General features: G+C 36.8%; 1 protein-coding gene across 1 annotated transcript; it reads left to right on the top strand.

The window, feature by feature from the left end:
- Positions 1-21,048: 21,048 nt before the first annotated feature.
- Positions 21,049-71,029, top strand: LOC112775087 (uncharacterized). The gene is made up of 9 exons (XM_072228430.1): positions 21,049-21,231; positions 21,425-21,851; positions 22,813-23,714; positions 24,633-24,898; positions 26,415-26,481; positions 32,678-32,728; positions 33,739-33,832; positions 70,332-70,630; positions 70,718-71,029. Exons 1-9 carry the CDS (start codon positions 21,049-21,051, stop codon positions 71,027-71,029), a joined length of 2,601 nt encoding a protein of 866 aa, XP_072084531.1.
- Positions 71,030-72,089: the final 1,060 nt, after the last annotated feature.

The raw sequence follows: 72,089 nt of genomic DNA, 5'->3' as shown, positions 1-72,089 counted from the left end.
TCTCTAGAAAACTACATCTAAAACCTAAAATTATGTGAACATGAGTTAATGATCCATGAATGAATAGATTCCTCCGCTTTATAGCCTCTAATCTGTGTTTTCTGGGCCAAAAACTAGGTCGAAAACAGCCTAGAAATCGCTGGAGAAGAAATCTGCCACGCTGGTTTTTCGTCACTACGATGTGTCCGCGTGGAGCACGCGTTCGCGTCACCTAGCTTTACGGCCACTATGGCAAATTATATATCAAATTGAAGCCTCGGACATTAGCTTTCCAACGCAACTGAAACCGCATCAATTGGACCTATGTAGCTCAAGTTATGATCGATTTAGTGCGAGAGGGTCAGGCTGACAGCTTTGCAGTTCCTTCAATTTCTTGTATTCCTTCCACTTTTGCATGCTTCCTTTCCATCCTCTGAGTTATTCCTGCCCTGTAATCTCTGAAATCACTTAACGCACATATCAAGGCATCGAATGGTAATAAGAGAAGATTAATATTAGAAAATATAAGGCCAAAGAAGCATGTTTTCAATCATAGCACAAAATCAGGAAGGAAAACATAAAACCATGCAAATAGTATGAATAAGTGGGTAAAGAATTGATAAAAACCACTCAATTGAGCACAAGATAAACCATGAAATAGTGGTTTATCACCTCTACTACAGGTTGAACAAGACCACGGCCAGTGGTCGTGATATTCAATCTGACGAAGGGTGAAGCGCATAGCAATCCATTCTCTTGGCGATCCTACTCAAAACGCCACAGACAAAGTCGAATCTTCCGGATCAGAGAATGCTGCTTCTTGGATTCTAGCTTATACCACAGAATCCTTAATCTTCCCGGAGATCGGCTGAACTAGTGTCTCGAGAAGTTCCCAACGAAATCGTGGATTAATATTCTGAGAGATGTATAAACATAGCTGTTGGCTCGTGCTTTTCTTCCAGGTACTCATACGAATCCAAGTAGACGCGGGTGTTTGTCAGGCACGTTCGTCTTAATGTGATGAACAGAGCCAATTTGTCAGATCGTCCTGTTCACCATGATGAAGATCGGAATACACATCTTAGAGATAGATCAGACACAGATCGAAGAAGAAGAAATAGTACTTTAATTAACTCATAGGACTCAGCAGGGCTCCTCCCCTCAACCTAAGAGGTTTAGAAACTCATACTAAAAATAAAAAAATAGAGGAAAAATGTGAATAATGCTCTCCTGAATTGGAGAGCATGCGTTATGATCTGAATTACATGAATAGAATCCCTTTAAATACTAAACAAATGACTAGTAAGGGTAAAACAGTCTATTTAGTGCTAAACTTCAATTTTGAGGCCCACTTGGTGAGTATTTGGGCTGAGCTTTGATAAGATCCACGTGCCATGAGGTCTCTGGGGCATGGAATGCCAGCTAGGGGGTCCTCTCTGGGCCTTTGGACATTGGGCTTTGCTCTTTGGGCGCTGGACGCCTGGAAGGGGGTAGGAAGCTGGCGTTGGACACCAGTTTTGGGCCTTATAATCCGAAGCAAACTATGGACTATTATATATTGCTTGAAAGCTCTTTCTATAGCCGTTGAGAGAGCTTCATTTGAACTTCTGTAGCTCCAGAAAAGCTCTTCCGAATGTAAGTAGGTCAGATTTGGACAGCATTTGCAGTGCTTGCTCTGTCTCTGAATCAGACTTCTGCTCCAGCTCCTCAATTTCAGCCAGAAAATACCTGAAATTGCCCAAAAATAAAAAACCTCATAGTGGAATCCAAAAATGTTAATTTAACACTAAAACCTATAGAAACTTTATAAAAACTAAATAAAATTACTAAAAACTATGTGAAAATGATGTCAAAAAGCATATAAAATATCCGCTCATCAGTCATCACCGATCGACAATCTTGGGTGACAAATTTCTAAATCCTGAAAATTTTTGCATTTTATTTTTCTTAATGTGTATATATTTTAGAGCTTTAATTGCATTTTTTCTTAGTTTATTGCATTTCTTTGCATATAGATAATAAGTTTAGTTAAAATAATGAAATTTTCCAAGAAAAACATTCTTAATAGGGCATTGATATCCTAATTGATTTGAGTTGATATTTGTTTCATTGAAACTTGCTTGAAACATATTATGGAACATGTTTTTGAGCTAAGAACACATAAGCATATGTGTTTTAAGCCTAATTGTTAGGTTACACTATATTAACCACTATTTCATTCTTGTGTGTATTATTCTCTCTTTATGATTGCAATCTTTGATTTGTTTGATTATGTATGTCCATTGTTTGATGTATATATGCATTTATATGATTGAGGCCATCGTTTCATTTAGCTCACTTACCCAAATAGCTTACTGATGAGCAGATATTTTATACGCTTTTTGACATCATTTTCATATTGTTTTAGTTATGTTTTGTTTAAGTTTCATTATATTTTTATAGGTTTAAGTGAAAAATTCTCATTTTTGGATTCTACTTTGAGTTTTTGTGTTTTTTGATGATTTTAGGTAATTTCTAACTGAAATTGAGGAATTTTGGCAAAGTCCGATTCAGAGGCAAGAAAAGCATAGCAGATGTTGTCAGATTCTAACCTCCATGCACTCAAACGAGAATTTCTGGAGCTATTGAGGTCTAAATGATGCACTCTTAACAACGTTGGAAAGCTAACTTCTAGAGCTTTCTAGAAATATATAATGGTCTATACTTTTCTTCGAAGGAGCCTGCCCATATTGGGCGTTGAACGCCAAGGAGTTACCCCCTTTCTGGCGTTCAACGCCCTAAAGGAACCTAAGCCAGCGTTGAACACCACATTCCACGCCATTCCTGGCGTTCGATGCCACCAAGAGATACAAGGCAGCGCCAATCACCCCTCAATGGGCGTTCAACGCCCATTCCTCAAGTTAGACGCCAAGCTCAGCCCAAGTACTCAACCAAACTGGGCCCAAGAGTGGATTTTCGTACCTTTAGTCTAGTCTATCATGCTTTTTACTTCTTAGTTATTAGGTTATTATATATAGAAGAAAGATCACCACTGTTAGAGATCTTTGCCCTTTTGCACATTTCACTATTACTTTCTGTAAGCTATGGGCTACTAAACCTCCTAAGTTAGGGTTAGGAGCTCGGATGATTCTCATGGATTAATAATATTACTGTTTCTATTCCAGTACACATTTGATTCTATTCTCTTGTGCATTTTCGGTCTTCATCTCATTAATTAAGGATGAACCATGACATTCATCCTTGTCTACATAGGTTCTGTGTGAGTCCTTTACCTGGATAACATTGAACCACAGCTAGAGAATGCACTGCGGATTCCAAGAGAGTGCCTGGGTGACTTTGGATAAGTGACATAAAATCCCATTGATCGTGGGTTGTTGAGGTCTCTGTGGTGTTAAGGCTAGAGTCTGAGAAGCCATGAGTGACATTTTGACTAGGATCGCGAAGGGAGTGGATTGCTTAGATCTTCACCTTCGGCCATAGTGAGAAGCCATGAGTTAACTTGATGAAGATGCTACATGAGTTGCTCGGATATGGTGGACTGCTATGGTTTCGAAGAGGCTAACTTGATGAGGATGCTACATGAGTTAGTCAATTATGGCTGTCATTGAATGAATCATTCGTTATTGAAGTAGACAATAAGAAAAGTTAATCTAGAAAGAATATGCATCTCTGAAGCCTTAACTGAATCTCTCTCACTATTCTTACACCAACCTCGTATTTCGTTCTTTTACTATTTCGTTTATGCTTTCAAACAAACAACCATATTTTCTAATCGCCTGACTAATATCTACAAGATAGCCATTGCTTGCTCAATCCGACAATCTCCGTGGGATTCGACCCCCACTCACCTGAGATATTACTTGGACGACCCAGTGCACTTGCCGGTTCATTTGTGCGAAACTTGCGGAGTTCAATTTTGCGCACCAGTTACCCTTTCATCCATCTTTGTTAACCCATTTCGAGCCTATTTTAAATTCCCCTCTATTCTTAATTGTAGCATATCACTATCCCTAAGTGAAAAATAATAAATGTCCCTTATTTGGATCTTTGATTAGCTTAGTGGTGCGAGGAATTTAACTTCGCACAATTGAACCAGCAAGTGCACCGGGTCGTCCAAGTAATACCTAAGGTGATTCAGGGTCGATCCCACAAGGATTGTCGGCTTGGATCAAACAGTGGTTATCTTGTAAATCTTAGTTAGGCAGATAAAAAAGTTGTTTAGTTGTTTAAGCGCATAAAAGTAAAATAAAGATAAGGTTACTCAGTGGTTGTGAATTCGATGATAAGAAGATGGTTGAGGCCACGGAAATGCTTTGTTCTTCTGGATCAATCCTTTCTTACTGTTTACTCTAACTGTGAATGATTTCTTCTATAGCAAGCTGTATGTGATCAACGCCAGTTGAGAGGCCGCCAATCTTCATCTAGGCTGAACACCGAGTTTAGTGCGCATCCAGTCTGAATGAGGGTGAAGCTCCTGCAGTTCATCCCCTTGGTGATCCTACTCAAAACAACACAGACAAGGTCGAATCTTCTGGATCAGAGAATGCTGTGCCTTGATTCTATCCTTTACCATAAAGACACTAATCTCCCCATACCTTTGCTAAACTGATGTCTCGAGAAGTCCCCAACGAAGTCATGGATTAGCCGTCTAAGAGTCGTATCCTCAAGCTAGTAGTTCAGTAATATCCGATGAAAGATGCTCACTGAACTCATGTAGAATAGAGATAACTTCTGATGGTTCAACTCATTCATAAGGTTGAAGAACGAAGATACATCTTATGAGAGAATCAAAAACGAATTGAAATACAACAATAGTACGTTTATTCATCCATAAAACTTAGCAGAACTCCTAACCTTAACCTAGGAGGTTTAGTGGCTCATACTGTACAATAAAACAAAAAAATATGCAAATAATTTTCAAATGTGGTCGAAGATCCTAAAACAAGGGTGATCTTCTCCTATATATACTAATTTAATAACTAAGCATTATAGAAATATGATAGGCTAGGCTTGTAGTGCGAAAATCCACTTCTGGGGCCCACTTGGTGAGTGTTTGGGTTGAGCTAAGGGTGTGTCCACATGCTGGTAGGCTCCTTCGGCATTGAACGCCTGCTTGGGACACCTCTTTGGGTGTTGGACGCCAGTTGCTCCCTTTTGGGCATCCAATGCCAGAATGGGAGTAGGTGGCTAGCGTTGAACGCCAATTTTGGGCCTTCATCTCCAAAGACAAGTATAAACTATTATATATTTATGGAAATCCCTAGATGTTAGCTTTCCATAGCCGTTGAGAACACTCCATGCAGATATCGGTAGCTCCAGAAATGCTTGCTTGAGTGCACGTAGGTCAGATCCTGACAGCATCTGCTACGCTTTCCTTGCCTCTGAATCAGACTCTATCAAAACTCTTAGATTTCAGCCAAAAAATACCTGAAATCACCATAAAATACAAAAACTCATAGTAGAATCGAAAAATGTGAATGTTACACTAAAACCTATGAAAATATAATAAAACTTAAATAAAACATAACAAAAACTATATGAAAATGATGTCAAAAGCGTATAAAATATCCGCTCATCACAACACCAAACTTAAACTATTGCTTGTTCCCAAGCAACTAAAAACAAAGTAGGATAAAAATAAGAGTAAGATATAATAAATATCAGAGTTTTCAATGAAATTCAGTTTTAATTAGATTAGCGGGACTTAGTAGCGTTTTACTTCTGAATAGTTTTGGCATCTCACTATCCATTGAAGCTCAGAAGTGTTGGCATCCTTAGGAACTTAGAATCCAGATGATATTATTGACTCTCCTAGTTTAATTTTTTTTTATTCTTGAACACAACTTTTAGAGTCTTGGCCGTGACCCTAGGCACTTTATTTTCTAGTATTACCACCGGATACATAAATGCCACAGACGCTTAACTGGGTGAACCCTTTCGGATTGTGATTCAGCTTTGCTAGAATCCCCAGATAGAAGTGTCCAGAGTTCTTAAGAACACTCTTTTTGCTTTGGATCACGACTTTAACTGCTCAGTCTCAAGTTTATTTTTACTTGACACATTCACACCACAAGCATATAGTTAGGGACATTGTTCCTTTGGAGTGCTTAGACCAAGATTTTGTTTCTTTTAGGTCCTCCTAACCATTGATACTCAAAGCCTTGGACCTATGCTCTTGCCTTTTGGTTTAAAGAGCTATTGGATTTTTCTATTGCTTCTTTCTTTTTCTATATTTTTATATTTTTTTCACATGCAATTGTTTTTCTTTTTATTGCATCTTGCTTTTTGCTGCTTTTTCTTGCTTCAAGAATCAATTTCTTTTTATTTTTCAGATTACCAATAATACTTCTCCTTTTTAATCATTCTTTCAAGAGCCAACATTCTTAATTCCAATTTCAAATATGCACTGTTGATTCATACATTCAGAGAACAAAAGCAATGCCACCACATCAAGATAATTGAAATATTCTTAAGATAAACTCAAAGATTCATGCATCTTAATTTTTCTTTTTCAAATGAGATTTTCTTTTAAGTAAGGTGAGAGATATATGAAACATTTTATAACTTTAAGACATAGATAGAAATGATCATGCAATAAGAACACGAGAACAGACAGTAAAACATAATGGAAAATAGAAAAAGGACATAAAAGCAAAGGGTGATGGAACGGGACCTCCTTAATGATGACGGCTACCACTTCTTTTAGAGAATCCAATTGAGTGCTTGATGTCTTGAATGTCATGCCCTTGTCTGTGTTGTTCTTCCCTCATAGCTCTTTAATCTTCTCTAATTTCATTGAGGATAATGGAATGCTCTTGATGCTCCATCTTCAGCTGATTCATTTTAGAGCTTAATTCTCCCATAGAAGTATGCCATTGATCCCAATAGCTTTGAGGAGGGAAATACATCCCTTAAGTATCTCAGGGATCTCATGTGTTGGCTCTCTAGTATGCTCCATCCTTCTTTTAGTGATGGACTTGTCCTCCTCAATTGGAATGTCACCTTCTATGACAATTTCAGCTGAATTGATAGGTGACAGATAAGATAAGGGAAAGCTAACCTTGCTTGGGTGGAGGGCTTGTCCACCACTTTGTACAACTCTTGAGGTATCACCTCATGTACTTCCACCTCATCTCCGAGCATGATGCAATGGATCATGATGGCTTGACCTATGGTCACTTCGGACCGGTTGCTAGTAGGAATGATAGAGCATTGGATAAATTCCAACCATCCTCTAGCTATGCTCCATTCAGGGCGTTGAACGCCTCAGGAGGGACCTCCTTCCTGGAGTTCAACGCCAGGTCTTCTGCTTCTTTTGGGCGTTGAACGCCCAGCCTCTACTACATGTAACTTCGTACAACTGAACCAGCAAGTGCATTGGGTCATCCAAGTAATACCTGAGGTGAGTCAGGCTCGATCCCACGAGGATTGTCGGCTTGGATCAAATAGTGGTTATCTTGTAAATCTTAGTTAGGCGGATAGAAAAGTTGTTTAGTTGTTTAAGCGCATAAAAGTAAAATAAAGATAAGGTCACTCAGTGGTTGTGAATTCGATGATAAGAAGATGGTTAAGGCCACGGAGATGCTTTGTTCTTCTGGATCAATCCTTTCTTACTGTCTACTCCAACTGTGAATGATTTCTTCTATAGCGAGTTGTATGTGATCAACGTCGGTTGAGAGGCCGCCAATCATCCTCTAGGCTGAACACCAGGTTTAGTGCGCATTCAGTCTGAATGAGAGTGAAGCTCCTGCAGTTCATCCCCTTGGTGATCCTACTCAAAACACCACAGACAAGGTCGAATCTTCCAGATTAGAAAATGTTGCACCTTGATTCTAGCCTTTACCACAACGACCCTAATCTCCCCATACCTCGGCTGAACTGATGTCTCGAGAAGTCCCTAACGAAGTCATAGATTAGCCGTCTAAAAGATGTATCCTCAAGCTAGTGGTTCAGTAATATCCGACAAAAGACGCTCACTGAACCCATGTAAAATAGAGATAACATGTGATGGTTCAACTTGTAACACCCCGTTTCTCTAAGCCTTACCTCGCGCCGTAAAGCAAAGGATAACAAAGTGTCACGACAATTCTAAGGTCATATAATATTATATGTATATATATAGAAAGAAATAGTAATACTAGAAGCCCGATGAAGGAATAAAAGCTCAATTTGCGTAAAGAAGAATTATGAAACGCGAAGCGTTCACACACAAAAACTAAACGCATAGGTACGAACAGAACAAGACATAATATATATAAAACCTTGTAGATAGCTCCAGGATACACAAGGTAATAATTAAAGTAAACAAGATATATATAAGTATAATATACAAAAGAGGACTAGTCACAGCCTGCGGAGTTTAGGCCGGCTAGTCAAACTGAATACAACATAGATTTGAAGTTTAAAACAGCTTATACAACTTATCTCTCAAATCAAGCCTCTAAGGCCATAAAGTCTAAAACAGAAAAGTGAAAGAGAGTACTACAACAAAATAATCAAAAACACCAAAAGAGAGCATGAGATCCTCTGCTCCGTTACCATCTCGCAACTCACCGAGGTGGGTCACGACCTGCATCTGAAAAATATCAACAACATATGGTATGAGAACCAGAGGTTCTCAGTATGGTAACATTGCCCAATATGTAAGATGTAAGGTTCCGGGACGCCGAAGGCAATCCTAGAACTTCACATCAATACTGATTTTCAAGCTTAACAAAACTAAATAACTTAAACCATAAACCATAAACCATAAACAGGGTTATCTAAACTTAGGAGATTTCTAACTAATATCAAATCACACCGCATGCACTCTCAGACTTAGAAAATTTTACAAAGTTGTGGAAATCAGTTTTAAACCCTAAACTTTAAACGTCCATAACTTCCTTTGCAAAAATCCATTTTCCTCAAACTTTATATCATTTTAAAGCCCTTGAAATTATCTTTAATTTAAAATAAATTTCAATCAATTTTGAAAACCGAGGCTCAAGTTATGATCCACCAAAGTTCACTAAAAACTGATTTTTACCAAAAGTTTACTAGGTTCTCAAACTTCCAAAATTCACAATCAAACCAAAGCCAACACACCAAAATCCCAATCCTATACTCCATGTACCTTATCAATCAAACACACATCACTACCAAGGTATCCAAATCAATTCCATTCTTCAATTCATTCCATAACCCCAATTACAATAACATTATTCCATATTCAAGCCATATACACAATTATCATCATTCATCATCAAATCATATAATCATCATCATTATTATTCCAATTCCTTCTACACAACACCACTACAACATCTATCAATTCCCATCAACAACACCAATCATCAATTTTCTCATCAACATCATAATCAAACTCTAACATACACAACTCATAAAATCTTCATCACAATTCACATGTCACATACATAATCCAATCCACCATTTATTTAATTCACTCCTATATTAAGGTTAACTAGTCTAAGTGTCCAGAAACATTACATATTACATAAAGAAAACCGAAACAATACCTTGGCCGATTCCGATGCAACTCAAAACACCAAGCTCAAACTCCAAGCTCCAAAACCATCAAGCTCATTCCAACAAACACCAAACCTCAATCTAACATCATATAACATACCAAACATCAAACCTAGGATTCACAAAACAACTAAACATAAGGGTTTAGCGAGGCCTTACCTTACCCAATGAGATTAGGAGCAAAACCCAATAATATTCCAATGAGATCACTCCTAAACAAACAAAACCATAAAATCTACTCAAGAACTAGAACCAAAAATGAAGAACTGTTTGGGATGGAAACTGGAGCATAGATTTAGAAAATCTTACCATTTAAACTGCTCGTCAATCGGAGTTCTGTAGCAAAAGTTATGGTGGTTTGAAGGTAAGGGTGGCCTGGTTTTTCTCTCCTCTCTTTCTCTTCTCTCAATTCCCTGTCTCTCTCAAAAATGGGGAAAATGGTGGCTGAAAACCCATTAAATGTGGGTATATATATGGGGGCTTGGGACAACTTAGGTCCGGTTTACTTGTTTTAGCTCGTTGGTCCAATTTTGGGCCAAAACCTTTAAGATTAGCGCATAGTTTTCAATTCTAAAATATTTCTGTCCTTTCAAAAAATAAATTTAATTTTCAAAATATTATTTTTCAAAATACATGGTATTGGACCGACTAGAGCCGGTACTGCCGGCTTAAGTGCCGGTACGTATTTTTACAAAAACTTTTCATAAAAGATACATTTTCCCACTCAGAAAAATTTATTGAAATCAAATTTGACCTTTATATTTTAAAAAGAACATTTTTATATTTTTGAACCTATTCGGGCAATCGAAAATTATTATTTTATCAAAGAGGTTATTCCCGTTCTTATACAACTCATTCATAAGGTTGAAGAATGAAGATACATCTTAGGAGAGAATCAAACACGAATTGAAATAGAACAGTAGTACATTTATTAATCCATAAAACTCAGCAGAGCTCATAACCTTAACCTAGGAAGTTTAGTGGCTCATACTGTACAATGAAACTCGAAAATATGCAAATAATGTTCTATGGTGGCCGAAGATCCTAAAACAAGGGTGATATTCTCCTATATATACTAATTTAATAACTAAGGATTATAGAAATATGATAGGCTTAGGCTTGTAGTGCAAAAATCCTCTTCCGGGGCCCACTTGGTGAGTGTTTGGGTTGAGCTAAAGGTGTTTCCACGTGCTGGTAGGCTCCTTGGGTGTTGAACACCTGCTTGGGACACTTCTTTGGGCATTGGATGCCAGCTGCTCTCTTTTGGGCGTCCAATGCCAGAAAGGGAGTAGATAGCCGGCGTTGAACGCTAGTTTTGGGCTTTCATCTCCAAAGACAAGCATGGACTATTATATATTTTTAGAAAGCCCTGGATGTTAGCTTTCCATAGCCATTGGGAATACTCAATTTTGATATCCGTAGCTCCAAAAACGCTTGCTTCAATGCACGAAGATCAGATCCTAACAGCATCTGCTACCTTTTCTTGCCCCTGAATCAGAATTTCTCAAAACTCTCAGATTTCAGCAAGAAAATACCTGAAATCACCATAAAAAATAACTCATAGTAGAATCCAAAAATGTGAATTTTACACTAAAACCTATAAAAATATAATAAAAATTAAATAAAACATAACAAAAACTATATGAAAATGATGTCAAAAAGCGTATAAAATATCTGCTCATCACTTAGGCTAGTGAGAGTGTGTATTGTAAACCCTGAGTAATTAGTGAATAATTAGTTAATCAATTAATTATTAATCAAATAAATTAGAAAATTAAATTTTATGATTTAGTGAGATAGAACTAACTAAAATAAGAATTTTGACACCAGTTTTAAAGGATTCGGTCCAAGATTGGGCCGAACGGGCCAAACCGGGCAAATCGGCCCTGTATTGGGACCAAGGCCCAACCCAAGCCTCATTATATAAGCGTTTCAGCCATCCTCCTTCCTCATTACATGAGGAATGCTGAACCATGGAGGAAGGGGCTGAATGTGAAGCTCAAACCCTAACACCAACTTCAAACCAAGGTATCTCCCTACTTCGAGCTCTGATCGTCGCACCGTTTGCAGCCACGTGACCACAGCGTTAAGCTCTACAAAGCCCAGTAAGAAATTCAGTAAGGAAGCCACGTTTTTATTTCCAATTTTTCCTTCCCCATTTTAGAATTCAATGTGTAATCATGTTGGATTTTGCTTGAATTCGGTGTTTAGGTTTGAATTAACTCTTCTTCATAGGCTTCTAGTCAAAATTTCTTTCAACTATGATTACATATATATATTTTTACTTTTAGAGGTCGTAATACCTTGCCACCTCAATTTTATGACTTAAGCATAAGACTCTGTATGGTAGGGTGTTACATTATGGTATCAGAGCAGTTCGTTCCCGTAGAGCTTGGGGAATGGACTGACTATGCTTCTGAGCATACTCTGGCTTTGTGTACTTACTATTTAGGATATCTGCTCAACATATATAGCATGAAGGTTCATGAGCATTACCTTTGGAAATTCGTAGCAATAGAATTTAGATATTAAGACTGATCACCTTAATATCAATCATTCGGTATGGGCAAGACCCAAATGGCGTTTCATGGGCGCGAGTGAGGAAATACGATTAACTCTGTGACTGCTGTTGTGCAAGCTTCTACTGAAAGGATGGAGCGAACAAATTAGGAATGGTTATGGAGGCAGTAATGGACCCGGTAATGAACTAAACCAAGGGATTATAACTCGTGTAGCTGGAGTAAAGGTCGATAGTGCTAGTTAGAGAGATGAGAGGATTCAAGGAGTGTTCTGGCAGAGTAGGAGCATGATTAAAATCTTAGTAGCTTATAATCAGGGTAACGTTGCAGAAGCACAGTGATTTTAGTGACTCTAGAGTAGTGATGATGAGAGGACGCAGTTGTGAAGTATGAGCATGATTCAAGGATTAACACAGGATCGAGGAATGCAGAGTGGGAAGGTATAGCTTAGGTTATAACAGATTAACTCAAAATAAGATATTAAGGAATTATTTAGTGAGTGAGATAGTTGAGAAAACATTGAGATTAATTTCATTTAGAAAGAACCATTAAAGGATAAGGAAGTTGTACTTCTTAAGAGGGTTATACGAAGCTAAGAGTGAGACAAACAAGTTAAGGTTAGGCTTGAATTGGGAATAGGGTATTAAATTAATGTTGGAGGAAAGGCGGAGAAGTTAAAGATTTTAGATAAGTTTATGTTTTGGTTAGGTTAGGAATCCTTAGAAGAACCGTCTTAAGTTATGGTTTCCGTTTTAGTTCTCTAAGCTCTATAATCTGAGCAAGCATATATCATTTAAGAGCGAATTTTCAAGGACAAAAATTTTTGTTAGGGGGGTAGAATGTAAACTCTGAGTAATTAGTGAATAATTATTTAATAAATTAATTATTAATCAAACAAATTAGAAAATTAAATTTTATGATTTAGTGAGATAGAACTAATTAAAATAAAAATTTTGACACTAATTTTAAAGGATTTAACCCAAGATTGGGCCGAACGGGCTGAACCGGGCGAATCGAGCCCGTATTGGGCCCAAAGCCTAACCAAAGCCTCATTATATAAGAGATTCAGCCATCCTCCTTCCTCATTACATGAGGAACGCTGAACCATGGAGGAAGGGGCTGAAGCTCAAACCCTAACACCAACTTCAAACCAAGATATCTTCCTACTCCGAGCTCCGATCGCCGTACCGTTTACGGCCGCGTGATTGCAACGTTAAGCTCTATAAAGCCCAGTAAGAAATTTGGTAAGTAATCCATGTTTTCATTTCTAATTTTTCCTTTCCCAATTTAGAATTCAATGTGTAATCATGTTGGATTTTGCTTGAATTCGGTGTTTAGGTTCGAATTAACTCTTCCTCACAGGCTTCTAGTTAAAATTTCTTTCAACTATTATTACATATATATATTTTTACTTTTAGAGGTCGTAATACCTTACCACCTCAAATTTATGACTTAAGCATAAGACTCTGTGTGGTAGGGTGTTACATGTATCATTTAAGTGTGGGAAAGTTTAGGAACATTAGATGAGATAAGAGTGTATTCTCATTGAAAATCTTAGGAATTAGGTACATATCATGCATTCAATACTTAAACCATATGCATTAGTCTCTTGTATATATTTTATATATAAAAAAAGAAGAAAAAAAAGGAAAAATAAAGCAATAAAAAGGGGACAAATGTTAACCCCAAAGTTTGAGAAATAAAAATGCATATGTAACATGAATTGAAAGAATGCATGATTGTGTGAAAAAGTGAATAATGGGTAGTTAGGTTTGTATTTGAATTATATAGGTTATGTAGGTTAGGTGATTATATGTCATCATGTCATATTTTTTTTATGCTTTTTCATACAAGAAATTGATGATTAGTGCCTAAATATTGAATGCTTTTGTGCTTAAATGGTATATTTCTTTGATCTTTTGATTTTATAAACTTTGTAGGAAATAAGTGGAAAAAGAAGCAAAAAAGCACAAATTAAGCTCAAAAAGAGGAAAGAAGAATTTTGGGGCACACTTTGAAGTTTGAGCACGCTTTGGAACCTTAGGCCACGCTTTTAAAAGCGTAGCCCATGATCATGAAGCCTTGGCATTAGTAACATGATACATTAGTATTAATATCTTACGCATGCATTACCATGAATTGCTAATTAAAGCATGCATGCATGAAATATTTATTACTAATGCCAATTGGCAATGAATGAATCAAGCTTTAAGTTAATGCATTGGCATTACTAAGTAATATAATAAAGTAAATGAAAGCATGCAATACATTAGTAACGCCATCAAATTCATGAACCAAGCAAGAGAGCAAGCATTCATTAAGCAAGAGAGCGCTATGTTAAAGCATGGAAACGTTAATTGAAAGGGAAGCTTGGAAAGTGAGCGCCATGCTCACTAAGTGAGCATTTTCGGGAATTTCAGCTTGGGAGGCAAGCCTTGTGCCATCCGTACATACTAGGAGCACTCAATATTGTAACTCAGCGCTCACTAAGAGAGCGCTAGGAAGAGAAAAATGCGCACCAAAGGGGCAGCGCTTGAAGAACCAACGTGGCGCTCACTAAGGGAGCGCTAGTGAACAACGAGTGCACGAGAGATGCACGCTGAGGGAGTGAATGCTGCACTCATTGTTTCAACTGAGTGGTCCCCTGAGAGCAACCAAACACCCAAGACCAATTTCATTGAAGCCCCAAAGCAAGCAAAGCCCATTGACATGACTCAAAGGCACAAGAAAAAGTTAGATTAGGAATTTCATTTAAATTGTAATTTGTTTTCAATTTCAATTTCATTTTTTTCATTTTGTAAAGCCTATATAAAGGCATCAGTTTCATTCCATTAAGGAGATCGGTTAGGCTGGCTCTACTAGAGAGCAATAGGAGTAGGAGTAGGAGTAGAATAGAAGACTCTCTTTGATACACTTTTCTTTTCTGCACTTTCTACATCTCAGTAGTGAATTCAATTTGGCCTATGCAATTTTAGTTTCCGATAATTCTCTTCTGCAAATTTCCCTTTCTGCAATTTTACAATTCAATTTACATTAAGCTTGATTTTAATCTTCTGTTCCCATTGTCTTCTGTTCCCATTGCGTCCAATTTACTTTCATGAAATTTAAATCTTCTGCAATTGTTTTGAGTTTTGAGTTCTGATTTACTGTCTTCTTTAATTTTCCAGCACCCAATTCCCTTTACATTTGATGCAATTTACTTTTCTGCTCTTTAAGCTGCTGCTGATTTACATTCTGCACTTTAAATTCATTGCAATTTACTTTTTGCTGATTCAATTTCACCCAGTTCACCACTGTTAGCTTGACTAAACTAATCACCTCATTAAAGTTGCTTGATCCATCAATCCCTGTGGGATCGACCTCACTCTTATGAGTTATTACTACGTGATGCGACCCGGTACACTTACCGGTGAGTTTGTGTGGAATCGTTTTTCCCTCATCATTAGGTGAGAGCTTAAGTTAGTCAAAGATTCAAATTTCAAGCTCACTTGACCATATGCATCCTTACCTTCACCCTAGCCCCATTACAACCATAAAAAGTCCTCTTGATACTTGTATGCATACATTGAATAATTGTTTATTGCTAGATCAAAAACAAATCTAGAAAGCATGATTAGAGGAGAATTGAGTGAGTCAACCCTAAACACTTGAGCGATTAGAGCGTATACACATCCGGTGAGGGATTCGATTGCTCAATTCTATGTTTCCATCGGTTATTATTTCTTATCTTGCAAGTTTATAATTCTTTTCAATAACTCAATTCAATTGTAGATTTGATTTGATTGAAATTGCTTTAGCCCTTATTTTTATATATGCATTCTTGAAAATTGATTTATTTTAACTAAGTAGTTGCATTCATGTAGATAGATTGCATATAGGTAGTTTGCTTTGAATAAACGTAATACCTCTTTCTTGTTTCTTTCTTGAGTTTAGCATGAGGACATGCTATTGTTTAAGTGTGGGGATGTGATAAATCCATATTTTATGGTATTTATTTTCTCTAATTGGGTGAATTTTATCAACTTTTCCTACATTTATTCAATGAAATAGCATAGTTTTGTAAATTCTCCCTAAATTGTGCTTAAAAGTGAAAACATGTTTTTTAGGCCCTTATTTGCTAAATTTTATTTAGTTTAATTCTATTTGATGCCTTGATGTGTTTGTTGAGTGATTTCAGGCTTACAAGGCTAATATGGATTGAAGAAGTGAGAAAAAACATGCAAAAGTGGAGAAATCAAGAAGAAATTAAGTTTGGAGCTTGTCAGCAAGTGTGCGTACGCACAATTATTCATGCGTATGCACAAGTGGAAGTTCGTGCAGTCATGCGTATGCACACATCTGTACGTACACACAGGTGGAAAAATCATCAAGTGTGCGTACGCACAAGTCCCAGCACGTGACCTCATGAAATGCAAAACGTTGGCAACGATTTTTGGGCCTCTAGAACCCAATCCAACTCATTTCTGAAGCTATTTCAACCCTAACTCAAGAGGAAATAAGGGGAGAGCAATTAGGTTTAGTTTAGTATCATGTTGTAGGTCATTTTCTAGAGAGAGAAGCTCCTCCTTCTCTCTAGAAATTAGGATTATTAGTTTAATTTCTCTTTAATTTTTCTTTTTAATTCTTGTTTTCATCTAGTTTCTTTTACTTTTCTTTATTCTATTACCTTAATTTTCTTAGTTTATCTTGTTAATTTCTCATTTTGGTTACTTTTTATGTTGATGAACCCTTGTTAATTTCCATTTTATTTAATGCAATTTAATATTTTTATGTTTATTAATGTTTAATTGAGTTGTTATTATTAATTTCTTGCAATTGGTAGCTTTAGATTTTATTTTCATTCAATTTAATATGCTTTTATTTTCATGCACACCAAGTGTTTGATAAAATGTTTGGGTTAATTTTAGTGTAGTTTTCCACACTCTTGGCTTGGAATTGACGTCTTTGGTGACCTAGAGTCATTGATGTCCATTCTTGATTGATATATTAGGATAGTTATTTGATTTGGTTTCCATTAACGCTAGTCTTTCACTAAGTTAATTAGTGAGTTGGCTAGGACTTATGGATTGAGATCAATTATGCCTATTTGACTTATCCTCGATGTTAGGGTTGACTAAATATGATTGACTCTTTGTAATCATCACATGTTTGTGGTCAATGGCTAGGATAGATAACCTTAACTCTCAACCCTTGCCAAGAGTTTCCTTTTTCCATTTAATTTCTATTTTCATTGCTTTAATTGCATTCCATTTAATTCCCTGCATGCTTTCTCTTTAATTCCTTGCTATTTACATTTCTTGCCTCTTGCCATCAAACCGTTTGTCCCCTCATAGCCAATAATTGAGCACTTCATTGCAATTTCTAGGGAGAATGACCCGAGATTTAAAACTCCCAGTTATTTGGTTTGACCTGTGACTTATCTTTATTTAAACTTTGATGTTGGTTGATTGTTGGTTTGGGACTATACTTGCAACGCCAATTCTATTTTGAGAAAAATTCCAAACCCACTTTCGGCCATCATCACCACTTTACTATTGTCTATCAGTATTCAGTATTTATCTTAATCTAACTTATAAATAGTCATTCTTATGGGCCAACAACCAAGACTCTGATACCATTGTTAAGTATCCAAAAAAACTGAGAAACCACACCTCAAAAACTAGCTATTAAAGAAAAGAACAACTCTCCTTAAATACAATATTAAGCATTTAATACTATCTAATGTGAGACTTTGGAACTCCATAATTCCAATATTCTAATGCTGCGTTTGAAAGGGTAATTGACACTGAGACTAAATTAAGTCTCTGTATTATGTCTGGTGTAAATTGTACATGACTGAGTTATGTCTTAATATACTATTTGATTCAAGATAAATATGGAGTTTAATTACTCTATTGGTCTCTATAGTTTTACCAAATTTTTAATTAGGTCACTATACTTTTTTTCTTTTAGTTGAGTCGCTACACTAATTTTAATTTTTTAATTACGTCTTTTTTACGTTAAAAATGTTAAAATTAACATAATAATTTTACTAAAATACATGCGATCAAAGATTTAATTAAGTTTTTAATTATAAATACCTTTAATTTGCAAAAAAATATTCAGTTAACTCTAATATTTTTTTATACTAGAAATGACTTAATTACAAAATTAAAGCAGTGTAGGGACCCAATTGAAAGGAAAAAAAAGTATAGGGACCTAATTATTAGGGACCTAATTAAAAGCTTTGTGAAACTATAAGGACCAATAGAGTAATTAAATCTACATATGGAGATGAAATAAGAATATTTACTAAAATATCCTTAATTATTAAAGAAAATATTGTTAAAGTTTCAGTCTCCATTTCAAAAATTCCAGTCCCGTGTGTTCCCACTTTCTAGAGACACTGAAAGGACTAAAATTTTGTGTCCCGAAACTAAAATTTTAGTTCCAATCGCTGGCTACCAAACACAATACTGAGTCTCAATCCTAGTTTCAATTTCTAAAAATAAATATTACCTATGTTTCTATGTTTTTATTTAATTTAATGATTTAGTGATATGTTTGACGAATTTGATCATCTAAAAATCTTGCATATATCTCTAAATTTATCATTCTTATTTATGCAAGTGTTTATTAGTAGTTTTATTAATATTAAGCAATTTCTATTTTGAAAAAACCTACCTTTTCTATATAAATATACCCATTCTTCCACTCAATATATAAGTCTTCTTATTTCCTCTTCGCACATGCACTTTGCCTCTGCCATAACTTACTCTGTGTGAGCTGTATTCTTCACTTTTGATTCTATAGTAGGTCATTATTTTATTTTTTTGTTTAGTTTAGAAAATCTTTGATGAATTTGATCCCTAAAAATCTTGATTTGTATCTAATTTTATTATTTTTTATTCATGTGAGTGCTCATAAGATGATTTTATCATTATTATATCTAAAGTAAAATTCGTTCTATATAACTAGGTTTTAAGTACCTAGCCACAAGCCCCCTTGTGTGACTTCTTTTGTGCGAGTTGTTTCCTTCGTTTTTAGCTCTGTAGAAGGTCATCATTTTATCTTTTAGTTTAGTTTAGCAAAATATTTGATGAACTTGATCTCTTAGAAATTTTGATTTTGTGTCTAATCTTGTTGTTCTTGGTTCATATGAGTGTTCATCTGACAACTATATTGTTATTAAATACAAAGTAAAATTCTATTTATATAACTAGGTTTTAGCAACCTGCCCACATGCCATCTTGTGTAACTTTTTTGTGACAGCTATATTCTTCACTTTTGGTTCTGTAGTAAGTTATGATTTTATGATTTTGTTCAATTTAGCAAAATGTTTGATGAATTTGATCTTTTAAAAATCTTGATTTTGTGTCAAATTTTCTTGTTCTTAATTCATGTGAGTGTTCATCAGGAAACTTTATTGTTATTATATACAAAGTGAAATTCTATATGTATAACTAGGTTTTAGCAACCAAGTCACACGCGCCCTTGTGTGACTTTTTTTGTGGTAGCTATATTCTTCGGTTTTGGTTCACTAGTAAGTTATGGTTTTATGATTTTGTTCAATTTGGAAAAAAATTTTATGAATTTGATCTCTTTGAACCCTTGATTTTGTGTCAAATTTTGTTGATCATGATTTATGTAAGTGTTCATCAAACAATTTTATTCTTATTATATATATAAAGTGAAATTCTATCTATAGAACTAGGTTTTAACAACCTCGCGCGCATGCCCCCCTGTGTAACTTCTTTTGTGCGAGTTATATTCTTCGCTTTTGGTTCTGTAGTAAGTTACGGTTGTATGACTTTGTTCATTTTAGCAAAATTTTTTAAGTATTTAATCTCTTTAAACCCTTGATTTCGTGTCAAATTTTGTTGATCTTGATTTATATAAGTGTTTATCAGAAAATTTTATCATTATTATATAAAAAATAAAATTTTATCTGTCGAATTAGGTTTTAGCGACTTCGTCACATGCCCCCTTGTGTGACTTCTTTTGTGCAAGCTATATTCTTCGATTTTGGTTCTGTGGTAGGTCATGATTTTGTGATTTTTTTTAGTTTAGCAAAATATTTGATAAATTTGATATCTTAAAAATCTTGATTTTGTGTCTAATTTTGTTGATCTTGATTTATGTGAGTGTTCATCAGATAATTTTATCGTTATTTTAAACAAAGTGAAATTCTATTTGTATAACTAGGTTTAGCAACCTAGTCACACGCCTCCTTGTGTGACTTCTATTATGGCAGCTATATTCTTCACTTTTGGTTTTGTAGTAAGTTATAGTTTTATGGTTTTGTTTAGTTTAGCAAAATTTTTTATGAATTTGATCTCTTTAAACCCTTGATTTTGTGTCAAATTTTGTTGATCATGATTTACGAGAGTGTTCATCAGACAATTTTATCGTTATTATATATAAAGTGAAATTCTATCTGTATAACTAGAATTTAGCAATCTCGCTACATACCCCCTTGGGTGACTTCTTTTGTGCGAGCTATTCTTCGCTTTTAGTTCTGTAGTAAGTTATGGTTTTATTGTTTTGTTCATTTTAGTAAAAGTTTTTATGAATTTGATCAATTCAAACCCTTGATATTGTGTCTAATTTTGTTGAGCTTGATTTATGTGAGTGTTCATTAGATAATTTTATCATTATTATATATAAAGTGAAATTCTAAATGTATAACTATATTCTAGCAACTTGGCAACATGCCCTTTTGGGTGACTTTGCACTGCTTGAGTAAAGCTGTATAGGGGGCCGAATGCCACTATCCTATATACACCACATCCTCCATCGATATGATCTTTGAAATTATTGCTTTTTTCCTTTGATTCTATTGTGTTCACTTTAATTCGTTGTCCAGTATCTTTCTTCTAAATGCAAAGTATTATAACTTGATCTCATTTTGTATCTTTCCTCTAAATGCATAGTATTGTATCTTGTTCCCATTTTGGGATATGTAGGAGAAGTAGTTCAAGTTGGTAGTGAGTTTTAGTAAAAGGGCCATTTAGAGCGTTGGGTGAAATCAATTTTTGAGACTATCATGGCACCTAATCCTAGAGTTACCAATGCCTATAATGCTATGAGGACCTTAGGCATTTCTGATGATGAGGTGAGGCCTGTCTTGAAAAGGTTGCTCAAAGTGTATGGTAATAGCTGGGAGCTTATTGAAGAAGACAATTATCAAACACTTGTACATGCATACTTTGAGTCAATGGAATATCAGGTTTCTACAAACTTCTTTTATCTGTCTATATACACATCAATTTGATCAATAGTCCTTTCAATTTGAAGTGTTTTATATTCAAGGATAAAGTTATTTTTATTGCTTCACTTGAATCTACATCAATTATCTCTTTTGCACTTTTTGTCTAGAATATATTTGTTGTTAATAACACATCATTTTCTTCCAAATATAGCAAGGGGAAGGTAAGGGAAAAGCTCCAATCAGTAATCATGATGGAGAAAGAGCAAGACTGAAACTACAGATGATATCTGTAGAGGACAATGAAATACTTTCAAAGACATCCAAAAAGGAAATCATTAGGCCATCTCAGGCATCTAAAGAAGATATAAAACTGACAAATAGTTCTCAACCATTGCAGACAAGGTTGAGTGAGGTAGAAATTATCTCAAGTTTATCTTGCATGGATGCTAGAGATAGTAGAAAATTGTGCCATGAGAATGCAGCATCTGCAGGGCACTGTGGAGATTATTTTGATGGATCTAGCCGTTCCCACATCCAGAAGATACATATGTCAAGTGATCGTTATGAGAAAGAACTTATAATACTAAAAGCTAAGAAACCGAAATTACATCTTGGACCTGTTTCATCACATCTTAAAGGTAATTTTCATGCCAGAGTATATAATTGAAATAGTTTATAATTGAGACATTTTGATTTATATTTATATTTTTTTATTTTCTGAATTTGTGAAGGAAAAAAATAAAAGCAGAAAATCTGATTTTATTTTTTCACTTTTTTTTTTCTTTTCAAATTTTTGGAAACCAAAAACATAAAAAATGAAAATATAAACCAAAGTTACCAAACAAGCCTGGATGTCTAATACCTTTTTAGTTTTGCTTGGTTTTGTTTCTGTTCTTTTTCTTTTTGGTGTCTTGTTTTGTTTTTACTTTTACATCGGTTATGATCCAAATTTCTTTTATTTTCAATGTTAAATGTTTTTGTCCTCCTTATGATTTTTCATCCGAGTAGAAGATAAGTATTATGAAAAAGTAAATTGATTTGCATTAGTAACACCTCTTATATTTCTTCCATGAAAAGAAATGTAAGACAACACAATGAATTCTTGTAGATGTCTCATATGTCATAACAACTCTATGTTCCTAGGACCTATTTTCAAGGATTAGCTTTCACAGTTTGTGGACGAGAGTCTAAAGTTTTATGACAGTATGTAATCTATGCAACAATGTGATGTACTTGTTTGGAATGAAAATTTCTTATTATGTTTAAGGAGACTTTTCTGAGACAGTACTTAATTTGAGATAAGATTCAGCAGCTTGGATTTGTTTAGTGCAAAACTTAGTGGAGTTTTCCTTGGATTCTTATAAATGCTACAAGAGAAAATTATCACATTAATTTTTTTATTGTTATTATTGTTCTTTCACAGACCTGAATTCCCTTTCTAAGTCCAAATAATAAAAAAATTTCCAACTTGCTTCCTTGTTATTCTTAAGACATGATGAAACTAGAAGACAATTCATACTTTGTTGAACGTTTTAACTTCTTTTACATATATATTCATACTAACTGCTCTCAAGTGAATGTCTTGCTGATTTTCTGTAGGCCCTTGTGATGATTCAAATGTAAATCGTCGTTTCAAATTTATATCAGCTCTTTATCAAAATGGGCCAAATCCCAATCATGCCAATTTGACTAACATGGTACAACAAGTTGTTGTCCATCCTGAATATAATTCTGCAGGCCCATGCGATGATTCAAACATAAATACTCGTTTCAAATCTATATCATCTCTTTATCAAAATGGGCCAAATCCCAATCATGCGAATTTGACTAACATGGTACAACGAGCTGTTATTCATCCTGAACATAATTCTAGAGGCCCATGCGATGATTCAAATGTAAATTGTCGTTTCAAATCTATATCAGCTCTTTATCAATATGGGCCAAATCTCAACCATGCCAATTTAACAAAAATGGCACAACAAGCTATTGTTCATGCTGAAAATAGTTATGTTCAATTTTTGAGTGACATAACAAAAGGTTCTGAAAAGGTTGTAATTTCATTATTAGATGACACTGGAAGTGAGGAGTTGCCTAAGTTTAATTACATACCAAATAATATAATCTATCAAAATGCTAATGTGAACATTTCACTTGCTCGGGTTGCGGATGAGGGTTGTTGTTCTGATTGTTTAGGCAACTGTCTTTCTTTGACATTTCCTTGTGCATGTTCTCAAGAAACTGGTGGGGAGTTTGCTTATACTCGAGAAGGTTTGTTGAAGGAAAAGTTCTTAGAAGCATGCATAGCTATGAAAATCAAACCTCAGCCATATCATTTTGTGTATTGTCAAGAATGCCCAATTTATAAAGGGAGTGAGCACATGCCTGAAGAATGCAAGGGGCATTTGGTTAGAAAGTTTATAAAGGAATGTTGGAGGAAATGTGGATGTGATATGCAGTGTGGAAATCGGGTAGTGCAGCGAGGTTTAAGATGTAAACTGCAGGTAAATTGTTATCTGATTAATCTTGCAATTTATTTTAGGCTTTATTTATTTTCCTTAATTTCAATTTTCTATGACTGTTATATGGACTCTAATGGCAAGTCAAAACTTCACTATAGGAACCTTTTTAACTTCTTGTTTATGACTCTGAATCATTCTTCTTATCCACCTATGATACTATCTAGTTTATGATCATAATCATCAATTTTTTCTTCATGTGGTGAAGCCGTGAAGGTGTCATCTTTTTCTATTTGAATTTTTTAAATAAAAAAAATGCTTAACTTCTAGCTAGCAGTACATCTTGTACTAACCTATTTGTTTCTGTTGGATCACAACATAAGTTTGGTATTTGTTAGTCTACCAACTGACAATTCCATCGTCTAGCTACAAGTGGACAACATTTTATACATTCAATATAAATGTTTTAGATCTTTGTTGTAATGGTGTTTGAATGTTAGAGTAACATGACTAAGATAACATTTTGGAGCTCGTGTCGCATAAAACTTCAATCTTTTTTCTTGGTTTCTGCATTAATAATTTCTGTTAAATGCAAAAAACATTTATAAGCTTTCACCATCTTAAGCTTTTGGCGTAGTTGGTTTATGATATCATACTAGGTTTCTATGAGTATCTTGTCTTTTTCATTCTTTTAGTACAAGGTATCTATACAAGGTCTCATCCACAAACCTACATTCAATGGCATGAACTTGATAAGTCTATCAATGTGCCATCATTCACTAAAAAAGTTACCACAAATTAATCAAACTGTGTTTTCTGAGTGACTAATGCCTAAATTAGGTTTGGCTGCCTATGTTACACCCTATTGGAGCGGCCTTTCCCCAGCCACTATTTTATTAGTTCATTTAATGAATTTGAATATTTGATATATGATGGGGTACATTGTGATTCTCTAATCTGCAGGTATTCTTGACTCAGGAAGGAAAGGGCTGGGGCATTAGAACACTAGAAGATTTGCCCAAAGGCTGCTTTGTATGTGAGTACGTCGGAGAAATATTAACCAATGCAGAATTGTATGAAAGGGTATTACACAAAAGCAGCAAGGACAGACATACATATCCTGTAACCCTTGATGCAGATTGGGGCTCAGAAAGGGTGTTAAAGGATGATGAGGCACTGTGCTTAGATGCAACTTATAATGGAAATATTGCAAGGTTTATCAATCATAGGTACATCTTATTTATCTTTTAAATGGTTGCGTTCCAAAAAATAAAAATTTATCAAATTTAAGAACCAAAACTTTTTAATCAAAGGTAAAAATGAGCTAACACAATGACTTTTGCCTAAAATTGTATTAGCGTGATCACTATTTATTAGAGTGTGTTTGGAACCCCAAAAAATTGAAATTGATTTCATTTCAATTTTAAATGACTTTTATTGTTTGGGTTTGGGAAAGAGAAAGAAAGAAATGAATTAATTTGAAGTCCAATGAATTTCTATCTCTTTTTATTTGAAATATTTCTTTTTTATAGGATTTACATAGAGTAGAATTAATTTTGAATCTATATAACTAATAAACTATTTTGTGCTCTAAATATTAGTGTAAAGAGAGTTGGGAAGGGGGGAGGGGGTTGGAGAGGGAGGTAGCGGTGGTCTAGCAGTGGTGGTAGGTTGTACAATATAATTAGATAAGATTGGATAAAGGATGTAAATAATAAATTTGAATTGATTCAATTCTTATTTTTGATAATTGATTTACAGCTTAATTGATTTCAGTTCTAACTTTTTTCTGTTCCAAACACACCTTATGTGATGGAATCATTGAATTGGCTAGGTGGTTAACTCTTTTGATGTAAAAATAAAATAACCTTTTTACATGAACAAACCGACTACAACATCATATATCTCATTTAACTTTATGTTAGGAACTGTCTGGGATATTGTATAGCAGGAGACATAAAAAGAGCTACAAGAGGGAGTGTAAGGCAGCAACTAACTCTGTTAAGTAGTTGCTGAGCTGGCATTATAAGAAGGAAAAGTGGTTACAAGGTTGTTATAGAATGAGTGGGGTCAGTTGCAGTTACTCTTTCTGTTTACATTAGTTTGTAAGCAACTAACTCTTCTATCTCAAAGAATAAGTTCCAATGTACATCTTTATGGTGTCATTGACCTCTATGTTCACATGTTTTTCCTATTCTCTTCTGTTGTAGAACAGCGACCTTGATTCCTTACAAACTAATGTGAATGGCAAGACTAACAAAAAATGATCCTCTCGTTCAATTTACACCACTTTACCTTCTTAAATACTATCTCAACCACTAAACAGAGTTTGTTGCTGCTTCACTCTTCGTCTTCTAACTCTTCTTATTTTTCCTGCTATATACTACCCCCAAAATGTTTCCTAAATCCTAACAACCTACCCTCTTCAATTGTAGGTCATGTGCACTTGACTTTATAAACCAAAAAATCTACAATGTGGTCTCTCTTGAATATTCTAATCAAATGTGCACTTGAATCTTTTTAGTTTATCAATTATTAACTGTTTTTCTTGTTTAGTTATTTTTATTTACTTCTTTCTATTGTTTTCTTTTTCTCCATTTATTCACTGCTTATTATCGGAGATTTTCTTTATTTAGTCTTTTTCTTTTAAGGTGTTGCTTATTGAGATGGAATAAGATTTGATGGTTGTTAATGTTGTTGTTATATATTGATTTCTAATATTGATTTTTGTGTTCAAAATTCCAGATGCTTTGATGCAAATTTGATAGACATTCCTGTTGAAGTGGAGATTCCTGATCGCCACTATTATCATGTAAGACTGGTTAATTTTTATGAGTAATGTTAAGTAATCAACTTTTTTTTAGCTAATATTGGCAAACTTTTTTAAAATTATTTTATTTATCATAAATTCTATACTCTAAGTCATAAACCTTTAACTCTAAATTCTAAATTATAAATCTAAATACTAAAGTTGACTAATATTGGCTAACTAAAAAGTTTGTTCCTATACTTTCTCATTTTATATTCATAATTATGTTTTAGATTAGAGTGGAACAAGTGTGGAATGGAATGAAAAGGTAAAATTATATTTTCCATGATCGGAATGCAATAAAATTGAATAGTGTGGAACAACAAAGGATAAAACCTATTCCATCCAATTCAATTCTTGCCTTCATATTCCATTCCATTCCATTGGTATGCTTAAGTAATTGGGAATGGAATATCAATCTGTTCCATTATTAAAATATCCAATGAATAGACGGAACAATTATATAATATCACTTTACTTAGTTTTAGGATTTTTTTAAATAAATAAAATAAATATTTTATTTACCGAAATAAATAATTTATACCATTTTTACTAAAATGCGTCGCATCAAACGAGATAACATTACACGTATTTTGTTTACACTGTAAATCAGATAAGGCCACATAGAAATGAAGTGTATATATCGTTTACACTGTAAACGAGATAAGTGAATAAATATGACGCTTACACTATAAACGAAATACGTAAAGACAAATTTCCAACAGCTACAAAAGGATGTGCAACCCTTTGTATTCTCTATAAACATTTCACTACTTTTTCTCTACCTTTTTCTTCCAAAAATAAGCCAAAATGTCTAATAGTAGTGGATACTTTATTGTAAGTGTGTATACAAATTGTCGTATGAGAAATAGTGATACTGGGGTATTATTTGAGTGCAAGAATCCCATTCTGTTGCATACCTGGCGCGTAAGTTCTTTGTCCAAGTTGAAGAGTTTGATATTGAGTAGCGTCGGTGGTAGCAGAAGAAAAGAGATCGGAAAGGTGGGGTATAGGTTGCTATTACCGATGGAAAATGAAGTTTTTCAATTTCGTCTGTTTTGACTCCATGGCGACGAGCATGTGCATTTGATGTTTGACATCTATAGGAGAATTATAGCGGAACAAGTGATGGAACTTTCTGCAGAAGGTAGGGACGTTAGTGGCGGTGGATCTAGCTCGTCAGACTTCATCCAGATGACCCACCTCTCACACCCAAACCAGTAAGTCCAACAACCTGGGGTCATCAAGCACATCCTATCCCGACAAGTGTCTGACACGGCAAGCTAGTCTATACCAATGCCAATACTCCCACGTTGGGTGATAGTCCAAGCACGGCTGAATGGATATCCAGTGTCCCTCCCCAAACCGATCCCTCTACTGATCGTACCACTTACGAAGCTTAGTAGGCCACCAGACGTACTCACACGCCCTGTGGTAGTTAGGAATTTGTCGACATTAACCGAGTCCCCTGGCACTGGCTGCTCGCCATTGAATTGGCACTTCACAGGATCGGCATGGTAGAATTCAACTATGTTGAAGTAGACGAAGGGGACAACAGACATCCATGTCCCCCACTTTGCCTCCTCCTTCAGCCATAGCTGGCAAATATCCTGTAGTACAGAGTCGTCATATGGCATCCACGTGAACTATAACAGATGTAGTGAAGAATGATAAGTGACAGGTGCTATAAAAGGTTGAGTAATCTATGCAACTTAACCAAATAAAAGGGTAACTCACATAGCTCATTCTGGAGTAACTGATCTAACTCCTGACACTATCGTAGGACTCTCTTGCTCGTGCTGGTCCCTGCTCTGCTGTGTCATGCTAATCAACCTGTGGACATTTGCAAGATTAACCACCATTCAGTCAATCTATCATAATATCATTATGAGAAAAATGATGAATAGTAAAACCAAACTAAACAGTTACGTCGCATCTATAGGTTACATGTAAATCTGTCGCTCAGGTGGACACCATTTAGGGAACCTCTGATATATCCAAGATACCAGCAGAGGAGTGCAGCCTGCGATATTTGTGGTGGAGTGGTATGCCGTAGAACATAGGGAATGGTACGTCCATGCAACCACCACAGATCCCCAAGATAGAGATCGGCACCTCTGAAAGTCATCCAGTAGTGGGAGCCACTGGAGATGAACCTGATTATTGGACTTATCAGTCATCAGGCAACCTCCGATTATCAATAGTATGTAGCACCTCGGATATTGTTGGAGAATGGCTGGATCATCAGTATCGGGCGACATCTGTCGGACACACTCTTGAAGCCATGTCAGCTTCAAGGAGAAAGACTCCTTCCTCTGCACTCTCTGTAGCTGGACTACAGGAGGCCTGACACCGAGTAGCTTCTCAACTAACTGCCAGGCCCGATCTTGTACCATGTATAAAAGTCATGAAAGTAACCACTCACGGGCTCTCCGTTAGCGCGTAGCCCGAGGTGGTATGCGACGTCCTATGGGGTAATCGTGCACTCAACTCACGGTAGGTGGAAGGTGTAGGTCTCTGGGCGCCTGCGCTCAACAAATGCCGTGATCAGGGAGTTGTCGAATAAAAAATCCCTGAGTGGTAACTCGTCGCCGAACCCAGCCTCCCTGAGGTACGGGACAATGGCGTCCAGTGGTGGGAGTTTGTGATTTACTCTCCTGGGTAAACCTAAAAAGCTATAAGAATTTCAACGTAAAACATTCTACCAACAAACGTATACATAACGAATTAATTTGACTTATAAGTCACCTATTTTAACAAATAACTACAATTATGTGCTTATTAGATGCACCATATTTATATAGACCGTTAGATTTGATTAGATGAAAATCAAAGGCTAATGTGAAAGAAGAGAATTAATGGACTCTAATAAATACAGAATATCCTACTACATAAATAAATGCTTTAAATGCCAATACTTTAATAAACAATACTTTAAAGGATAACATAATCTTTTATTCTTAAATAATTAAATATAAAACATATAAATACAAAAATATGAGTATTCTTTATTCAATAAGATTAATTATTATACAATAAATTTTTATAATATTAAAAATTATATTAAAATAAAATTTTAAACTGTAACATAAAAATATAAAATAATTAAAATTTTATTTTATATTACTTGACAAATAATTAGATTATTATATTCAAAAATTTATTAATTAACTAATTTTGTTAAAGATATTATTATATAAAATAAATTTTCATCAAAATATTTTGAAAATATAATTTATTTAAAATATTATATATAATACATGAAAATATTAACCTTTTTTATTTTTTTCAATATTTTTTTAGAAAAACGGAATAAAAATAATATAATTCTAAATACATGCCTATAACATTATATATTTACTTATATTAGTAAGATATAAACTAATCAAACTTACATAATTAAAAATATAAAACATATAAATATAATAAAATAAATATTTTTTATTTATTAAAATTAACATTTAAAGTTTCATATATATAATATTTAAATTATATATTTATAATAAGATTATTTTTTATTTTTAATATTTCCAAGTATTTTAAAATAATATATAATAAAATAAAAAATATATAACAATGTTATTTAAGGCATTTTTAAATATTTGTATATTTTTTCTGTTTCTGGTTAAGACCATCATAAAGAATATGTTCAAATCATATTTTTGTTTAAAACATAGAGCAACGCTATATAAATTTCATTTTAGGATAGGCACTCATTCTATATATTAAAAAGATAGAAGTTTTGAAAGAAAAAAAAAGAATGAAAAAGAAAAAGAATATATAAACTTTATATTTTTATATGTGTGACAATTAACTACAAAAAGCTAAATGAGGTCATTTTTCATAAAATTAGGATCAAAATTCTAGGTTTAACTATTATTATATTCTAACATTTTGCATTTCAGTACATCATACTAAAGCTGCGGCATTTTTCATTTAAACAAAACATTCAATCATTTTTAATTATTTGGTTAAAATTTTGTTATAAAAAATATTTTTATTTTTTTGTATTTATATGTTTTATATTTTTAATTACATAAGCTTAATTAGTTTAGGTCTTACTAATATAAATAAGTATGTAATATGATGGGTATGTTTTTAGAATTATATTATTTATTCTGTTTTAAAAAAAAATAAAAAAAATAAAAAGGTTAATATTTTCATGTATTATATATAATATTAAATAAATTATATTTTTAAAATATTTTGATGAAAAATTATATTATATAATAATATCTTTAATAAAATTAGTTAGTTAATAAATTTTGAATATAATAATCTAATTATTTGTCAAGTAATATTAAATAAAATTTTAATTATTTTATATTTTTATGTTACAGTTTAAAATTTTATTTTAATATAATTTTTTAATATCATAAAAATTTTTTGCATAATAATTAATCTTATGGAATAAAGAATATTCATATTTTTGTATTTATATGTTTTATATTTAATTATTCAAGAATCAAATATTCTATTATCCTTTAAAGTATTGTGTATTAAAGTAATGTCATTTAAAGCATTTATTTATGTACTAGGATATTCTGTATTTATTAGAGTCCATCAATTCTCTTCTTTTACATTAGCCTTTAATTTTTATCTAATCAAATCTAACGGTCTATATAAATATGGTGCATCTAATAAGCACATAATTGTTGTGCTCGTTTTAGACATACCCGAATAAAGTACACTATCAACTTGATAACTTAGTTTAAGTAACAAGAAATTTAAAAAAAGTTATTTACTTAAATATTTAATAAATACAAACATAAACATTTTGCTACTTAATTAAGTTTACTAGAAATTTTTAATAACCTAGATTAGTAACTAAATTAATAAACATATGCCTAATAATTACTTAGATTAAAAAAATAAACCTAAACAAATATTTAACTAACAAATCCATTTTAAAGTATTTTAAAGTATGTTTAACATCGTATCCTAACATTTAAATCATTCCTAACCATATATTCTGCCGCCTAACATATAATGCATACTACCTCTATAAAAGTATCCTAAGTATGGCAACACATCTATGTTTTAACATAAGCATAAGACAAAAAACAACACCAACCTCAAAGTCGGCTGCCCTTGTCATGTACCAAGTCGCGCTTAGTCTGTTAATATTTCAATCGTGATTATCAGTGCGCACCATCTTCTTTAAGTAATTCGGAAATATGATTAGAAAAGGGTAAAAATGGGAGAAAAAGCCAAGAAATGAAAGTAAAAAGCTCTTAATCAAGGCTATGGACGAGATACATATATATAGACATTATCCACTCTTATCTCGTTTACAGTGTAAACAAGATAAGATTACACATATCTATTTACACTATATACGAGATAAAGACTTTACACAATACGTGTACAAACGTGATACGGCCACGTCGTCTCGTGTCTTATCTCGTTTATAGTGTAAACGAGATACGTATAATCTTATCTCGTTTACACTGTAGACGAGATAAGAGATGCGACGCATTTCGGTAAAAACACTACAAATTTTCTATTTCGGTAAATAAAATATTTATTTTATTTATTTAAAAAGAAAAATCCCTTAGTTTCATTCCCCTTTGTTTTGTTCCATCCTATTCAATTTTACTACTAACAGCAATACAAACCAAGCCTTATATCAACGGTGAGTTTGGTAAAGCTTGTACTTTTAATTTATTAAAAATAATTTTTTAAAAATTATAGTAGTTATTTTAGTAAATCTCAATAAAAGTGGCTTATAATAAGTATAAGTTATAATAATTATTTTTGATAAAAATTTTTAAAATTTAAAATAACTTTAATAGAAATATATGTGATAAAAAGTAAGAACAAATTTAATTATTCATTAATATGTAAAATTAAATTTGATTCTTTAATTTTGAAAAGTATTTAAAGGTGCTTTTAAAAATATTTTTAATTTTTAAAAATTATATATACAAACACATAATATTTTTTATTTATCAAACACAGAGTAAGATGTTTATGTTTTTGAAAGAACAAAAACCTCTCAATAAACTTTGCCAAATCTATCCTAAGTTTAACATTGATATAATGTCAATATGAAAAAAATTTACATAAATGGTCAAGCATGCTACATCAACAAAAGTATTTAATAAATTTGTCTTAAAATCTTACAAATGGATTGTTTCACTTCATTTAATAAAAGAAAATGAAACCAACTTTGAGAATTTATGTTCCTTGTTGACAGATTGCTCTCTTTACTAATAGGAAAGTGAAAGCATACAAAGAGTTGACATGGGTAAGCTAATTGGAATTTCACCGGTTTTTTATTTGAATTTAACTTTGATGCTCTATCATGTATTGTCATCTACTTCTACTATATATAATGAGAATATAGGAGAGATTTAAAGCACAACTCTCTTTCCTAAAGTAACCTTTATCATAGATTTGGATCTTCTAAATTTTAAATTTTACTTTAGAGGATAAAGTATTATCTCTCACTCTTGAATAGTTTCTTTCTCATATTTTCTCTTGATCCCACCTATGAAATAAATGGGAAAAAAAATCACATTTTACCTTCTATTATAAAAATTCAAAATTTAGAGGATGCAAATTTCTTTATCATATATAATCCATAAATTTACTGTCATTGTATGAAAGTTAAATCTACAGAAAAATGTCAACGGAATGATAGCACAAAACATTTTTGTGCGATACCTGTGTAAGAAATGAGAGAATCCAGGGAATTTGGGAGTAGGAGATAATCTATGATATTTTCATTACGAGTGAAAATCACTGGTACAACGGAAAATATTAGTGTTATCAACCAATTTGTTTGTTGCGGCTGTCACTAACAGCCAGATCGTTATTAGCTGTTATAACAATAACAGACTCTATCCCTTCTAGATTCTTTAGTTATGAAAGAAATGAGACGGCCTATGATTTTTAATATTCATAAACCATTGTCATATCTCATGCCCTCTGAATCTTTTTATGTTCCTATATATTGGTCGTTACCACCTGTATCTAGATCTTATTATTAGGAATATGACTAGTTCAACTTGAAAAACTGTAGTTATCCCTCCTAATACTAATATTTTTCTATCCTTATCCGGGATTCAAATTTGAGACCACTAGGAAGGGTGTATATATTAAATCCTACATGCTTGGATGAGATGATAGAGTACCAATAACCTAAGTTAATCTAATTAATTAAGTTGAAAGCTACACGCATCAAATGTTTCTATGAATTTGTTAAAGTTTCCCTCATGGATAAGAATACAAGATATAACGAAGAATTATTTGCAGGATTATGGTATTGACTTTGATGATCAGGAACATCCTATTAAAGCATTTCAATGCTGCTGTGGAAGTACCTTCTGCCGTGACAAGAAAAAGAAAGGTCGGTTACATAATTTGCTCTTATCTTTGCTTTGCAATGTCAGAATTTGATTTATCTTCCCTATTTAATGTAACCCACGCATGACAATACCCAAGAATTATAAATACTTTCTTTTGAAATTGCAAGTTTACTAGAAAGTTGAGGGATATTTTCTTTGCGATACATGGTGAGAAATGGTCAAATAAAGGAGTTTACCTTATTTCGGTATCATTATATTTTTTATATTGAAATACTTGTCAAACACAACCTAAAAAAAGTTTAATCACAGTCGTGACAAAATTTTTGTGAAGCAAACTTTTTCATATTTTTTTCCGACAATTCTTTAGAGTTGTTTCAACTACAACTTTTGAGTTGATAACAAAATTGAAAAAAATTGATATTGTTTGGGATCAGCACCTATAATAGTTTTAAATTTTAATTAAGTTGCCTAATAATTTTGAGTCATAAATAATTGCATAATGGTTTCATATGTTTGGTCTTCTACTTACTTACTAATTACTGTTCACCCTTGGCAGGAACTGGCATGAAAGCTAAAAAACAAAGGTAGAAAGCTTTGTACTATGGAAAGGTTGACATATACTTTGCCAACATCTCTTTTCTTTTATTTGCATAGAGTTTACAAAATCTTTTAGCAGTTGATTATGTTTCTGGCAATAATACTAATATTCATGGATGGCATATATAGATTATATTAAGAGTAAAGTTCTCATAGATAGATAGATGGTCTATTCTTGTGTAGTTTCAAAATCTGGAGTAAGTTATTTTAGACAAGTTTTTTTAACCCTTGGATAATTGATTTAAATCTTGACATTCAGTGATTATAGAAGTTATTATAAGAAATTAAATTTGTCTGATTTAACCTAAAAGTTATATTAAGAGATCTTATTTTACACTTATAAAAAATATGTTTTATTTTCAGATAATATAGGACTTAATATACTTTACAGTTAGCATTGGGAAAATTTTCTAAAATAAATTAAAAAATAATTATTAATTTCTAAAACAAATTTTTTTATTTTTATTTTCCAAAATTGTTTTGTTTTTTGAATTGGAACAAGTTAGCTTACTACATTGGCAAGCTTCATTGAAACTAACAAGTTCGCCCATTGATGCGGCGAGCGGCGAACTTATTCCTATTTCTGTACAATTTGGATTGTATTGGTATATTTTTATAGTTTTATTTAATTCACATAATTTAAAATTTTAAATTATAAAATTTTTAATTTAAAATTTAAATAAATATACTTTAAATTAATAATTTAATTTAATTTGATAAAAATAAACTTATTCATATTATTTTACTCATATGATCAATTATATTTATTCAGTTTCAAAAAAAATAACGGTTTAAAATCAGTAATTTTAAATTAAAAAAATCAATGTACTCGTATTATTTTTAAATTAAAAAATTATAAATAAAATCAATCTTATTATTTTTGAATTTTTAAATTTAAGTACTTATTTTAAATAAACATTCTCGTATAAGTTTTTTTTAAAAGAAAATCTCAGCAGTCAAATATGACTTTTTAAATATCTCAATAAAAAGGATAGATGTATATAGTCTTTTAAATATAGCCTTTATCTATACATATATACTGAATGTTATATGGCCTTTATCAATAAAATATTTTTTCAAACATAAGTTTCTTGCTATGTTATTGATAATTCAATTTAATACGTTATCATCATTTCAAATAATTATATACATGTATTTAATTATAAAATATTATATCAATAAAAATAATTATTATATGTGATTGATCATTTAAAAAAATAATTATAATTAAATAATTATATAAAATATTTTATATTGTTTCAAATTTTGGTGTAATAGCATACCAAAAGGTATTTTTCTGTACCCAAAAAAAAGCAAAAGAAATAATAATAATAATAATAATAATAATAATAATAATAATAATAATAATAATAAGCACAAATATCAATAAAATAAAAAGAAATCTAAATTACTAACAAATCTAAAGTCAAGGTACGTATATTCCAATTTGCATTACAATAACAAACATGATTTTCATTTTTTTCAAATCATGAATACTATACAAAAGCATCCATGATTTTCGTTTCAATCCAATTTTACATTGGTTCCAAAACTCTTATGTACCAAATCCATTTTTTCTTTTTTGATTGTTTTCCTTTTTAGTGAAACAAAAAATACTTTTGAAAGCCTTGATAAAGGTGTATAAGAAAAATAAAGCAAGTAAAAAATAATAAAAATAAAGATGTTAAAAAAAATAAACATACAAATAAACAAAAATAATACATTGATAAAGTAAATTGATGATGATATCCATGTGACAATCAAATTCAATCAAACAAGATTGTTATAAGATGAAAAGAATTTATTTTCTTTGATCCTTACTAAATTTTAAGGACAATATGACTATTTGGATATAAGAACATACACGAGATGAATTTTTTAATTTTTTCTTCAAAAAACAATAAGCAAATATCCTCACATATCAAGACCAATAATTTTTTACAATGAAAATAATAAAGTTAAAAGTTGAGAACACAAACTTTATATAATATAAACCAAATTGAAGTTAATTTTTATAAATACTTATTGTTCATACCCTGGTCCATAACATAAGCCAAGCTTAATAAGGTTGAAAAGCCCAACTACGAGGATAGCCTCTACCGTTTACCCGACCTCCTATAGAGGTCGGATTCGACGAAAACGGACAGCTCATGCTTACCCACGTAAGTAACTACCTCCTTGAATCTCTCACCCACTTTTAAAAGAGAGATCTCAACAACCCTAAGATAAAGGGATGGTTATCCAACATCAGAAGTGGAACTACTTTAGCGGTGGTTATTGGCTCATCTCTTATAAATACCCTGACACACTCAGGTATATTTAAGTTACAATACACTAAACCTGCTTAACTCTTTACTGACTTAGACATTGGAGTGTCTTGCAGGTACCACCCCCCATCCTCTCAAACACATAACTCGGGAGGCTTCGCTGGGGGAAGACTAACTAAGTCATCTCGGAAGAGACATCTAAAAGAAGTCTACCAAGTCGAGAATGAGGGGCCCTATCTTCCCACCATCTCTTTCACCAAGAATACGGACAAGGAATTGTGCCCGAACACGACGATCCGGTAGTAATCACCATGATACTGTTTAAGCCGGCATTTGATAAGTTGGGGTTAGAAGAAAAGGAGTTGAAAGCCTATTCAGATACTCTTTTCGGGTTAGGAGATGCTCCTATTAAGCCATTGGGCTTCATCTCCCTGTACACAACTTTTGGAAAGGGATTGAAGTCCAATACTCTAAACATCGACTTCATTATTGTCAATGTGACTTCAGCATATAATGCCTTGATTGGTACGACAACCCTAAATCGGATGAGAGTAATGATGCGGGGAAATTTGTAGAACACAAATTCCTTCGGCAAGTATACCGAATCGTCAAGTAATAAATCACTTTTGAGTGAGGTCGATCCCAGAAGGATTGATGGATTAAGCAACTTTAGTTATGAGATTTATCTAGTCAAGCTAATAGTTTATGATTTTGGTGAAATTGAATTAACGGAGTGTAAATTGCTGGAAATTAAAGTGCTGAAAGTAAATGGTAAAATGTAAATGGCGGAAACTTAAATGGAAAGAAATTAAAAGAGCTGAAACTTAAATGACAAGAAAGTAAAAGCAAGAATGTAAATGACAATAAAAGGTAAATTGCATGAAATGTAAATGGGTTTTGGGAGCTGGAAATCAAAGAAAGCAGAAAACTCAAAGCAATTAAAGTGAAGAATAACAATGGGAGAGATTCATTAGGGATTGGAGATATCATAATCCATCATGAATCAATGGGTCTCAACTTCATTCTCAATCATATGAGGTAGATCTATGGCGGATTGTAATTAATTGAGTCCCAATTCCTTGGCAACCCAATTTCTCTTAACACAATCAATTTGCCAATTCCTTGATCTAATTGTCATGAGAAGAGGTTAAGTTCAATTCTCTTATCCATAAGCCACACAAGTTCTCAGGATCTCAATTCAAACCAGGAATTTATTGATCAAGAGAGTTGTGAGAGAAAGAGCTTCAAACTAATTTCTATGATTCCCTTTTCGAGGCTCACATAGAAATTCAATGGATCTAAACCCCCTTCTGGTAATGAATAGATCGATTAAGCACGAAAGTTATCCCTTAGCTACAACAAGCGGATTGAGAAGAAGAAAAATTTCATTTATTCATTTGAATTACAATAGAGCTCCTCCCCCTAATGATGTGGGGTTTAGTTCATCATTGCTCAGAAAATTCAAAGAGAAAAGAAAAGTACATGAAAAGTAAACTAAATGCAAAAAAGAAAATCTAATTCAGAGCCTCTGCTATCAGAGTTCCCTATAGGTCCCAGCCTCCTTTCAAGTTCAAAAACTCTCCTATATATACTCTTCTTCTCATCTTCAAATGGGTCTTTAAGTACTTGGATGTGGGCTTTTGGCCTTAGTTGAAGCAAGTTTGAGTGGCTCTTTCTGAAGTTAACACTAGCGTTAGCTCACTAACGTTCTCATGAGTGTCCCTGGAACTGGCGTTAATGCTGCCGTTAGTGCACTAACGGTCCCACTAACGTTGCCTTCAAATTCCATTCTGGCGTTGCCACTGGCGTTAGCACACTAACGAGGCCATCAACGTTCTTCTTGCTGTGCATACGCACACTGCCTCGTGCATGTGCACACCAGTCAATTTTCCTCTTGTGCGTACATACACTGCTCCGTGCATACGCACATTAGCCAAAATTTTCCAGTTCCAACTCATGAAATTGTCAAAGATGTTAGTGTGCTAATTTGGGTAATGTTAGCTCACTAACGTTGGCACCTCTTCTTGTGTTGCAGCGTTAGTGAGCCAACTTAGGCCACTAACATTGCCCTTTTTTCCTTAAGTCACATTGGTGAGCCATCTTTGGCCACTAACGTTGCCTTTCATCTCTGAGTCATGTTAACACTGGCATTAGTGGGCTAACTTGGCCACTAACGCCAGTGATGAGCAGATAATTTATACGCTTTTGGCATTGTTTTTAGGTAGTTTTTAGTATGTTTTAGTTACTTTTTATTATATTTTTATTAGTTTTTATGCAAAAATCACATTTTTGGACTTTACTATGAGTTACTGTATTTTTCTGTAATTTCAGGTATTTTCTGACTGAAGTTGAGGGACCTGAGCAAAAATCTTATTCAGAGGCTGAGAAAGGACTGCAGATGCTATTGGATTCTGACCTCCCTACACTCAAATGCATTTTTTTGGAGCTACAGAAGTCCAATCGGCGCGTTCTCAATTGGGCTAGAAAGCTAACATCTTGGGATTTCCAGTAATATATAATAGTTCATACTTTGCCCGAGATTTGATGGCCCAAACTAGCGTTCAACGCCAGCCAGAGACCCTTTTCTGGCATAAAAAAACGCCGGAACTGGCACCAGAACTAGAGTTAAACGCCCAAACTGGCATCTAAGCTGGTGTTTAACTCTAGAAAAGGCCTATGCACGTGTAAAGCTCAATGCTCAGCCCAAGCACACACTAAGTGGGCCCCGGAAGTGGATTTCTGCACTATCTGCACTTAGTTACTTATTTTCTGTAATCCTTAGTAACTAGTTTAGTATAAATACTAGTCTTTCCTATTGTATTTAAACCTTTATAATCTTATGCCATTTTTCACATTTGGAGGCTGGCCACACAGCCATGCAAAGACATTTTTCTCTTATGTATTTTCTATGGTGGAATTTCTACACCTCATAGATTAAGGTGCTGAGCTCTGCTGTTCTTCATGAATTAATGAAAGTACTATTGTTTCTCTTTCAATTCACGCATGTCTCTTCTCCAAGATATACTCTCATTCTTAATTCAGTTAAGTCAGAATGAAGGAGTGACCCGTGACAATCACCCACTATCTTCATTACTCGCTTAGCTAAGATCCGCGTGCCTGACAACCACAAGCGGTCTACATGATGTTCAACATAGTCATTGGACGACAGCTGGAGTATAATCTCTTGGGTCTCTGATCCATGGATTTGACTTGCCTCTCCTGACAACAGAGCATTCGAATCCATGAGATTAGAACCTTCGTGGTAGAAGCTAGAACCAATTGGCAGCATTCCTAAGATCCGAAAAGTCTAAACCTTGTCTGTGGTATTCCGAGTAGGATCTGGGACAGGATGACTGTGACAAGCTTCAAACTCACGAATGTTGGGCACAGCGACAGTGTGAAAAAGGATAAAGAGATCCTATTCTGACACAAGTGAGAACCGACAAATGATTAGCCGTGCGGTAGCTGTGCCTGCTATTTTTCATCCGAGACGAGAGATCCGACAGATGATTAGCCGTACAGAAGTCGTGCCTGGACCATTTTCACTGAGAGGACGGATGGTAGCCATTGACAACGGTGATCCACCAACATACAGCTTGCCATGGAAGGGAGCATGCATGATTGGATGAAGACAATAGGAAAGCAGAGGTTCAGAAGCAACCAAGCATCTCCAAACGCTTATCTGAGATTCCCACCAATGAATTACATAAGTATCTTTATTTTAATTTACGTTTTATTTATCTTTCAATTATCAAAACTCATAATCAATTGAATCCGCCTGACTAAGATTTACAGGATGACCATAGCTTGCTTCAAGCCGGAAATCTCCGTGGGATCGACCTTTACTCGCGTAAGGTTTTATTACTTGGACAACCCAGTACACTTGCTGGTTAGTTGTACCAGAGTTGTGAAAAGTGTGATCACAATTCGGTGCACCAGCCAGCTTTTTCTCCTTGGCAACGTTAGTACTGGCGTTAATGGTTTAACTTGGCCACTAACGCATGCTTCTTCTTGTAGAGCCAACGTTAACCATGGAGTTAGTGGACCAACTTAGCCACTAATGCCACAACCTCTACTTCTTCTCTGCTTCTCCTTTGCTTCTCCTTGCCTATTATCAACCAAACAAATGCATCAAAGCTTTGCCATCATCACAAGATAATGCATCATTTATTGCATCAAGTAATTCTTGCATCAAGTAATTCTTGCATCAATCTCATGAAAATGTTTAGAATTCACAATGTTTGATTGAATCAAGGCATGCATACATTATTCATTCAAATGCTTGCTTATTGACTAATAAAATGCATGAAACCAAGTAAAAACTAAGGAAAATAGCTTGTGAAACTGGCCAAAGATGCCTAGGCATCACAATACCAAACTTAAATCTTGCTTGTCCCCAAGCAAGCAGTAAAGCATAAGAATAATGAATGAAAACAGAGATAGATATAAGCCCTTATTAAAAGATATTCAATCCTAGTTTTTGGGGTTTCATGCATGATATCTTTGAAGGTCATAAACTTATTGGTGTCCAAGTTATAGCATCCCCTTAAATATTAACTCTGTTGCTTCTATGAAACCTTTTCATTCTTTGATCCTTGGTTTGAACTTGTTGCTTTTCTTTTTCTTGCTAGAGGCTTATTCTTTTTATTGAAGCTTAGTGCTCTGTGTTGAGGCAGCTCTTTATGATAAGCTTTTAGTCAACACTCCCGAACCAGTTGGTTCAAGGTGCTAGGTGTTGAAGCACCCCTCAAAACTTACTAACTCAAGCCTCTCCTCAATACATACACACCACAGGCACTTGACTTGCAATCAAATCCTTCAGACATTGATGTCCAGCACCTCTTTGGGTTACTAAATGCTTTGTAGTAAGGTTGCTCTTGACAATGGATTTTTGGTTGATAATCCTGGGTTAGTTAACCCAAGTTATCAAGTGATGAAGCACTCATTAGAACCTAATCATCCAAGCATATCCTAGCACAAAAGCATCACAGGCATATATCTTTAGGGTCAAGCTATTGGTGCCTAGCTTATTCATTTTTTCTTCTTTCTTTATTGCCAACGTTAGTGCTTGTGTTAGTGGGCTAATTTGGCCACTAACGCCAGCTTCTTTCTTTCTTTTTGCAAGGATCTTCTGTTCTCAAAGGTTCCATACAATGCACACTAAGCCTATACTTAAGGGGACACTCTACCCTTCCACTTTAATTGTAAACTTACAAAGTACTCAAGCATGCACCACCACATAACCTTAGGATTTTTATTCTATCTTTTAACAAAATAGACTTCTACTCTTCTCTGTTTCATAACATTCTCTTTTATTGAAGCATAGGGAACAAAGCATACAATTCAAGCAAGATGAAATGACATAAGCACTTAAACTAAAAAGCTAATATAGCAGAAAGACAAACATAATGCAAATGAATCATGACTAAAAGGACACTAATCAACAGGGATACAATTGCACTTTCAATTAACACACTTAAGCTAGAGACAATCAAGTAACAATACAACCTCTTGGTGTCCACCATCTTTAACTTTTGTGTCCTTCTTTATCTCCTTAGATGATGGTGCATATCTCTTCCAAGAGATTGAATGACTTTCTACAGAGATATTGAAAGTTGCTTGCTCCCCAAGCACTTGAGAGATGGTTAACATGCATGTATGCTTGTGATTTTCTAAACTTAAGTTAGTGTGTGAACACCAAACTTAGTTCCTTGCTGTTCCGAGGGTTACCTGAAACTGTAGGTCAATCTCAGTCGAGATTTGCGATGGTGGCCAGAGCTGTCGTATCCGACTTGTGGACCTTGGTAGTGCTACTGATCCGTGTTCACCGGAGGATGGTGGTACCTGTAAGGGACTCCGATGCCTAAGTTAGCATGGAATTTAAGCAGATATTTTGTAGAATCAGAGTATGAGTTATACCTGGGTGCTCCAGTGTATTTATAGTAGTGTGGAGTGACCTTTCTGGAGATAAGATAGTTTATCTTATCTTATCTTTAACTGAAGTCATCTTATCTTAAAAGGGGACCGCCTTTATCTTTCTAGGCTTTGGCTGCCTTTAGATTGGGCTGTGTCCCTTCATTCGGGCCTACTTTGGGCTCTTCTGACGATTTGGCCGAACTCTTTTACAGAAGAGGTCAGGGGACCTGACCTGAAGAGGTCGGTCACTTTTTCTTCAATCAATCCGGGTCTGATAGCCCAACCCAGGGTATGAATAGTGCCCCTGCTTGAGCTCGACTTTTCTCTTTGTGATCATGTCCCTTAGACTTTTGATCCTTTTGAGGAAATCAAGCTCGAGCATTTCGCCTTGGGTCGATCTCCAGTATGACTCCTGTTAGGTTTATCCTTTAAAATTCAAAGCGTTTCCTTCCCTTATTTGTAGCGCACATTTTTTGTGTCCTTGGAAACGTGCGAGGGTTTAATGCTTATTAACTCCTCTTGCCATTCCATCTTTACCATTTTACCTATCATTTTGAATTTCAAAAGACTTGCTTTCAGTTTCTTCTTCTTCTCTCTTCTCTTTACCCTTTGCTTTCATCGTTTCACTTGAAAGTGCTTCATCCCTTCTGCCTGCTTCGTAGTTTTCTCTGTCTTCTTTAGCTTGAGGGTGTTTGATCGTTGCCCCTTTTTTCCTTGGTTTCCTCTCTCCTTACAGGTTGGTATCTCTTCCTCCATACTTTTGTTTTGATAATTTTGTCTTGGTTTTGCATGTCTGTGAACAACTTTGACCAAATCCGCTTTAAAAAGGCTTGATCCTAAAGGTTGCATTTTTTTTATTAATACTGCAATTCCCTTTACTTGCCCCTGTCTCATTGCTTGCTGTAGCGCTTTGCCTTTGCACTTTCGCACCTCCAAGCCTTCTATTTTCCTTGCCCCGAAGCGACTGTTTGGTGTGGACTGCGTCGTTCTTCACTTTGAGCCGCTATTGTCTTCTCCTCTGCAGGTTAGTGTTTTCTTTCTTTTCTCCTTTTACCTTCGACAACTATGCATGATTTTGATGTAAGGCTTTGACTTTGTCTTTGAAAAACTTTGATTCCTCTGTGAAAAGATTGCGTCTTTTTATGTCTTGATCCACGACTTGTGATTTTTCCTTGTCGCTCATCTTTTGAGAAGAATGTGTGCCTTCTGGTGATCTTGCTTAGGGTTTTCGTTGCTGTTATTGTTTCTTTTTCCCGTTGTCTGGCTTCTTTTTGTTCTGGCTTAACAATCTTTTGGTGATAAACTTGTTAGTAGGAAAGGTTGTAATTTTGATGTTTTTGTTGGTGATGATGACTAGAGAAGGATTGTGTTTTCCTTGTTGTGAGATGTTTAGGGCATAGATCGTCTTCTTTCCTAGTTCTTACCTTGTTACTACCTCCAAAGGGTGCCATTGGATTTTAGTATGAATCCTGGGGTTTCCCTTTTACTGACGTATCTAACTCTTGATGTTCATATGTTATTGTCCGAGTTACTTCCTTATTTGCCCGAGTTGTTTGGTAGTAACCCATTTTCCTTTTTCTCACTGTAGGAATAGTTGTCCCATGTCTTCTCGCAAAAATATTGTTGAGATGTCTACCAAGATCCCGGAAGGCATGTCTGACTGGCTGGATTCTATTATTTTGATGTGTGTTACGGTGGCTGACCCTGAGTACTGTGTGCGACTTAGAAGGCACCATAGAATTTGTAGTGATAGGGATCAGGAGAAAAATTATGAGTTAGTGTCTCCTGACCCTGAGGAGAGGAATAGTTTTCCTTCTTTGATTCCAAAAGAACGTCCCTTTTACTACGCTTATGACTATTTCTTTAGTCAATTGAATATTACCATTACTTTTACCCCTTTTGAGACCGAGTTGCTGTGGTCCTGCAACGTAGCTCCTTCCCAGCTCCACCCGAACTCTTGGGGCTTCATAAAAATCTTCCAATTGTTGTGTCAAGAACTAGATATCCGACCTATCCAAACTCTCTTTCTTTACCTTTTTGTTTTGACGAAGCCTGGGATAGCGAAGAAGAAAGCCTCCTGGGTTTCTTTCCGAGCTACTCAAGGAAGGAAAGTTTTCTCTATGTACGACGAATCCTTTAGGGATTTTAAGAAACTATTATTTCAAGGTCCGAGCTGCTGAGGGTGTTCACCCTTTTTTCTTGGATGAGAACAATGAGCCCGCCTTCCCATTAAGCTGGCTAAAGAATGTGGTAGTTGCTAGTGGTGCACGAAATTGTGATTACACTTTTCACAACTCCGTACAACTAACCAGCAAGTGCACTGGGTCGTCCAAGTAATACCTTACGTGAGTAAGGGTCGATCCCACGGAGATTGTCGGCTTGAAGCAAGCTATGGTTATCTTGTAAATCTTATTCAGGAGATTAATGATAAAAATGATTTTGTATATGAAAAGTAAATAACATGAAATAAATGGTACTTGTGATTCAGTAATGAGGAACAGGTTGAGGTTCCGGAGATGCTCTGTTATCTGAATCTCTGCTTTTCTACTATCTTCTTCTTTAAGCATGCATGGCTTCCTTCAATGGCAAACTGTATGTTGGTGGATCACCGTTGTCAATGGCTACCATCCGTCCTCTCAGATGAAAAATACCAGGCACGGTTTCTGTATGGCTAATCAACTGTCGGATCTCTCGTCTCGGATGAAAAATAGCAGGTACAGCTACCGTACGGCTAATCATCTGTTGGTTCTCACTTGTGTCGGAATAGGATCTCTCTATCCTTTTCCACACTGTCACTGCGCCCAACATTCGCGAGTTTGAAGCTCGTCACAGTCATCCCGTTCTAGATCCTACTCAGAATACCACAGACAAGGTTTAGACTTTTCGGATCTCAGGAACACTTCCAATTCGTTCTAGCCTCTACCATGAAGGTTCTAATCCCACGGACTCGGTCCGTGGATTAAAGACCCAAGAGATATGCACTCAAGCTGTCACCCAATGATTACGTTGAGCTCAGGTAGAACGGGAGTGGTTGTCAAGCACGCGTTCATAAGTTCGAGAATGATGATGAGTGTCACAGATCATCATATTCTCTATATTGAAGTACGAGTGAGTATCTTAGAACAGAATCAAGCGTGATTGAATAGAAAATAATAGTAATTGCATTAATCCATTGAGACACAGCAGAGCTCCTCACCCCACCTATGGGGTTTAGAGACTCATGCCTTAGAAAATACAATATGAGATGTAAAATGTCATGAGTTGCAAAATGAATCTCTAAAAGTAGTTTTTATACTAAACTAGTAACTTAGGTTTACAGAAAATGAGTAACTAAGTGCAGATAGTGCAGAAATCCACTTTTGGGGCCCACTTAGTGTGTGCTTGGGCTGAGCATTGAAGCTTTCACGTGCATAGGCCATTCTTGGAGTTAAACGCCAGCTTGGGTGCAGTTTGGGCGTTTAACTCCAGTTCTGGTGCCAGTTCTGGCATTTTACGCCAGAAAAGGGTCTCTGGCTGGAGTTTTACGCCAGTTTGGGCCATCAAATCTTAGACAAAGTATAGACTATTATATATTGCTGGAAAGCCCAAGATGTCTACCTTCTAACACAATTGAGAGCACACCAATTGGGCTTCTGTAGCTGCAGAAAATCCATTTCGAGTGCAGGAGGGTCAGAATCCAACAGCATCTGCAGTCCTTTCTCAGCCTCTGAATCAGATTTTTGCTCAAGTCCCTCAATTTCAGCCAGAAAATACCTGAAATTACAGAAAAATACTCAAACTCATAGTAAAGTCCAAAAAATGTGATTTTTGCATAAAAACTAATAAAAATATAATAAAAAGTAACTAAAATATACTAAAAACTACCTAAAAATAATGCCAAAAAGGGTATAAATTATCCGCTCATCACAACACCAAACTTAAATTGTTGCTTGTCCCCAAGCAACTAAAAACAAAATAGGATAAAAAGAAGAGAATATACAATAAATTCCAAAATATCAATGAAGCTTAGTTCCAATTAGATGAACGGGACTAGTAGCCTTTTTGCTTCTGAACAGTTTTGGCATCTCACTTTATCCTTTGAAGTTCAGAATGATTGGCGTCCATAGGAACTCAGAATTCAGATAGTATTATTGATTCTCCAAGTTCAGTATGTTGGTTCTTGAACACAGCTACTTTATGATTCTTGGCCGTGACCCTAAGCATTTTATTTTTCAGTATTACCACCGGATACATAAATGCCACAGACACATGACTGGGTGAATCTTTTCAGATTGTGACTCAGCTTTGCTAGAGTCCCCAGTTAGAGGTGCCCAGAGCTCTTAAGCACACTCTTTTTGCTTTGGACCACGACCTTAACCGCTCAGTCTCAAGCTTTTCACTTGGACCTTCATGACACAAGCACATGGTTAGGGACAACTTGATTTAGCCACTTAGGCCAGGATTTTATTCCTTTGGGCCCTCCTATCCATTAATGCTCAAAGCCTTGGATCCCTTTTACCCTTGCCTTTTAGTTTAAAGGGTTACTGACTTTTTTTGCTTGCTTTTTCTTTTTCTTTCTTTTTCTTTAATTTTTCGCCATTTTTTTCGCAAGCTGTGTTTTTCACTACTTTTTCTTGTTTCAAGAATCAATTTTATGATTTTTCACATTATTAATAACATTTCTCTTTTTTCATTATTCTTTCAAGAGCCAACAATTTTAACATTCATAAACTTCACTTTAAAAAATATGCACTGTTCAAGCATTCATTCAGAAAACAAAAAGTATTGCCACTACATCAAAATAATTAGACTATTTTCAAGATAAATTTCGAAATTATGCACTTCTTGTTCTTTTGCAAATAAAAATATTTTTTTATTTAAGAAAGGTGAGAGATTCATGGAATCATTCATAGCTTTAAGACATAGACTCTAAACACTAATAATCATGTAATAAAGATAAAAATAAGACAGAAACTAAACATAAAAGCAGACAAATAACCATAAAAGAAAGGAAATTAAAGACATAAAAATAAATGACTCTAATACTAATGCTCTTGTAACTCTTAAAATAGGTCTCTAATAACAAAAGTTATCACAGAGTTAGGATTCAACAACCTTTATTTTGAGAGATACTTGCTCTTTCAATCTGTGGGACGTCTAGCTCTTCAAGGGGCAGCTTCTGGTGCTTTAGCTCCTGTATCTCACGCCCTTGTTTCTCTTGTTCTTTGAGCAGTTTGCAGAGCATGCTATTTTGATTCTATTGCTCTTCTTTGAGTTGATCAATAGCTTCTTGCAGCTTGGTGACAGATGCTTCTAAGCGGGCCTAATATTCAAATTGAGGAATTTCTGGGAGGAGCTCATGCGCCCTCCTCTTGATGGAGTTGTCTTGAACTTGAGCTCCATCCATCACCTTTTTGGTGATTGGGCGTTCAACTGGGATATATTCATCCACACCCATCTCTATCCCAGCATCTTTACATAACAGACTAATCAAGCTTGGGTAAGCCAATTTAGCACCAGTGGATTCCTTGTTTGCAAATATATAAATTTTACCAAGAATTAGCTGATGAATCTCTACTTCTTTCCCCAGCATAATACAGTGAATCGTCACTACTCTCTTGACAGTGACTACAGATCGGTTGCTGGTTGGGAGTATAGAACGCCCAATAAAATCCAGCCAACCTCTAGCAACTGGTTTGAGATCTCCTCTCTTTAGCTGGTTTTGGACACCTTTTGAATTAGTAATCCACTTAGTTCCAGGGAGGCATATGTCCTCTAGAACTTGATCTAGCCTTTTATCCTTGGCCATTCTCCTGTTAAAGGACTTTGGATCATCTTCTAGTTGAGGAAGTTTAAGAACTTCTCTCACTTTGTCAAAGTGAAAGTAAATAATCTTCCCTCTGACCATAGTCCGAAAGGAGTAGAAAGTAGTTCCCTCTAATCTTTGCTTTTCTGTCATCCACAGATTTGTATAAAATTCCTGGACCATGTTTCTTCCAACATGTATCTCAGAATTAGCCAGGACTTCTCAGCCCCTGTTTTGAATCTACTCTTGGATCTCCGGGTATTCATCTTCTTTCAGATTGAACCTAACTTCCGGGATCACTGATTTTCTGCACACAATTTTGAAATAATGGTCTGCATGTTCTTTGGTGCAGAAATTCTCATGCATCCAACGTGGTTTTGAATTGCTTTCTTTCTTGTCTCTTGAAGCGGTTTGTCTTTCTTTGGGTGCCATGAGATTAGTTTGTTTTAGCTCAGGGATCATGGAAATCACCCCAAACTTAGAGATTTACTTGTCCTCAAAAAAAAAAAAAGAAATAAGATGAATAGAGGGAGAGAAGGATTCGAATGATGGATGAAGAGGGGCTGGTCGAATATGTATTTAAAAGGGAGGGAGGGAACGGGTTTCGAATTATTTTTGAAAAAGATAAGGTAGAAAGATATGATTGATAAAAAATACAGTTTGTAAAATATGAGAGATTTGAAAAAGATATGAGGAAGTTAAATCTGAATTTTTGTGAATGCCCCTAAGAAATAAAAGATAAGATGGATGAATTCAAAAGATTTGGAAAGAAATTGGAAAGGTAAATGAGTTATTTCTTTTAAAAACATTAAAAAAAAGGATTGAAAAGAGTTTATAAGATTATTAATTTTTGAAATTGGAAATTGAAAGATGAATATTTGTAACATTTTTATGCAGAAAATTATGAATTAGAACATGAAAATTTGAAAAAATTTGAATTGGAAACGAAATTACCTCCCCCTTTACTGTTCCGGCGTTAAACGCCCATCTGGTGGCCATTTTGGGCATTTAACGCCCAGCTAGGTACCCTAGCTGGCATTAAATACCAGAAATCCTTCTTTACTGGGCATTTTTCTGAACGCCCAAAATGCTGCCATTTCTGGCGTTAAACGCCCAGAATGCTGCCCATTCTGGCGTTTAACGCCCAGAATGATACCTTTACTGGCGTTAAACGCCCAGAATGGTAGCCATTCTGGTGTTTAACGCCCAAATTGCCTCTTTACTGGCATTTTAATGCCTGTGAGCTCTTTTTCTCTGTGATTCTTCTGCTTTATGTTCTGAACCTCCCAGCAAGTGCTTCTTTACTGTCTTTAGCTAGACTTTTGCTGAGCTTTTAATTCAGTCTAAGTTTTGAGCAATCTTGCTCAACACTGCCTTAAAGATAATATTTGACTCTCTGTCCATTGACAATGAACTTTTTATCAGAGTCCATATCCTGAAGCTCTACATATCCATATGGTGACACGCTTGTAATCACATATGGTCCCTTCCACCGGGATTTCAATTTCCCAGGGAACAATCTGAGCCTAGAGTTAAACAGCAGAACCTTCTGTCCTGTCTCAAAGACTCTAGATGACAACTTTCTGTCATGCCACCTTTTTGCTTTCTCCTTGTAAATTTTAGCATTTTCAAAAGCATTGAGTCTGAACTCTTCTTGCTCATTCAATTGGAGTAATCTATTTTCTCCAGCTAACTTTGCATCAAGGTTTAGGAACCTGGTTGCCCAGTAGGCCTTGTGTTCCAGTTCTACTGGCAGATGACAGGCTTTTCCATACACAAGCTGGTATAGAGAGGTCCCTATAGGAGTCTTGAATGCGGTTCTGTATGCCCACAGAGCATCATCCAAACTTCTTGCCCAATCCCTTCTACGGGTACTTACAGTCCGTTCCAAGATTCATTTTAGTTCTCTATTCGAGACTTCAGCCTGCCCATTTGTCTGTGGATGATATGGAGTTGCCACTTTATGGTTAATTCCATATCGGACCAGAGCAGAGTCAAGCTGTTTATTGCAGAAATGAGTGCCTCCATCACTGATCAATATCCTAGGGACACCGAACCTGCTGAAGATATGCTTCTGGAGGAACTTCATCACTATCTTAGTATCATTAGTGGTGTTGCAATTGCCTCTACCCATTTAGATACATAGTCTACTGCCACCAGAATATAAGTGTTTGAGTATGATGGTGGAAAAGGCCCCATGAAGTCAATACCCCATACATCAAATAACTCAATCTCTAAGATCCCTTGCTGAGGCATGGCATAACCATGAGGCAGATTACCAGCTCTCTGGTAACTGTCACAGTTACGTATAAACTCTCGGGAGTCTCTATAGAGAGTAGGCCATTAGAAGCCACATTGGAGAACTTTTATGGCTGTTCACTCACCTCCGAAATGTCCTCCATATTGTGATCCATGGAAATGCCATAGGATCTTTTGTGCCTCTTCTCTAGGCACACATCTACGGATTACTCCGTCTGCACACCTCTTAAAGAGATATGGTTCATCCCACAAGTAGTACTTTGCATCAGAAATCAATTTTTTTGTTTGCTGCTTACTGTACTCTTTGGGTATGAATCTCACAGCTTTATAGTTTGCAATGTCTGCAAACCACGGTACTTCCTGAATGGCAAGAGTTTCTCATCCGAAAAGGTTTCAGAGATCTCAGTAGGAGGGAGGGACGCTCCTGCTACTAGTTTTATCCAGGACAAGTGATCAGCTACTTGGTTCTCTGTCCATTTTCTGTCTCTTATTTCTATATCAAACTCTTGCAGAAGCAACACCCATCGTATGAGTCTGGGTTTTGAATCTGGCTTTGTGAGGAGATATTTTAGAGCAGTATGGTTAGTATACACAATCACTTTTGAACCTACTAAATAAGATCTGAATTTGTCAATGGCATAAACCACTGCAAGCTACTCCTTTTCTGTGGTTGTGTAATTCTTCTGCGCGTCATTTAAAACATGGCTAGCATAATAAATGACATGCATAAGTTTGTTATGCCTCTGTCCTAATACTGCACCAATGGCATGGTCACTGGCATCACACATTAGTTTGAATGGTAATGTCTAGTCTGGTGCAGAAATGACTGGTGCAGTGACCAGCTTAGCTTTCAGAGTCTCAAACACCTGCAGACACTCTGTGTCAAAGACAAATGGTATGTCAGCAGCTAGAAAATTGCTCAGAGGTTTTGTAATTTTTGAAAAATCCTTTATAAACCTCCTATAGAATCCTGCATGCCCCAGAAAGCTTCTGATTGCCTTAACATTGGCAGGTGGTGGTAATTTTTCAATTACCTCTACCTTAGCTTGATCCACCTCTATTCCCTTGTTCAAAATTTTGTGCCTAAGGACAATTCCTTCAGTCACCATAAAGTGACATTTCGCCCAGTTTAAAACCAGGTTAGTCTCTTGGCACCTTTTCAGAACAAGTGCTAGATGGTCAAGACAGAAGCTGAATGAGTTTCCAAATACTGAGAAGTCATCCATGAAGACTTCCAGAAATTTCTCTACCATATCAGTAAAAATAGAGAGAATGCACCTCTAAAAGGTTGCAGGTGCATTGCACAGACCAAATGGCATCCTTCTGTAGGCAAATACTCCAGATGGGCATGTGAATCCTGTTTTCTCTTGGTCCTGAGGATCTACTCCAATTTGGTTGTAACCTGAATAGCCATCCAAAAAGTAGTAGTATTCATGACCTGCTAGTCTCTCTAGCATCTGGTCTATGAATGGCAAAGGAAAATGATCCTTTCTGGTGGCTGTATTGAGCCTTCTATAGTCAATACACATACGCCACCCTGTAACTGTTCTTGTAGGAACCAGTTCATTCTTTTCATTATGAACCACTGTCATGCCTTCCTTCTCAGGGATAACTTGGACAGGGCTCACCCAGGGGCTATCAGAAATAGGATAAATAATTCCAGCCTCTAGTAGCTTAGTGACCTCTTTTTGCACCACCTCCTTCATGGCTGGATTCAGCCGCTTCTGTGGTTGAACCACTGGCTTAGCATCATCCTCTAATAGGTTCTTGTGCATGCATCTGGCTGGGCTAACGCCCTTAAGATCACTTATGGACCATCCAAGAGCTGTCTTATGTGTCTTTAGCACCTGAATTAGTGCTTTCTCTTCCTGTGGCTCTAAAGTAGAGCTTATGATTACCAAAAAAGTGTTATCTTCTCCCAGAAATGCATATTTCAAGGATGGTGGTAGTGGTTTAAGCTCGGATTTAGGAGGCTTCTCCTCTTCCTGAGGAGTTTTCAGAGGTTCTTTTGTTTTCTCTGGTTCCTCCAGATCAGGCTGAACATCTTTAAAAATGTCCTCTAGCTCTGATTCAAAACTCTCAGTCATATTGACCTCTTCCACCAGGGAGTCAATAATATCAACGCTCATGCAGTCTTTTGATGTGTCTGGATGCTGCATAGCTTTGACAGCATTCAACTTGAACTCATCCTCATTGACTCTCAGGGTTATCTGCCCCTTTTTGGATGTCAATGAGCATTCGTCCAGTTGCTAGGAAAGGTTTTCCTAGAATGAGAGTTGTACTTTTGTGCTCCTCCATTTCCAACACTACAAAGTCAGTGGAAAAGGAAAATGGCCCAACCTTGACAATCATGTCCTCAATTATGCCTGATGGAATCTTAATGGAGCCATCAGTAAGTTGGAGCCATATCCGGGTTGGTTTAACTTCATTAGTCAAACCAAGCTTTTTGATAGTGGATGCAGGTATTAGGTTGATACTTTTCCCAAGATCACATAGAGCTGTCTCGGTACAAGCACCCTCTAATGTGCATGGTATCATAAAGCTTCTGGGGTTTTTAAGCTTCTCTGGTAAGCTTTTCAGAATGACTACACTGCATTCTTCAGTGAGGAAAACTTTTCAGTTTATCTCCAATCCTTTTTTTGACTTAAGATTTCTTTCATGAACTTAGCATAAGAGGGTATTTGCTCAAGTGCCTCTACAAATGGAATCTTTATTTCAAGAGTCCTGAGATAGTCTGCAAAGCAGGCAAATTGTTTATCCTGTTCTGCTTGGCGGAGTTTCTGAGGATAAGGCATCTTGGCTTTATATTCTTCAACCTTAGTTGCTGCAGGTTTATTTCCTACAGAAGGGGTTGGATAAGCCTGCTTAAGGGGGTTGTTATCAGTACTTGCAAGTGTCTGATCCTTTATTGGCGTTTGAACGCCAGAACTGGGTGCAGTATGGGCGTTTAACGCCAGATTGCCACCCTTTTCTGGCGTTTGGACGCCAGAATTGGCCATCCACTGGGCGTTTAACGCCAATTTTTCACCCTTTTCTGGAGTTTGAACACCAGAATCATTCTTCTCTGGGCTCTTACTGTCCTCAGGGGGATTTTGGGCAGTGGCTTGGTCATTCTCTGTCAGTTGTTCCTTTCTTAGCTTTCTTCTGCCTTGAGTTGAGACATTCAATGTCTTTTCACTCCTTAACTGAACAGCTTGGCATTCTTCTGTTATCTGTTTAGATAGCTGCTGTCTTGTCTGGTTCAATTGTGCTTCCATATTCTTGTTGGCATTTTTAGTGTCTTGTAACATCTTTTTAAATTCTGCTAACTGTTTTGTTATAAGAAGCAATTGCTGATTGAGTTCAACAACTTGTTCTGGAGGACTAAGTTTAGTGGATAATGCTTTAGCCTCTTCTTTCATGGAGGACTCACTACTTAAGTATAGATGCTGATTTGTAGCAACTGTATCAATGAGCTCTTGAGCCTCTTCAATTGTCTTTCTCATGTGTATAGATCTACCAGCTGAGTGGTCTAGAGACATCTGGGCCTTTTCTGTAAGTCCATAGTAGAAGATGTCTAACTTCACCCATTCTGAAAACATTTCAGAAGGGCATTTCCTTAGCATCTCTCTGTACCTCCCCCAGGAATTATAAAGGGATTCATTATCCTCTTGTTTAAAGCCTTGGATGTCCAGCCTTAGCTATGTCATCCTTTTTGGAGGGAAATATTGATTTAGGAATTTGTTTGATAACTGTTTCTATGTTCTTATGCTTGCTGTGGGTTGGTTATTTAACCACCTCTTAGCTTGATCTTTTACAGCAAATAGAAACAGTAATAATCTGTAGACATCCTGATCTACTTCTTTATCACGTACTGTGTCAGCAATTTGTAAGAACTGTGCTAGAAACTCAGTAGGTTCTTCCTGTGGAAGACTGGAATACTGGCAATTTTGCTGCACCATCATAATGAACTGAGGGTTTAGCTCAAAATTGCTGGCTCTGATGGGAGGTATACAGATACTACTCCCATATGAAGCAGTAATGGGGTTAGCATACGACCCCAGAGTCCTTTTGGACTGTTCAATTCCCCTTAGGTCCATGATGGAGAGAGGGAGATGATGTGGATTTTAAAATAAAAATTTTATTTATTATTTTTATTTAAAATTTTTCAAAATTAAAGAAATTAAAATAAAATAAAATAAATGGAAAAAAAAGTATAAGTTTTGAAAATTAAAAGAAGAGAAATACAAGAAATTGGAAAACTAAAATGATTAATTAATTAAAAGGATTTGAAAAATTTTGAGATATGATTTTCAAAAAATGGAGAGAGAGAAAGTGGTTAGGAAGTTTTGAAAAAGATATGTCTTAAAATTAAAGATACTTGTAAGAAAATAAAAAAAAATAAATAAAAGAAAAGATTTGAAAAAGATATGATTTTAAAATTTTAAAGATTGAAACATTCTCAACAAGAAAATACCAAACTTAAAATCTTATAATCAAATTAATAAAATAGGACAAGTAATTCAAAAATTATATATAAAAATAAATAAAAGAAAAATATTTTGAAAAAGTTTATAAAATATTTTCGAAAAATATAAGAAGAAAATTGAAAAAGAATTTGTTTTGAAAAAGATTTGAAAAGATAAATTTTTAAAATTGAAATTTTAACTTAACTAACAAGAAACTACCAAATTTTAAAAATTTTGACTAAGTCAATCTAAGGAGTTCGAAAATGATGAGTAAATAAAGGAAAAGATATATTACTTTTTCTTTAATTTAATGAGGAAAGAGAAAAATAATAAAATGACACCAAACTTAGGATTTTTAGATCAAAACAAAGAAAACAAACAAGAAAGCTTTGAATGTCAAGATGAACACCAAGAACACTTCGAAGATCAAGATGAATACCAAGAACAAATTTTGAAAATTTTTAAGGAATAAGGACACAAAACACCAAACTTAAAAATTTTTATATTTTGGACACTAATAATTCGAAATTGCACAAGAAAAACAAGGAAAGACACAAAAACAAGAAAAACTAAAGATCAAACAAGGAAAATAAACAAGATCAACTTGAAGATTAAGAAAGAACTAAGAACATGTAATTCGAAAAATTAAAGGAAAATAAAAACATGTAATTGACATCAAACTTAAAACATGAAATTAAACTTAAACAGAAGACTCAATTATTAGTTTATTGGTTCTTATCTATTTATTTAGAAAATTTCAAAAAAAAATCTAGAAAAAGAAAACAAAGATTTTAAAATTTTAACAAAAACAATAAAAGAAGACGCAATTTTAGTGACTCTAAACCAAAAAAAAAGATAAATTTTTCCTAATCTAAGCAACAAGATGAACCGTCAGTTGTCCAAACTCGAACAATCTCCGGCAACGGCGCCAAAAACTTGGTGCACAAAATTGTGATTACACTTTTCACAACTCCGCACAACTAACCAGCAAGTGCACTGGGTCGTCCAAGTAATACCTTACGTGAGTAAGGGTCGATCCCACGGAGACTGTCGGCTTGAAGCAAGCTATGGTTATCTTGTAAATCTTAGTCAGGAGATTAATAATAAAAATGATTTTGTTTATGAAAAGTAAATAACATGAAATAAATGGTACTTGTGATTCAGTAATGAGGAACAGGTTGAGGTTCCGGAGATGCTCTGTCGTCTGAATCTCTGCTTTCCTACTATCTTCTTCTCCAAGCACGCATGGCTTCCTTCAATGGCAAGCTATATGTTGGTGGATCACCGTTGTCAATGGCTACCATCCGTCCTCTCGGATGAAAAAATACCAGGCACAGTTTCTGTATGACTAATCAACTGTCGGATCTCTCGTCTCGGATGAAAAATACCAGGTACAGCTACCGCATGGCTAATCATCTGTCGGTTCTCACTTGTGTCGGAATAGGATCTCTCTATCATTTTTCACACTGTCACTGTGCCCAACATTCGCGAGTTTGAAGCTCGTCACAGTCATTCCGTTCCAGATCCTACTTGGAATACCACAGACAAGGTTTAGACTTTCTGGATCTCAAGAATGCTGCCAATTGGTTCTAGCCTCTACCACGAAGGTTTTAATCCCATGGACTCGGTCTGTGGATTAGAGACCCAAGAGATACGCACTCAAGCTGTCGCCCAATGACTATGTTGAGCTTAGGTAGAACGGGAGTGGTTGTCAAGCACGCGTTCATAAGTTCGAGAATGATGATGAGTGTCACGGATCATCATATTCTCTATATTGAAGTACGAGTGAGTGTCTTAGAACAGAATCAAGCGTGATTGAATAGAAAACAATAGTAATTGCATTAATCCATTGAGACACAGCAGAGCTCCTCACCCCACCTATGGGGTTTAGAGACTCATGCCGTAGAAAATACAATATGAGATGTAAAATGTCATGAGTTGCAAAATGAATCTCTAAAAGTAGTTTTTATGCTAAACTAGTAACTTAGGTTTATAGAAAATGAGTAACTAAGTGCAGATAGTGCAGAAATCCACTTCTGGGGCCCACTTGGTGTGTGCTTGGGCTGAGCATTGAAGCTTTCACATGCATAGGGCATTCTTGGAGTTAAACGCCAGCTTGGGTGCCAGTTTGGGCATTTAACTCCAGTTCTGGCGTTTTATGCCAGAAAATGGTCTCTGGCTGGCGTTTTACGCCAGTTTGGGCCATCAAATCTCGGACAAAGTATGGACCATTATATATTACTGGAAATCCCAAGATGTCTACTTTCCAAATCAATTGAGAGCGTGCCAATTGGGCTTCTATAGCTCCAGAAAATCTATTTCGAGTGCAGGAGGGTCAGAATCCAACCGCATCTGCAGTCATTTCTCAGCCTCTAAATCAGATTTTTGCTCAGGTCCCTCAATTTCAGCCAGAAAATATCTGAAATTACAGAAAAACAAAAAAACTCATAGTAAAGTCCAGAAATGTGATTTTTTCATAAAAACTAATAAAAATATAATAAAAAGTAACTAAGACATACTAAAAACTACCTAAAAATAATGCCAAAAAGGGTGTAAATTATCCGCTCATCAGCTAGGTATTCTTGGGAAAGCTTGGATGAGGTCGAGCAGGCCTTTGTCAATGTGTTAGTGGAAAATTGGGGAGAGCCTCCCCATCTTGATACGAAAAAGTTTATAGGGGATCCTTCCCTTCTTAAGGCTGAATTGGGTATGGCAACTTCTCTATATTTGTTTATTTTTCCGATCTATACCTTTCTTTCTTGCGACTTGATTTCGCTTTTTTCTTTTTGCAGAGATGGTGAAGTCTACATATTCAATGAAACACTTCCGTCGAGCTAAGAAAGCAACTTGTTCATATCCTGGGTCGAGCTATCCGACCTGGGATGATTGGTGACAAAGCGACCGACCTCTTCAGGTCAGGCTACCCGACCTCTTCTCAAAGAGGTCGGCCAAATCGACAGGAAAGCCCAATAAAGGGCCCAAATAGAGGAACACGACCCAAATCCAAAGGCAGTCCAAGCCTATGGAGATAAAGGCGGTTCCCTTGAAGATAAGCTGACCTCACCCGAAGATAAGATAAGATAAGATAACTAACTTATCTTATCGGAAAGGTCAGCCCACACTACTATAAATACACTGGAGCACCCAGGTATAACTCATACTCTGATTCTACAATAAACCTGCTTAATACCTGTGCTAACTTAAGCATCGGAGTCTCTTGCAGGTACCCCCCACCCTCCGGTGACCAAGGATCAGCAGTGCAGTCAGCCAACAAGTCAGACACGACAGCTCCAGCCGCCACTCACCAGCCGGACACGTCGGCACTGACCAGTACAGAAGATCTCAACCGAGATCGATCTCCAGTTTCAGGTAACCCTCGAAACATTTGCGCCGTTGCCGGGGAACCTGGAAGTCATCCCATCACCATGGTGGATGAACAGGATAATGACCACAACTCAGATTTAGAAGACAGAACGCCGCACAAAAATACGGGTGCCACACCAAAGGACACTCAGGAATCTAACAGAGACAAAAACTCATCACATCCGGGAGTAATAGAAGCACTTCAAGATCGCCTAAAGCAACTCGAAAAAGAAAGTCAGTACCAGCAAGAAGTCGGCAAGGATCTACAAAGAGAGGTAAGACGACATCGAGAATTGAAAGATAAACTCCTACAACTTGAAGCCGATCTCAAAGCAAAGGCTACCCGGACCACCCCTGAGGACAACTCTCGCAAGGATCAAGACCCCTTCACTAGGGAAATCATGAAGACCAAAATCCCTAAAGACTTCAAACTTCCGGATATGACTTTGTATGATGGCACTACAGATCCCAACCATCACCTCAGCAACTTCAGAAGCAGAATGTACCTCACCGACGCCTCAGACATCGTTCGCTGCAAAGCTTTTCCAATGACTCTCACGAAGACAGCAATTAGATGGTTCGACAACTTACGTCCTAAGTCCATCTCAAGCTTTGACGACCTAGCCAAAAAGTTCTTGGCCAGATTCTGCATCCAAAAAGATAAGGCCAAGCACGCCCCCAGTCTACTAGGAATCAGGCAAGGAGATCGGGAAAGTCTTCGCAACTACATGGAAATATTCAACAAAATATGCCTAGATATACAAAGCTTGCCAACAGAGGTTTCCGTCATGGGCCTCATCAACAACTTACGAGAGGGACCTTTCAGCCAATCTATATCAAAGAGCAGGCAGAGAAGTACATCAACATGGAAGAAAATTCCCGACTTGGGGAGGCCTCGAAATCCGGTTTCACCTACCGAGATAAAGATAAAGAATCCAAGAAGAAGGAAGATCGAACGGGGGAAAAAATAAAAAAGTATCATAATTACACCCCCCTTCGGGTGTCTCTGGTGGATATTTACAAAGAAGTCTGTAACGCAGAAAAGATACCCCCAGCTCGTCCATTCAAAGGCAAAAGAGGAGGAGGAAATCGGAACGAATACTGTGAATATCATCAGGTCCGAGGACATTCCACCAACAAATGTTTCGATTTAAGAAACATCATAGAAAAATTAGTAAGAGAAGGAAAACTAAATCGGTACCTGGCCACCCGAGATGATGAGCAAAGAAAAAGACGAAGGGATGAAGATGTCGGATGAGCTGAGTAATCACCTCGTACGCCAGAAAGACATGTCCACATGATACACGGAGGATTTGTAGGAGGGGGAATCTCCAAGTCATCCCGTAAAAGATATCTTAAAGAAGTATATCATGTCGAAGGGAAGGAGGAAGCACCCGACATCCCTGCAATCACATTCACCAAAGAAGACGCATCAGGTGTCATCTCAGGACACAACGATCCCATGCTCATCACCATCATACTGGCGAACGCCAATCTCCACTGCACATTAATAGACCAAGGGAGCTCCGCCGACATCTTATTCAAAACTGCCTTCGACAAGCTCGGCTTAGAAGAAAAAGAGCTTAGAGCATACCTGAACAGCCTGTTCGGACTGGACGATACCCCAGTACAACCACTGGGATACGTGTCACTACATACAACCTTCGGAAAAGGGAACCAATCCAGAACACTCAAGATAGACTACATCGTGGTCGATGTGAGTTCAGCCTACAATGCCCTAATAGGTCGGACAACACTAAATCAACTCGACGCAATATTCTCAACACCACATCTATGCATGAAATTCCCAACTACAGAAGGGATAGCTACAATAAAAGCAGATCAAAAGATGGCACGCCACTGTTATAACGAAAGTCCAAACCTCAGAGGCAGAGGAGAAGAGTTCCATACAATTGAGCTTGGTAGAGTTCAGAGACGAGAAGAACTCCGTCCACAGCCCGAAGGAGAGGTAGCGAAAGTTCAGATCGGAGACACCTCAGACAAGACAACTAATATTGGCACGATCCTGAAAGGAAACGCAAAAGAATTACTAGTACAGTTCTTACGAGATAATGTCGATCTCTTCGCATGGAAAGCTGCAGACATGCCAGGCATAGACTCCAAGCTAATGAGTCACAAGTTGGCAGTCTATCCAGGATCTCGGCCGGTACAGCAGAGACGAAGAAAACATGGGCCAGAACGATCCCAAGCTGTGGAAGAACAGGTACAAGCACTACTGGAGGCAGGATTCATAAGAAAAGTCAAGTACCCACTATGGCTAGCTAACGTCATCTTGGTGAAAAAATCAAATGGGAAATGGCGAATGTGCACTGACTACACCAATCTCAACAAAGCCTGCCCAAAAGATCCTTACCCACTCCCAAGTATCGACGCTCTGGTAGATGCTTCATCCGGATATAAATACCTCTCGTTTATGGATGCATATTCCGGATACAACCAAATCCCCATGTATCCACCAGATCAAGAAAAGACCTCATTTTTAACACCAAAAGCAAATTACTGCTACATAGTGATGCCTTTCGGTCTCAAGAATGCAGGAGCTACGTATCAAAGGCTAATGAATAAAGTCTTTTCAGATCATATCAGAAAAATCATGGAAGTCTACGTAGACGACATGTTAATAAAGACACAAAGCGAAGAGATATTACTGACCGACCTGGCTCAGGTGTTCGACACTATAAGGAAGCATGACATACGACTCAATCCCGCAAAATGTACCTTTGCAGTAGAAGTGGGCAAATTCTTAGGTTTTATGCTCACACAAAGAGGAATTGAAGCAAACCCGAACAAATGCCAGGCCATACTCAACATGAAGAGCCCGACTTGTGTCAGAGAGGTACAACAACTCAACGGGAGATTAGCAGCCTTATCCAGATTCTTAGCAGGATCAGCAATAAGATCCCTCCCCTTCTATGCCACTTTAAGGAAAGGAAAGAAGTTTGAATGGACAATGGAATGCGAGCAAGCCTTCCAGGATTTCAAAAATTTTCTGGGACGACCACCTATCCTAACTCGACCACGAGAGGAAGAACCACTCGTATTATACCTTCCAGGCTCACACCATTAAGGTTCGGACCAACCAGCCCATAAAAGGGATACTACAGAAAACAGATCTAGCAGGCAGAATTTTATAATGGGCAGTCGAGTTATCAGAATTCGATCTCCAATATGAAGCTCGGACCGCCATCAAATCACAATACTTGGCTGACTTCATCGCATAATTCACAGATACCCTGGAAACCCCCACAGAATGGAATCTCTACGTGGACGGGTCTTCAAATAAGACTGGAAGCGGCGCAGGTGTGATAATAGAAAGCAACCAAGGAACCCAAGTTGAGCTATCCCTCAAATTTGGGTTCCCGGCCTCAAACAACCAAGCGGAATATGAAGCATTACTAGCTGGTTTGAAGCTGGCTAAGGAGGTGGGAGCTCAAAAACTCAACATCTTTAGCGATTCACAAGTAGTCACCTCACAAATAACAGGGAGCTACCAAGCCAAAGATCCCACCATGAAAAAGTATTTGGATAAAACTAAGGAACAGCTCGGACAACTCGGGGAATATAAGATCTGCCACATACCCGTGAACAAAATGCCCGAGCTAATGCACTCTCAAAACTAGCCAGCACCAAACCAGGGGGCAACAATAGAAGCCTCATCCAGGAAATGCTGCAGAATCCATCAATCTCAGAAGAGGAAAAAGTCCTAGCCATAACAAGTCAGGATCAAGGATGGATGACCCCCATAATTAATTACCTCAAAACAGAAACACTCCCCACAAATAAGAAGGAGGCAAAGAGGTTAAAACGGGAGGCTCAGTACTACACCATCATAAACAACACCCTATATAAAAGAGGGATTTCAATACCACTACTAAAATGTGTGCCGACCTCCAACACAAGGAAAGTTTTAGAGGAAGTACACAGTGGCATTTGTGGTAATCATCTCGGAGCACAAGCTCTCACAAAAAAAGTACTCCGGGCGGGATTTTATTGGCCAACTCTACAAAAAGAAGCTACAGAGTATGTAAGGACATGCCCACCATGCCAGAAACATGCCAACTTTCACATCGCCCCACCAGAAGAGCTCATCAGCATAACCTCATCTTGGCCATTTGCAAAATGGGGACTTGATCTCCTCGGACCTTTCTCCCAGGGATCAGGACAAGTCAAATTCCTCATAGTAGGGGTAGACTATTTCACAAAGTGGATCGAGGCAGAGCCCCTAGCCAACGCCACTGCTCAAAGAAGCCGGAAATTCCTATATAGGAGCATTGTCACAAGGTTTGGGGTTCCATATTCCATCACCACGGACAATGGCACCCAATTCACAGATGCAGGCTTCAGAAAGTTAGTAGCCGATCTGAACATAAAACACCAGTTCACCTCCGTCGAACATCCTCAAGCCAATGGACAAGTCGAAGTTGCCAACAAAGTCATATTGGTTGGGTTAAAACGGAGACTGCAAGCTGCAAAGGGAGCTTAGGCCGAAGAACTTTCACAAGTCCTATGGGCGTATCGAACAACGCCACATTCCACCACAAACGAATCACCATTTCGACTAGCATACGGAGTGGAGGCAATGATCCCAATAGAGGTCAAGGAAGGGTCACCTAGAGTAGTCCACTATAATGAAGAAGCCAATTCTCAACTTCAAAGAGAAAAGCTCGACCTACTTCCGGAAATCCAAGAAAGTGCCCGGATCAGGGAAGAAGCGCTAAAGCGACGAATGGCTTCGAGATATAATCAAAGGGTAGTGCCAAGAGGTTTCGCTGAGAATGATCTCGTCCTAATCCGAAATGACATTGGAACAACTCGACCCGGAGAAGGAAAGCTGGCAGCAAATTGGAAAGGACCCTACCGAGTCATAGAAGTACTTGGAAAGGGCTACTACAGACTGTCCGAACTCAATGAACGAGAGCTTCCCAGATCATGGCACGCCTGCAACCTAAGAATGTACTATAGCTAGAGAAGGTAAAAGATCTCGAACGAACTCTTTTTCCTGAAAAGGTTTTTTAATGAGGCACCAAGTCGAGATTCAGAAATTATCCAATTTAAAGGGATGAAAAACTCCCGCATGTATATATTTGCACTTGCTTTTAAATAATATATATATTTAGATATTCTACAAATTTTCAAGATGCATTAATCTAAAGCATTCATCGTCCGATTATAAAGCAACAGATCGGCAGAAAGTGAAAAACAGATTCACTGCACGATCACGATAAAGACCAATAGAGATGAAAACGCGATTCATCTAAAAGTCGAACAAACAAAGATAAAAACCACCTTCTACAAATCGGCAAAGATGAACACAGAATAATGCAAGCAGTTATCGAGTTATCCAGAAATAGAACCTGACGAGGTCTTATGGATTGCTAAATAATAACTTAAAGACTGGCCGACGTTAAGAAGTCAGACCGAGTCAACCCAAGTTATCAGCAAATCGCTGGAAAGAGGTCTGGCCAATCCTATAAAAGAGGAATTGCTATAACTTAGAAGAGATCGACCTAACGAAGTCGGTCTCCTACAAAAATAAGTTATATAAGTAATCCCTGAAAGAGACCTGACAAAGGTCTAAGAAAGAGGATTACAAAATAACTTAGAAGAGTTCGACCTAACGAAGTCGGTCTCCTACAAAAATAAGTTATATAAGTAATCCCTGAAAGAGACTTAACAAAGGTCCAAGAAAGAGGATTACAAAATAACTTAGAAGAGATCGACCTAACGAAGTCGGTCTCCTACAAAAATAAGTTATACAAGTAATCCCTGAAAGAGACCTGACAAAGGTCCAAGAAAGAAGATTACAAAATAACTTAGAAGAGATCGACCTAACGAAGTCGGTCTCCTACAAAAATAAGTTATATAAGTAATCCCTGAAAGAGACCTGACAAAGGTCCAAGAAAGAGGATTACAAAATAACTTAGAAGAGATCGACCTAACGAAGTCGGTCTCCTACAAAAATAAGTTATATAAGTAATCCCTGAAAGAGACCTGACAAAGGTCCAAGAAAGAGGATTACAAAATAACTTAGATGAGGACGACATAAAGAAGTCGACCTCCTACAAACAAGTTATATAAGTAATCCCTGAAAGAGACCTAACAAAGGTCCAAGAAAGAGGATTACAAAAATAACTTAGAAAAGGATGACGTAAAGAAGTCGACCTCCCACAAACAAGTTATTAAAGTAGTCTCTGAAAGAGACCTAGCAAAGGTCCAAGAAAGAGGACTGCAAAAGTAACTAAAACGAGGACCAACATAAAGAAATCGGCTATGGATTGCTAGAAATACAAGCAAGAGCGAGAAAACCGAGAAACAAGTTGGACCCGCCCATCCACGACCTCAAAGGAGTCAACCCGCAAGCAACAGGTGCAAAGCGATCCAAAGAGGCCGAGAAGCAAGGCTCCAACATCTCCAAAAAGTGCTAAGACAAGTGCAAACGAGCATGATATAAAATACAATATTATAACGAGCTTCAGGGTCAGCCCCAAAAGCTTGAAAACTACTTGTTGTTTTTTAAAAATAAAAGTTGCTAAACAAGCAACCCAAAAGAGTATCCACAGTCGAGCAAAATATTCAAACTACAAAAAAGAGTTCAGAAGCCCACAAGCCGGGCTATTTACACAAAATATCCAAGAGAAATCAGCAAAGATCGGGAGCCTTTTCGGCAGCATTAGTACAAGGAGAAGGAAGGCGAGTCTGAATAGGCACAGCATCCACGGTTCTATCATCCCGGTTCAGAATCTGGCAATCCGGATCAGACACAAATGGAGGAACTGAAGAGGTTGACACTTTGGCAGAAGACGCAGGGGGAGGTTCAACATCATCATCATCCTGGTCATCAGGGACAATCTTACCATCCCTCACAACATTATCCAGGCTTAAAAGAGTAAGGTCGGCCTCAGGAGCAATAATCCGAACCTGCTCCTTCAGGTTCTCATAGGCAGCAGTTACGCTGCCAACAAGATGACCTTGGAGCTCGGAGTAATCAGCTCGGGCATTCTCCAACTCCTCCCTCAGGCGTACCACCTCCCGATAAGATGTAACATAAGCCGTGTCCTCGGCCAACCGCACAGAAGCCGCCAGAGCAAGGGAACTCGCCTTTTCGTTCTCCAGATCCTTCTCCAACTTGGCTACCTTTACCTCAAGCTCTTCCTTCAGGCCCTTCATCTGGTCGAACTCCTGTTTAGCCTCCTCCATAAATTCTTTGGTGGCATGGAGAGGAAGATTTTGAGCAGTCCGGTACAAGGCAGCCCCCATATATGCCATTTTAACACTGTTTCGGGTCATAAAATTCAGATGGCGAAGGATTGACACATCATCCATGGAGAGGGTACCGTAGGGACCGATTTGCTGATCTACGAACTCGATTGCATTAAAATCAGGGGCGTCAAGGTTAAAGGCCTCAATTGTTTTCTGTTACTTGTTGGGAGGAGCACCAGAAGTAATGGCGAAAGTCTGTGGAGGATCAGTCAGACGAACTCGAGGAGTGGGGATCACCTTCCTCGGCCCAAGAGAACTCGGCACAGGCGGCTTCACTGGAACTTGAGAAGATCCCTCTCCGGCCGCCTTGGCCGAGATGTTTTGAGCAGCAGCAGCCTTCTTCGCCTTCTTGTAGGCCTTCATGGAATCATTATTTTTCGACATCTCTGAAAATACAGAATCAACCATAATGATGAGCAACCTAGGAGAAGAAGAACTAAGAAACAAGTATAGAAACAAGTCAGACAGTACCCAAAGCAGTCCGAACCAAAGATGGATCACTCAAAAATCTTTTTGTATTCAGATGGGGTGGTTCCCCCCACAAATCTTCAAGAACAACTACAAAAGCCCGCTCAACCTCATTAAGCATCTCCCATGTATAACGTGACACTCTCACATTCTTTTGCCACTCTAGAGGAAAAGCAAGCTCGTCATTCTCATCAAGAAAAAAGGGGCGGACCCCCTCAACAGCACGGACTCGGAAGAAATAATTCTTAAAATCTTTAAAAGACTCATCATACATGGCAAAAACTTTATGCCCCTGGGCCGATCTGAAAGAAACCCAGGAAACTTTCCTTTTGGAAGAACCGCCAGGCTTGGCCGAGACAAAAAGATAGAGGAAAAGAGTTTGAGAAGGTGTTATGCCTAACTCTTGGAAAAGCAGTTGAAATATCTTGATAAAACCCCAGGAATACGGATGAAGCTGGGATGGAGCAATGTTACATGACCACAACAAGTCGGTCTCGAAAGCAGTAAAAGGAAAGGTAATGTCCAACTGGCTGAAGAAATATTCATAGGCATAGAAAAAGGGACGCTCCCCCTCGACAGAAGTAGGAAAACAAGCCCTCTCATCAGAGTCAGGAGCTACAAGCTCATAATCACTCTCCCGAACACTGTTACCACAAATCCTATGACGTTTCCTCAGCTCTACACAAAATTCAGTATCCATGACAGAAACACACATTAGGACAAGGGAGTCCAGCCAATCGGACATCCCCTCGGGAACTTTGGAAGACATCTCTACAACGTTATTGCGAGAAGACATGAGGACAACTAATCCTACAAAAAGAAAAGAAGATTGGATTACTAAAAACTATCTCGGAGAAGGGGCAAAGCAACTCGACTAATATGATACAGACGAACAAACAGAAAAGGAAAACCCCAAGACTCAAACCAAAGTCCTGGGGCATCCTTTGGAGGCAGTGACAAAGCAAGGTTTCAGGAAAAATCTACAGCTTACGTCTCGGCATCCCCCAAACAAAAAAAAATAAGATTTCAAACAGCAAGCATTTTCATAGGAAAAAGACAAAACACAAAAAAGTACAAAAAGTCATCAAAGCCACTATCTTTTTACAAAAAGCTACGACAACACCAAACATGCCAAGCAGAGAACCGTCAAAGACACATCCTTTTCTCCAGAATCAAACAAAAACCATCATCGAAAGCACAAGCAGAAACGGTGATAACAGGAAAAAGCCCTAAAAGCATCAAGCAACAGGAAAGACGAAAAAATTCACACAAAAGACGAAGAAACTCCAGAACACGCAACAATCAGGCGCAGTAAAAGCAGAAAGATCCAAACTTTCTCCAAGAAAAATCAAACTCAGACATAAAAAAATGATAGAAGAGGAAAAATCAAACCTGGAAAATAGAAGGAAACCTCAAAAGAAAGCTGAATAGCAAGAAGCGACAGAGCCACCCCTCGAACGGAAAAAAATTCTCCGGAAGAAAACGGAGGGAGAAACCCAGAATCACTCCTTTTCCGCAGAAAGCGGTAGTAGAGTAGGCGTCGCAGGAAGAAACTGTGAAACTCTAGGGAAAAATAGAAAACGAGAGAGTAAAGGGAGAAGTTACAAAGAGGAACGAAGAAGAGAAACCATTTCTGATGGCAAAGTTCAAAATAAAAACCAAGGGAAACGGGGCATTTGAAGCCAATTAATGAGGGTATTAAACCCTTGCATGTTCCCAAAGCGCCGATATAAAAGCACGCGCTTTTAAAGGAAAATGTTCCACATTCAAAAATGCTCTACAAAGAAAGGAATCGACAAAATGCTTGAGTTCGGCTTCACTAGAGAAGGACCGAAGTCAAGGACTCGACCTCAACAAAAGACCGAGCTCAAGCAGGGGCACTGTTCATATCCTGGGTTGAGCTATCCGACCTGGGATGATTGGCGACAAAGCGACCGACCTCTTCAGATCAGGCTACCCGACCTCTTCTCAAAGAGGTCGGCCAAATCGACAGGAAAGCCCAATAAGGGGCCCAAATAGAGGAACACGACCCAAATCCAAAGGCAGTCCAAGCCTATAGAGATAAAGGCGGTTCCCTTGAAGATAAGCTGACCTCACCCAAAGATAAGATAAGATAAGATAACTAACTTATCTTATCGGAAAAGTCAGCCCACACTACTATAAATACACTGGAGCACCCAGGTATAACTCATACTCTGATTCTACAATAAACCTGCTTAATACCCGTGCTAACTTAAGCATCGGAGTCTCTTGCAGGTACCCCCTACCCTCCGGTGACCAAGGATCAGCAGTGCAGTCAGCCAACAAGTCGGACACGACAGCTCCAGCTGCCACTCACCAGCCGGACACGTCGGCACCGACCAGTACAGAAGATCTCGACCGAGATCGATCTCCAGTTTCAGGTAACCCTCGGAACACAACTGCTGTGCAAAACATCTCGGCGAAGGTTTCTGGAGAAGGATCTACCCAAGTTCCTCCTAAGAGGCCGATGATAAACCTCGATTTTGTGGTTTATCTTGTGCTTATTTTGGGAGATTTTATCAATATTTCTCACACTTATTCGCAAGACATGCATAGTTTTGTGTTCACTTCTCAATATTGCTCCATGATGGAAAACATGCTTATTTTACCTTAAAATTGCCATATTTTAATCCTCTTCTATTGCCATTCGATGCCGTGATGTATTTGTTGAGTAATTTCAGGAATTATAGGGTAGGAATGACTTAGAAGAGAGGGAGAAAACATGTACAAAAAGGAAGGAACATGAAGAATTGAAATCTTGGAAGAAGCAGCATCGGCGCGCCCGCGCACCACACGCGCACGCGTGGATGAGGTTGGCTGGAAGTGGCGCGCAAAGATGGACGCATTCGCGCGGATCAGAAGATTCTCATCGACGCACACGCGCACGCATGGCGCGCACGCGTGGGAAGCTGCACGTGACCTCATTAAAGGAAATCATGCCTGGCGATTTCTGAGGCTCATCAGGCCCAATTTCAAGCTGTTTTTGCATGGAAAAGACCCAATGATGCTAGGGGAAAAGGGGGGATCAATCATTTTTACACTAAGACACAATTTTAGAGTTTTTTGGGTTCTTTGATTATTCTAGAGAGAGAAACCCTTGTTCCTCTCTAGATCTAGTTTTAATTTGATCTTCCCTTGTTGGATTGTGAACTGAATCTTGTTAATTACTAGTTTTAGTTGTTCAATTTGAATTCCTTGTTACAATTTTGCTTATATCTAGTGATAGTTTTATGAATCCTTGTTAATTGTCATTTTATACCCATTTCATGAATGTTGTAAATCTTGACTTGTTGATATTACATTGATGCATTCTATGTTTAGCTTTGTTGTTTGGATGATTATATGTTGATAATTGTTAGTGGGTACTTGTAGATTTCAATTTAATTGCTATTTTGAACATGCCTCTTGTTAATGCTTACCATGTGTTTGATGAATTGTTTACTTTGATTATGGAGTAGTCTTCTTTACTCTTGGCCTAGGTCAAGGAAATTGGGTAAACTTGAGTCATTAGGTCTAATGGATTTGATGATTTGGGAACCCTTGGTGGTCAATTTGATACTCATTGATGCCAACCCACTACTAATCTAATTAGTAGGTAGGTTGGGACTTATGGGTTGATGTGATCAAAGCTATTTGACGTACTTCAAGTCTAGGGGTAGATATTACGTACTTAAGACTTTTGGAAGTAGACTTAATGAGCTTGGTTCCTCATAATTGTCAAGATATGGTTGTTAGACAAGGATGGTGACCTCAATTCCCATGCCTAGCCGAGAGTTGCTTTTATTATTCATATTTGAAAACCAAATTTCTCAACTATTTGCCTTAGTTATAGTTACTTGTTTGGTTTATAATAGAATTAATTGGAATGTTACTTGTTCATTGGAATTGCTTATGTTTCGCTTAGTTAATTGAATTAATTTGTTGCAATTTAAGATTACTTGCTTGTTAAGATTTCCATTTATTTTCATGCTCATAACTCACAACCCCGGATTTCTAACCAGTGTTGAAGCACATGTTTGCCCATTCCTTGTGAGACGACCCGAGGTTTGAATACTTCGGTTATTTCTATTGGGGTTGAACTTGTGACAATCAAATCCCTCTTCTAAATTTGACACCCGAGGATTGTTGTTGGTAGAGCTATACTTGCAACGCAATCTTATTGAAGAAAATCTTTACCAATACACCCTTGGGGAACTCCGTCAACCGACCTCAGACACTACTGGGCCGAGAAAAATCATCCCAAATCCTCAGGTTTGTGTGATTCCTTTTGCTCCTCTCCAGTCATCCTCTGGTACTGCCTCTTCTCCTATTGTTGGTCCTCCTCCTAAAAAACAGAAGACTGTGGATCCTTATGACTTGGACGCCCCTGATTTTGATGTTGTGGGGTTTGTTGATAATCAAATTGCTCCTTATGGTCAACTTCTGATGGATGATGTGTCCATCCTTCACCATTTGAATTTTATTACTAATAACAGTATTCGGATGGCCCATATGTGAGCAACTCTATTCCGTACTGTTCAGGGCTCCCCGGTCCATGCGACGAAAGCTTTTCTTCAGGATGCCAAGTCAGAGTTTAATAGAATTAAAGGCTTGAAGGATGAACTGGATGCTAGGGTGGCTAAGCTAGAGCTGGATTTAGAAAAGGAGAAGTCTCGAGCTGTCGAGGCTGAGGCGGCTGCAAAATTAGCTGAGGAGATGACGAAGAAACATAAGGAAAGTTATACCCGCACTTACGCCGAGGTGTTGGAGCTGAAGGAGAGGCTTGAATTTGCTCTTGTGAATTACGCCGATCTCCAGGGCCATCTGGTAGATACCGTGACGGGTACTTATTAAATCTAAAGGCACAAGTCCGAGTTCTTGCTCATGAACTTGACTTGACTCTCTTTAGCCTGGACAATGTGGTGGAAGATGGTAAAATAGTGCCTGCCCCGGATGACGAAGATGATGGGCCTCCTCCTCCTGCACCACCAGCCAAGGCATCTACAGCTACAACTTCTTCAACTCCTTCTACTGAGGTCGAACATCCGAACCTGATCCGGATTGTCAAATTCTTAATCGGGATGATGGGACTGTGGACGCCACCCCTATGAACATTGTTCATCCGCCTTCAGCCACAGATGCTGCTACTGGGGAAACCTTGGACCCCCTATGATTTGTTTTGAGTTTTATCTGTACAGCCTAATTTATGGGCTTTTTAAACTCTATTTTTTATGAAGGTAGACTTCTTTGACTTTTAGTTGCTTCTATGCAACTTAACAAGACACTTTTAAACTCTTGAGGCTTGCCTTTCAGGTGGCCTTTTGAGTCTTTTAAATATTTTTATTTTGATGTGTATATTTCTATACTGTCCATGTCTTTGCCACTTTTGTAGATCTTTATAGAGCATTGGTACTCAATTGTCCAACCTCATTTTGATTAGATCTTTGTTTAGTCCATCTTTTGTTCGGGGCGAGATGACCTTTGGGGCTAACTTCGTCCGATAACTTTTTAGCGTTCTGGTAGAACCCCTTTTTTAGTTAGTCTGGACAATTTCGATAGCCTTGTCGTAGAGCCATGGCTTTTTAGGCTAAACTATATCCCTTTTAGCGCACATTTTTCGTATGTCCGACTTCACTAGTCGGTCCAAGCTGTAGGTTTCGTTGGTCCGACTTCTCTTATCGGTCCAAGCTGTAGCTTTTGTTGGTCTGACTTCTCTTGTCGATCCAAGCTGTAGTTTTTGTTTGTCCGACTTCTCTTGTCGGTCCAAGCTGTAGCTAAGTTATTTTTAGTATTCTATTTTTAGTCAGACCTTGTCAGGCCACTTTTTATGGATTACTTTTTATAACTTCTTGCATTAATCTGTTTTTATCGCTTTCATCTTAGCCGACCTTGTCGAAATCAGGCGATGAATTAT

This window comes from Arachis hypogaea, chromosome 19 (genome assembly GCF_003086295.3).
Source record: "Arachis hypogaea cultivar Tifrunner chromosome 19, arahy.Tifrunner.gnm2.J5K5, whole genome shotgun sequence".
NCBI classification, from domain to species: Eukaryota; Viridiplantae; Streptophyta; class Magnoliopsida; order Fabales; family Fabaceae; genus Arachis; species Arachis hypogaea.
This window is presented reverse-complemented; position numbering and strand designations above follow the sequence as displayed.

Bases quoted from the DNA above. Each gene is read 5' to 3' on its own strand.
- LOC112775087 (XM_072228430.1), top strand. From the start codon at position 21,049: ATGGCACCTAATCCTAGAGTTACCAATGCCTATAATGCTATGAGGACC. The intron at 21,852-22,812 runs GTAATTTTCATG...GATTTTCTGTAG, and splicing joins TGTTTCATCACATCTTAAAG to GCCCTTGTGATGATTCAAAT. The intron at 32,729-33,738 runs GTAAGCTAATTG...AATTATTTGCAG, and splicing joins CATACAAAGAGTTGACATGG to GATTATGGTATTGACTTTGA.